Source organism: Somniosus microcephalus, chromosome 11, assembly GCF_052327205.1.
Source record: "Somniosus microcephalus isolate GS21.2 chromosome 11, FLI_Smic_1.0, whole genome shotgun sequence".
In the NCBI taxonomy this organism is placed as follows: domain Eukaryota; kingdom Metazoa; phylum Chordata; class Chondrichthyes; order Squaliformes; family Somniosidae; genus Somniosus; species Somniosus microcephalus.
The window spans coordinates 3,495,080-3,567,168 of record NC_140997.1 but is presented as its reverse complement, the minus strand read 5'-3'; the positions used below and the strand labels follow the sequence as shown (position 1 = coordinate 3,567,168).

Here is a 72,089-nt window from a genome sequence, read left to right as displayed (position 1 = left end):
CAGGGACAGCAGTGGAGCGTCCTCGTCGGAGGTTGCAGGATGCTCCTAGCTCTGCTCAGCTGCATGTAGACACTGTGCCTCTGGGGCCATCCAGAAAGAGAGCGGTGCTGGAACTCCAGGAACAGGTGCAGGAGTCGCTGGAAGGGTTTGTCTGCCAGTACAGATACGGGTCCTCATGGCCCCCCTGATGTGCAGCAAGGTGCTCTCCAGCCACTTGTTAGCACTGAAGTGCGGCTGACCCATGAGAGGGATGTCGGTGGCAGCCAACAAGGAAGTGGGGGCTCCTCTCCAAGCGCTCACATGACATGCCACTGCGGAGCCCAACTGAGGTGGCTGTTTCAGCCCCTGCACAGCTGCAGGGAGAGCAGACTGTTGCAGAGCCCTCCCAGGCTCCCAAACCCAGAGGATGCCTGCCAAAGGGGGCTAAGCAGGCGCAGCATCCAAGTGAGCAAGGTGCCTCTACACCTGCTCAATCCACAGGGGAACCACCACGTAGAGGCACTATTAGTCACTTTGGTGGTTTGTCATTATTTTTCTGCTTCTACTTCAGAGTTTGCATTGTGATCCTTTTGTCAGTGTAGCAAACAAAACTGATGGCAAACAGTTGAATGTGTGGCCTATGTGTTCTGGGAAATGGCAAATGTGCATTGAGGGCTTGGGGCGACTTGCATTTGTCATGTTGATGGTGAAAGTGATCGGAAAGAGCCGGTTATAGCAGAGATGATGTATGACATTGGAGGAAGGTCGCCTACAATTAGAGAACCAGATGGTGGTCACCTATGGTTGAAGAGTAAGCTTATGCAAATGTGGCATGGCAGAGTGCATCCCCTGCTTGACGGGCAGCAGTGAGCTGGAGGGAATGCTGCATTGGTCACAACAGGGCTCGCAAGGAGCACCTCCTCCTCCTCCTCTTCTTCCTTGTCCTCCTCCTCTTCTGAAGAAGAAGCTCTGCGCTGAGCCACGAGGCTGCTGCTCCTCCGATTATGACGACCAGGATGAGAGGACATAAATGGAGCCCCTAGCGCTGGTAGATATCTCAGTCAAGGAATGGAGGTTGTGAGCACTCGGACAAAGGGGCGAGAGGGGGTTCCGAGGAGCTGACACTGCAGGTGGATGCCAGACTCGAACCTCACAAGATTAGTTGAGCACCAGAATGTCTCCCAAACCTCAAGCCACTAAGTTGTGGCATGTGACAGAACGAGACATTACAGGACCACTATAAAGCTGCTCGAGCAGCTGTCAACCAGTGAGGTCTGAGGTGGACACGCCTCCATCCACCAGGCGTGCTTTGATGAAGACGGGCTGCATCTTGAAAAAGCACGGAAATAGGAGCAGCCCGTCAAAATAGGATTAAGCGGGCAGTTAGCGACATGTTAGCTGCCTCAACAACCGCTTCCCGTCTAGTCAGTTCAGGAGCAGCTAATCCGACACTCACGAAAATCGGGTAGGGGCGGGTTGGGTGTCTGAAGCCATTTTTTCCGATTTTTGCTACAGACCCGCCTCCGCAGGGCTATTAAAATCGAGCCCATAGACTCTGGTCGGGGAAGGGTCCACACTCCTTCCACCTGTGAGTTGAATTTGAGATGCCTCCCGCTGCCATCCATCCGTTGCTCTTATCCTCTGCTGTGTCCCTATGATGCAGCGTCAGTTTATCAGCTCATTAATCTTTGGCTCTCCTGAATTAACACCTCCGCTGCATGTTTAAAATCTGGCAACATGACTGGAAGTGACTTCAGTTTAGTCAAGTCGTTGTTTAAATGTAATCCTTCACTTCCCCATCTTTCTCCGATCCTTCACTGTGGGCTTTCACCACGTACTGTAGGGGGTGGTTTGTGGGTCAGCTTCCCCTCTGACTTCTGGGCGGTTTGAATCGCTCCCACTCCCTTGATTTTAGTCCTTGGGCTTATTTTGGGGGTTGTGACAAAAGTGCAGCAGACAACTGGTTTTGGTCCAAGAAACTTTGGCCTAGAAATTCACATTTATCCACATTATACTGCAGCTGCCATGTATTTGCCCACTCACTCAACTTTTCTAAATCGCCTTGAAGCCTCTTTGCATCCTCCTCACACTCACAATCCTAGTTTTGTGTCGTCAGCAAACTTGGAAATATTACATTTGGTTCCCTCATCCAAATCATTGATATATATTGTGAATAGCTGGGGCCCAAGCACTGATCCCTGCGGTACCCCACTAGTCACCGCCTGCCACCACCTGTAAGACAAAAAATTTGACACCGAGCCACATAAGGAGAAATTAGTACAGACTTGGTCAAAGAGGTAGGTTTTAAAGAGTTTACGTAGGGTGGAATGTGGGAGGCCAGCCAGGAGTGCATTGGAATAGTCAAGTCTAGAGGTAACAAAGGCCTGGATGAGGGTTTCAGCAGCGGATGAGCTGAGGCGGGGCGGAGACGGGCAAAGTTACAGAGGGGGAAGTAGGCGGTCTTTGTTATGTTGTTGGAAGCTCATTTCAGGGTCAAATATGACACCAAGGTTGCGAACAGTGTGGTTCAGCCTCAGACAGATGTCAGGGAGAGGGATTGTTGCTGTTGTACACTTCAAAATGCTGCAAAATGCACTAAAAAATCATAGAAACATAGAAGATAGGAGCAGGAGTAGGCCATTCGGCCCCTCAAGCCTGCTCCACCATTCAATGTGATCATGGCTGATCATCCAAATTCAGTCCCCTGTCCCTGCCTTCTCCCCATATCCCTTGATCCCTTTAGCCTTAAGAAATATATCCAACTCCTTCTTGAATATATTTAATCAATTGGCCTCAACTGCCTTCTGTGGTAGAGAATTCCACAGGTTCACCACTCTCTGGGTGAACAAATTCCTCCTCATTTCTGTCCTAAATGGCTTACCCCTTATCCTTAGACTGTGACCCCTGGTTCTGGACTCCCCGACCATCGGGAACATCCTTCCTGCATTTAGTCTCTCCAGTCCTGCCAGAATTTTATAAGTTTCAATGAGATCCCCTCTCATTCTTCTAAACTCCAGCGAGTACAAGCCCAATCGACCCAAACTCTCCTCATACGTCATTCCTGCCATCCCAGGTATCAGCCTGGTGAATCTTCGCTGAACTCCTTCCATGGCAAGAACATCCTTCCTCAGATAAGGCGACCAAAACTACACACAATACTCAAGGTGTGGTCTCACCAAGGCCCTGTACAACTGCAGCAAGACATCCTTGTTCCTGTACTCAAAGCCTCTCGCTACGAAGGCCAACATACCATTTGCCCTCATATCAACATTTAAATTTCCAGGGCGGTTTGCATCCAGCATAAATGTTGCTTTTCAAAGTTCACTTCCTCCTCAAAACTTCTAAATCCACCACTGCAAAAATGTCCTTCCTCATCGAATGCAAGTGCTGGGATACTGGGCGGGCAGCCATTCATGTTCATGCTTCACTGCACTCCCATTGTAACTACTTGTTTCTACACATCATACGTCAGGCTCTTGGGTTTCAGCTTTAACCGAAATACGAACTGAATTGTGGGACGTGATCCCAAAACGCAAATAAAAATCCTGAAATCCCAAAGTAATAGAAAGGAATGTAAATAATGCCTGCAAGTGGTTTTCTCGGGCACACCGAAAACACACCTCTTACTACAAGTTCTGGACGATAGGGATTACATGGACAGATCAGACTCGGACACCTGTTTGAGCTCAACCGTACTGTGTTTAATAGGATTAACAATAACACTCGTAACAGTACAAAACAATACAACCCTGGCTTGTCCAACAAGCCATACTGTGCTAAATTACCACGGTCTAATAAAAGAACCCCGCCCCCCCCCGTGAAATAAACTAACACAGGACCCCAGCATTAAACCCCTCTAAGGTTTGGTTGGGACTTACAATCACCCCCTCACACAGCTAAGTGGTCTTGTGGATGTGTAGGCACAGGCAATATGCTCACCCTGATTGCCCGTTGTCTTGCTTGCAGCTTCTTCCTGTATGTCTCGCTCCTGGTTCCGTACCACCGATGTGGTATCCAAGTTCCAGTTTGAGTCGAGGTCCGTTGATGAGGGATGAAGAGCAGCGCTCAGCTTCTGGTGGTGTTCCGTCGAGCCGAGCCCCACTCGGGAGACTCGTTGTAGACTGATGCCGAGGAGAAGACAGAGAAAGAGAGCAGCCCCCGAACAGCTCCTGATATTCCCAAAACCCATCGCCTTTACCTCCCGCCAATACCGATCGATGTATTGACTCAGGTGATCTGTCTGAACCCCGCTGTGGCCTGGAGTGACTCATGACCTTTGAAATCTTTGTGAAACTGATATTCCATTTCCCCGCCCCCAGGCCTGGCACCTGGGGAGACGATGAGTGCTGATTGCTGGATGTCTGTCCTTTCCTGAGTTGATGGCTCCCATTAGCAGGTAATGGGTTTCAATCTCAAACCAAACTTGCATAACTGGCTTATCTCCTGGAAGACAATGGCCCGGCCATCTCCTGGCTTCCACCAGTTTCGGTTGGGACTGTGCTTTATTGATGTGAGGGCAACGTGTCTCTGAGTTACCTCTCAGGGTATTAGAACATAAGAACATAAGAAATAGGAGCAGGAGTAGGTCAATCGGCCCCTCGAGCCTGCTCCACCATTCAATAAGATCATGGCTGATCTGATCCTAACCTCAAATCTTCTATCACTCTCCATCCCACCCAAACCCATGTGATCTCCCGGGAGAGGCAAAAAACCAGATAAAAAACCCAATGGCCAATTTGGGAGAAAAAATCTGGGAAATTCCTCTCCGACCCATCTAGGCAATCGAAACTCTTCCAGGAGATCACTCTGTCCCTATATTTTCTACAGTACTTACCTTCTGTAAAGGCGATCTCCACCCCAGCCAGGAAAAGGAATAAAACCATCTCCTGAAATCTAACACAGAATTAGAACACAAAAAGTAGGAGCAGAACCAGGCTACACGGCCCCTGGGCCCGCTCCACTACCCACAGGGCCATGACCGATCCGAACCTAGACTCATGTCCAAATTCCTGCCCGCTCCCCGTAACCCTTAATTCCCTTTACTTCTAGGAAACTATCTATTTCTGTTTTAAATTTATTTAATGATGTAGCTTCCACAGCTTTCTGGGGCAGCAAATTCCACAAACCTACCACCCTCTGAGTGAAGAAGTTTCTCCTCATCTCAGTTTTGAAAGAGCAGCCCCTTATTTTAATATTATGCCCCCTAGTTCTAGATTCACCCATCATTGGGAACATCCTCACCGCATCCACCCAATCAAGCCCCTTCACAATCTTATATTGTTCCCAGTAATCATGTTAGATGGCGATGACGTCAATCGGCTCCCTTCCATCCAGCCTGTCAGTGTGAGATGGCCTTTGCATATGAATGCACCTCAGTCAGGTTAGCCTGGCTTGCAATCCTATTCCCTAAGCCACTCCCACAAGCTTGCCCAACAGTACAGTTCTTTCTTGGGGTTTTGGATATAACATATGATTTATAAAAATAGCCAGAAAGCTGGTGCTACATGCCGTTGCCTTGAACAGCCACCTTGGTCGCAGGCCATGATTTGGGGCAGTGTTCCGTCATAAGGTGCGTTTTGTCGCTAGCGTCTTCTGGACCTGTGCCGACTGGTTTGAATCTGTTGGTCAGCTTTTCTGCATCTGTGTGTAAGCTGGTATGACACACACCACTGGCGCAATTACCAACCGTGCGTTCGGCAGGACTTGCACATGACAGCACCATCCCCCACTGTCCCATGTGATCACACCATTAGGTAGGGCCAGATTCTGGCTGCAGGTGGCTGCTCAATAGTGTTCCAAAATAGTTCTGAACATGTCCACGGGACCCCAACGGCAGGGCTGGAACCGGCGCCAGTGTGATCCCTCCATAGAGGTTGAAATTCTAGGTTGCATTGAGACGCAAGAGTGTTGCATCTCACTGGACCTGTTCTACGCCATTGATAAAATGCTCAAATCAGATCTGTGACCACAAAATTGCTCCTTCTTCTGTTAATGAACTATGAATTAATATTGGGCCATGATACTTACCGACTGAGTTACGGAGTGATATTGGATTTGTGAAGATTATTGTTGTACTGGTTTACAAAAATTTGCATTTACACAGCACCTTTAATATCGAAAAACCTCCCAAGGCGCATCAAAGAGGCATAATCAGACAAACACAGATGTCGAGACAAAGGAGATATTACAAAAACTGAGCAAAAGCTTGGTCAAAAGTGTAGTGTATGTGCTTTAAGTCAGAACTACTTTTTACAGCTCCTGTATACTGTAGTACCGGCAGTGACCACACCGGTATATAAGCTGTGTGCATGCCTCTGTACCCCAGTCTAGAGATTACCCTCCTCCAGTAAAGACCTGTTATTTCTTTATGTACAGCATCCGTGTAATTATTTATCCACTGAACCACGGATCTAACAGTGGCGACGAGTGTTGATGCGAATCTACCTGCAACATAAAAATTTTTTTTTAAAAAGTCGAGTCCAGGAACACAGGCATCAACCGCGAGCAACCGCCCAGCAGTCAGGCAGAGATCCAACTTCGCTGGGAAGGCTGTGGAGAGCCGGGCTTGGTTCCCCAGCCACAACGAGCAGTAAGAGACCGACGACAGGTCCAGAGCAGACCCTTCCCGAGCAGCGGCGGCTGGAGCCGACCGATGGCAGAGAGAGAGAGCCGGGCAGCGTCGACGGGGTAAGAAAGAGGGTGAAGAGAGCAGGGCGCAGCCGGGGGTTGATCACCGAGCGGCGTCGAGGAAAAATACTGCAAACCGGAGAGCGAGAGGGTAAGAAACAGCCGGGTTCTAGGCTGAGCGGCGTCGACAAATATCAAGAGAAGAACGCGCAGAGCACAGCCAGGGATCACGGGCTAATCAGGGTCCATGGGGCGAAGCAAGGGGAGACGCCATTGAGCCGTGGAGAAGCAGGGAGAGCGCGGGAGACGCCATTGAGCCGCGGAGAAGCAGGGAGAGCGCGGGAGGCGCCATTGAGCCGCGGAGAAGGAAGAGCGCGGGAGTCGCCATTTTGTGAAGCCGCAGCGGAGAAGACGGGTGAGCGCGGGAAGGAAGGAAAGCGCGGGAGACATCATTTTGTGCCAGCAGAGAAGAAGGGGAAGCGCGGGAGGCGCCATTGGTGATAGTTAATGCACAACCAAGGATGCCGAAGAGTGGCAGTATCTCTACGTTCGACAATGAAGTCGAAGATTGGGCGACATATGTGGAACGTATTGAGGTGTACTGCAGGGCGAATGAAGTGCCAGATGCTAATAAAGCACTGGTTCTGTTAAATTCCATGGGTGCAAAAACTTATGGGTTACTGCGAAATCTAATAACCCTAGAGAAGCCGGTAAACAAGAATTTTGAAAGCATAGTAGAAATCCTACAGGACCACTTAAACCCCACACCGCTGCTGATAGCAGAACGATTTAAGTTCCATAAAAGGAACCAACACAAAGACGAAAGCAATGCTGAGTACCTAACGGAACTGTGCAAGCTATTGAAATACTGCCAGTTTGGAGCGGGACTAGCAGACACGTTAAGGGACAAGTTTGTGTGTGGGCTACAAAGTGAAGGAACCCAGAAACGGCTTCTATCAGAAAAGGACCTTACGCTGGACAAAGCTTTCAGTATGGCAGTATCACATGAAGCAGCCGCAAGGGGCGCTGCAGAGATACAACGGAGACCGCAAGAATATGGCACCAATGAAATGACCTATGGAACAGGGAAGTGCTATCGCTGCGGCAGAACAACACATGACCAGAAAGATTGTTAGTTCAAGGACCAAGGGTGCAGACAGTGTGGGAAAGCAGGACACATAGCAAGAGTCTGCAGGTCTGGGAAGAAAACCAACAGTAAGAAATCTCCACAGGAGAAGTACAAAAAGGTACACCAGGTGATGGACAGTGGTTCAGATGAACAGAAAAGTGACACAGACTCCGGAAGCAAGGAGCTGGGTTGTCTGAAACTACATAATGTAACCGAAATGGAGGATCACCAGACTATCTGGGTGACACTCAAGATAGACGGAGTCCAAGTGGAAATGGAATTAGACACAGGGTCAGCTCTAACAGTCATAAATCAAAGAGACTACAAGCGGCTATTTTCACACATACCCTTGAAAGCTGCAGAGATTGTCTTGAAGACATATACGGGGCAAAAAGTCTACCCCAAAGGAAAAATAAGGGTGAAAGTGACATATAAAGGTCAGGAAATACCTAAAATGGATATATATGTATTGCCAAATGGAGGACCACCACTGCTAGGACGTGAATGGATCCGGAAGATACATTTAGATTGGCATTCCATACAGGCACTGAAGGTGGAGGCCAAAAAGGATGACGACATCACACCTGGACGACTGTCCAAAATGCTAACTGACGCAAAAGAAGTGTTCCAGGAGGGACTAGGAACACTAAAAGGAATAACAGCAACAATTAAAATAGAGGATAATGCAAGCCCAAAGTTTCTGAAGGCCAGACCAGTGCCTTATGCGATCAGAACAGCGGTTGAAGCAGAGCTGGAAGGGTTGGAACGTTCAGGAGTACTGTCCAAAGTGGACTGGAGCGAGTGGGCTACACCCATCGTTCCTGTAATGAAGAGGTCGTTGAGTAATACGCCTGGGGAACCAAAGAAGGTCCGCATCTGTGGGGATTTTAAGGTGACAGTGAACCCAGTCCTTCACACGGTGCAATATCCGCTTCCACGAATTGAGGATATTTTCGCCTCGCTATCTGGAGGTAAACGCTTCACCAAAATTGATCTAGCCCAGGCGTACTTGCAAATGGAGGTAGAAGAAGCTTCGAAACATTACCTTACGATCAACACCCATAAAGGTCTCTATCAATACAACCGGCTGGTGTTTGGAGTAGCCTCGGCTCCGGCTATCTGGCAAAGGGCGATGGATCAGGTCCTGCAAGGGATTCCAAGGACCCAGTGTTATTTGGACGACATCTTGGTCACAGGCGAAAATGACGGTGATCACCTCGCTAACTTGGAGAAGGTGCTCACCAGATTAAAGGAATATGGGCTACGAGCTAATCGCCACAAGTGCGAGTTTTTCCTGAAACAGATCTCGTATTGCGGCCACATCATCGATGAAGAGGGGTTACATAAGTCCCCTGACAAGATAGAGGCAGTAGTCAAGGCTCCAGCACCGGAAAATGTGTCACAACTGAGGTCGTTCCTCGGGCTGGTAAACTATTACCACAAGTTCTTACCAAATTTGTCTACGGTATTACACCCGCTGAACACCCTACTGCAAACAGGGGTACCATGGAAGTGGGATGACGAACGTAGACGAGCTTTCCAGAAGTGTAAAGAATTGGTCAGATCAAAAGAGGCGTTGGCCCATTTCAACCCAGCACTACCAATTCGTTTGGCATGTGATGCATCACCCTACGGCATTGGAGCGGTGCTGTCGCACAAATTCCCAGACGGGTTGGAGAGGCCAGTAGCCTTTGCGTCTCGGTCACTAACCTCAGCTGAGCGCAACTACGCACAGATTGACAGGGAGGCCCTCAGCCTAGTATGGGGAGTAAAAAAATTCAACCACTATCTGCATGGACAGAAGTTCACCTTGCTGACTGACCACCAACCACTTGTCTCCATCTTTAATCCTAAGAAGGGCGTGCCAATAATGACTTCACAGTGGTTACAAAGATGGTCCCTGTTTCTAGGGGCGAATCAATATGAAATAGAATATAAAGGCACGAGACAGCATGGGAACGCTGATGGGCTATCGCGCCTGCCACTGCCTACTGTGGAGGAAGCACCAGCAGTGGACCCTATCGAGATATTTTATTCGTCAATAATTGAACGATTGCCAGTAACAAACGCGGATATAGAGAAGGAGACCCGCAATGATCCGACGCTGTCACGGGTATATGAATTGACGGTGAGGGGCTGGCCAACACATGGCGACTCACTGTTGCCAGCATTCTCATCCAGAAGAGAACAGCTGTCAGTATGCCAGGGGACAGTGATGTGTGGATCCAGAGTGGTGATTCCACCCAAGTTAAGGGAGAGAGTGCTAAATGAGCTACATGAAGGTCATCTGGGGGGAGTGAAAATGAAAAGCCTAGCTAGGGCTTATGTGTGGTGGCCGGGAATCGATCAACAAATCGAACACCTAACTAAGAGCTGCTTAGGATGCCAGAAGGTCCAAAATGCACCACCACATGCCCCTCTACACCCATGGGAGTGGCCCTCCTCTCCATGGCAACGGGTGCACATTGATTTCGCTGGTCCATTCATGGACTCAATGTTCTTAATAGCAGTGGATGCTCATTCAAAGTGGCCTGAGGTGATAAAGATGTCTTCAACCACTACAGAGAAAACGATTGCAGTCCTACGGACCATATTTGCCAGAAACGGGTTGCCAGAGCAGATCTGCTCTGATAATGGACCACAGTTTGTGTCCGACGAGTTCCAAAAATTCATGAAAAGGAATGGGGTAAGGCATTACACATCCGCCCCGTATCATCCAGCCACCAATGGATTGGCTGAGAGGTTCGTACAAACCTTTAAGAAGGCGATAAAGGCCATGTGCGACGAGGAAATTCCACTACAGCATAAGATGGACAATTTCTTATTAGCCTACCGAAACGCGACACATGCAGTTACCAACCAGACCCCGGCCATGATGTTCTTTAACCGAAGGTTGAGATCTCATCTGGACAAACAATTCCAGCACATCAATGAGAAGCCGACAAGGAGCTTCAATGTAGGGCAACCAGTCTTGGCCCGGGACTATCGAACAGAGAAGTGGCAACCCAGAATGATATGTACAAGGCAGGGGCCATTAATGTACAAAGTGGATGTCAGGGAGAACATTGTGAGACGCCACGTCGATCAGATCTTAGCATCACAGGAATGCGTCAACCCCATGTCTCGAGTACCTGGGGAAGGAAGGGGAGGTGGGGTGGCTATGTTAATAAAGGAAGGAATCACTGTAATACAGAGAAATGATATTGGGTCAAAAAGATCAGGATAATGAAACAGTTTGGGTGGAGGTAAGGAATAATAAGGGGGAAAAAACACTAGTGGGCGTAGTCTATAGGCCTCCGAACAGTGGCAACTCTGTTGGACGGAGTATCAATCAGGAAATAGTTGAGGCTTGTAATAAGGGAACATCTATAATTATGGGGGATTTTAACTCTCATATTAATTGGACAAATCAAATTGGGCAGGGCTGCCTTGAGGATGAGTTCATTGAGTGTATTAGGGATGGGTTTCTTGAGCAGTATGTAACTGAACCGACCAGGGGGCAAGCTACCTTAGATCTGGTCCTGTGTAACGAGACAGGATTAATTAAAAATGTCCTAGTAAAGGATCCCCTTGCAATGAGTGACCATAACATGGTTGAATTCCATATTCAATTAGAGGGTGAGAAGGTTGGATCTCAAACAAGCGTGCTAAGCTTGAATAAAGGAGACTATGAAGGTATGAGAGCGGAATTGAGTAGAGTGGATTGGGAAAATAGATTAAAGGGTAAGACGATACATGATCAGTGGTGTACATTTAAGGAGTTATTTTACAACTTCCAAAAAATATATATTCCACTGAGAAGAAAAGGGTGTAAAAGAAAAGACAGCCATCCGTGGCTAAGTAAAGAAATTAAGGATAGTATTCGACTAAAAACAAGGGCATATAAGGTAGCCAAATCTAGTGGGAGGATAGAGGATTGGGAAAACTTTAAAAGACAGCAAAAAATAACAAAAAGATTGATTAAGAAAGGGAAGATAGATTATGAAAGTAAATTAGCAAAAAATATAAAGACAGATAGTAAGAGTTTTTATAGTTATATAAAAAGAAAAAGGGTGGCTAAAGTAAATGTTGGTCCCTTAGAGGATGAGACCGGGAAATTAATGGTGGGAAATATGGAGATGGCAAAAACACTGAATGAATATTTTACATTAGTCTTTACAGTAGAAGACACTAAGAATATCCCAACACTGGACAAACAGGGGGCTAAAGGGGGGGGAGGAGCTAAACACGATCAAAATCACTAAGGAAGTGGTACTCGGTAAAATAATGGGACTCAAGGCGGATAAATCACCTGGACCTGATGGCTTACATCCTAGGGTCTTGAGGGAAGTGGCGGTAGGGATTGTGGATGCATTGGTAATAATTTTCCAAAACTCCCTGGACTCGGCAAAGGTCCCGGCAGACTGGAAAACTGCTAATGTAACACCCTTATTTAAAAAGGGCAGTAGACAGAAGGCTGGAAACTATAGACCGGTTAGCCTAACATCTGTGGTAGGTAAAATTTTGGAGTCCATTATTAAGGAGACAGTAACAGGACATTTGGATAATCATAATTTAATAGGACAAAGTCAGCATGGTTTTATGAAGGGGAAGTCATGTTTGACAAATTTGCTGTAGTTCTTTGAGGAAGTAACGTATAGGGTGGATAAAGGGCAACCAGTGGACGTAGTGTATTTAGACTTCCAAAAGGCATTTGACAAGGTGCCACACAAAAGATTATCGCTTAAGATAAAAAATCACGGGATTGGGGGTAATATTTTGGCATGGATAGAGGATTGGCTATCTAACAGAAGGCAGAGAGTTGGGATAAATGGTTCATTCTCAGACTGGCAATCAGTAACTAGTGTTGTTCCGCAGGGGTCAGTGCTGGGTCCCCAACTCTTTACAATCTATATTAACGATTTGGAGGAGGGGACCGAGTGTAACATATCAAAGTTTGCAGATGATACTAAGATGGGAGGGAAAGTAGTGAGTGAGGAGGACATAAAAAACCTGCAAGGGGACATCGACAGGCTAAGTAAGTGGGCAGAGATTTGGCAGATGGAATACAATACTGGAAAGTGTGAGGTTATGCACTTTGGCAGGAAAAATCGTAGAGCAAGTTATTATCTTAATGGCAAGAAACTGGAAAGTACTGAAGTACAAAGGGATCTGGGGGTCCTGGTGCACGAAACTCAAAAGGTTAGTATGCAGGTGCAGCAAGTGATTAAGAAGGCCAATGGAATGTTGGCTTTCATTGCTAGGGGGATAGAATATAAAAATAGGGAGGTATTGCTTCAGTTGTACAAGGTATTGGTGAGACGGCACCTGGAATACTGTGTACAGTTTTGGTGTCCATACTTAAGAAAGGACATACTTGCTCTCGAGTCAGTACAAAGAAGGTTCACTCGGTTAATCCCGGGGATGAGGGGATGGACATATGAGGAGAGGTTGAGTAGATTGGGACTCTACTCATTGGAGTTCAGAAGAATGAGAGGCGATCTTATTGAAACATATAAGATTGTGAAGGGGTTGGATTGGGTGGATGCGGGGAGGATGTTCCCGATGATGGGTGAAACTAGAACTGGGGGCATAGTCTTAGAATAAGGGGCTGCTCTTTCAAAACTGAGATGAGGAGGAACCACTTCACTCAGAGGGTGGTAGGTCCATGGAATATGCTGCCCCAAAAAGCTGTAGAAGCTACATCATTACATAAATTTAAAACAGAAATAGACAGTTTCCTAGAAGTAAAGGATATTAAGGGTTACGGGGAACGGGCAGGAATGTGGACATGAGTCTAGGTTCGGATCGGACATGGCCCTGTGGGTAGCAGAGCGGGCCCAGGGGCCGTGTAGCCTGATCCTGCTCCTATTTTGTGTGTCTAATTCTGTTAGATTCAGGAGATGGTTCTGTGATAGTGGATTGGCGGTTAGGATCAGATCGGCCATGATCTTATTGAATGGCGGAGCAGGCTCGAGGGGCCAATTGGCGGAGCAGGCTCGAGGGGCCGATTGGCGGAGCAGGCTCGAGGGGCCGATTGGCCGACTCCTGCTCCTATTTCTTATGTTCTTATGACATACCGGTAGCATCTACCTCAGACCCAGTAGCAGTGGAACCCGATGAACTACCCAATGAAAAGGGGTCAGAATCGCCTCTGCACCAAGAACAAGAACCTCTGGAAAGGCGCTATCCCGAAAGGGTCAGGAAGCCGTCCCAAAGACTGAATCTATAAATGGACTTTTGTTATTGAATGTACATGTAAAAATGTAATTGTTATTTGAAAATTAAGGGGGTATTATTAATCTAAAAAGGGAGGAATTGTAGTGTATGTGTTTAAGTCAGAACCACTTTTTACAGCTCCTGTATACTGTAGTACCGGCAGTGACCACACCGGTATATAAGCTGTGTGCATGCCTCTGTACCCCAGTCTAGAGATTACCCTCCTCCAGTAAAGACCTGTTATTTGTTTATGTACAGCATCCGTGTAATTATTTATCCACTGAACCACGGATCTAACAAAAAGGGTGGGTTTTAAAGAGGCTCTTAAAGAAGGAGAGAGAAGTAGCGAGGCGGAGAGGTTTAGGGAGGGAATTCCAGAGCTTAAGGCCCAGGCAGCTGAAGGCGCGGCCACCAATGGTGGAGCAAAGGGAATTAAAAAAAAATTCATTCCTGGGATGTGGGCGTCGCTGGCAAGGCCAGCATTTATTGCCCATCCTTAATTGCCCTCGAGAAGGTGGTGGTGAGCCGCCTTCTTGAACCGCTGCAGTCCGTGTGGTGAAGGTACTCCCACAGTGCTGTTAGGGAGGGAGTTCCAGGATTTTGACCCAGCAACGATGAAGGATCGGCCGATATACTTCCAAGTCAGGATGGTGTGTGACTTGGAGGGGAACTTGGAGGTGGTGGTGTTCCCATGCGCCTGCTGCCCTTGTCCTTCTAGGTGGAAGAGGTCGCGGGTTTGGGAGGTGCTGCCGAAGAAGCCTTGGCGAGTTGCTGCAGTGCATCTTGTAGATGGTGCACACTGCAGCCACAGTGCGCCGGTGGTGGAGGGAGTGAATGTTTAAGGTGGTGGATGGGGTGCCAATCAAGCGGGCTGCTTTGTCCTGGATGGTGTCGAGCTTCTTGGGTGCTGTTGGAGCTTCACTCATCCAGGCAAGTGGAGAGTATTCCATCACACTCCTGACTTGTGCCTTGTAAATGGTGGAAAGGCTTTGGGGAGTCAGGAGGTGAGACACTCGCCACAGAATTCCCAGCCTCTGACCTGCTCTTGTTGCCACAGTATTTATGTGGCTGGTCCAGTTAAGTTTCTGGTCAATGGTGACCCCCAGGATGTTGATGGTGGAGGATTCGGTGATGGTAATGACATTGAATGTCAAGGGTCGGTGGTTAGACTCTCTTGTTGGAGATAGTCATTGCCTGGCACTTGCGAATTTTACCTGCTACTTATCCGTGGGCAGGGGGCGGGTACACAAGAGGCCAGAGACAGAGGAACAGAGAGTGCCGGAAGGGATGCAGCAGGTTGCAGAGATAGGGAGTGGTGAGTCCAGGAATTTAAACAGGAGGATGAGAATTTTAAATTGGAGGCGTTGTGGGACTGGGAGCCAATGTGATTCAGTGAGGAATGGAGTGATAGGTGAGCGGGATCGCATGCGGGATCGGAGATGGACAGCAGAGTGACCATTTGATGACCAGTGTATGGAGGGTGGAGGACACGAGACCAGCCAGGAGATTCAAATAGTCGAGTCTGGGGGTGTCGAAAGGCACGATATGAAGAGATAAACAGGGTCTCTGTGGGGTCGACGAGGCTGCAGGCTGTCAGGCCTGGTGACGGGAGACTGGGATGAAATCCATCCTCAGTGGTAGAGTCTGAAACCCGAAAGTGGAGCCAGCAGGTCCATGGGACTCCGGACACTCTCAATGACCATCCACCTGTGATGGAGCAGAGAAAAATTCAACATCAGATTTGTTTTTAACATAATTTTACAATAGACAGATAATAATGTGCTTTTAAATTGGGGGCAGTTAGCTGTGTCTGAGGAAGGTAAGTAAATTCGCTCGTCCCGCACTCGCAGTGGGGAGGCGGTTGAAGGGCACCCCGGGTCAGCGGATGGCGCTGTGGTGTTACAGGCCGATCTCAGACCCACATTCGAACCAAGCATGGCTCGCCACTGGGAGCCTGGTATTGGGGAGTTTACCACAGAGCACCGGGGAAAGCGGCCAGGAGATCACTATCCGTTTTTACTTCGGCGTCACTGCCTGATCAGAAACAATTTGGGTTACGATTGCTTGGCTGGTCCATCGTGTCTTTGGAATGTGTGCAGGCTTCCGATCTCATGTCCGACGGTTAGAACTGTTTACTGTTGTGGCCAGTTGTCCTGAGACACAACCAAGAAATTTCTGTTCATACCTTGTGTGATTGAGTGGGACAAATGATCCCATGGCCATTGAGAAAGAAGCTCAGATTCACCTCCAGGATCCTGCCTGAAATCTGACAAGACCACAAAGGGAAAGGTGGGCAGTGAGGCCCACTGCAGGTCAATAGCAACAGGAGCAGGGCCACGACCATGGAGGATTTCCCCGTTACACTGCTCCGTGGGACTGCCGTGGGAGGGTGATGGAAGCCCCGAGAACACCCTCACGGGAGGGAAAGGACCTCAAGCGACCTCCTTCCCCACCGTTCTGGCTCCTGGCACTTACCTGCAGGAGGCCCAGTGTCGGTCAAGATCTTCGGCAGGGTAGCTGGTCTGATCTGTGCAATGATCCCATGAACAGGTGTCCCCACTGCAGCACCCATGGATTGTCCTCTTCACTTTGGCGGGATCCCTATCGGAAACGGGAATCCAATCAGGCCCTGCCTCCTATCACCAGGCCCCGCCTTCTATCACCAGGCCCCGCCTCCTATCACCAGGCCCCCGCCTTCTATCACCAAGACCCCGCCTTCTATCACCAAGACCCTGCCTTCTATAACCAGACCCCGCCTTCTATCACCAAGACCCCGCCTCCTATCACCAGGCCCCGCCTCCTATCACCAGGCCCCGCCTCCTATCACCAGGCCCCACCTTCTATCACCAGGCCCCGCCTTCTATCACCAGCCCCGCCTTCTATCACCAGGCCCCGCCTTCTATCACCAGGCCCTGCCTCCTATCACCAGGCCCCGCCTTCTATCACCAGGCCCCGCCTTCTATCACCAGGCCCCGCCTCCTATTACCAGGCCCCACCTCCTATCACCAGGCCCCTACCTTCTATCACCAGACCCCGCCTTCTATCACCAGGCCCCACCTTCTATCACCAAGACCCCACCTCCTATCACCAGGCCCCGCCTTCTATCACCAAGACCCTGCCTTCTATAACCAGACCCCGCCTTCTATCACCAGGCCCTGCCTTCTATCACCAAGACCCCGCCTTCTATCACCAGGCCCCGCCTTCTATCACCAAGACCCTGCCTTCTATAACCAGACCCCGCTTTCTATCACCAGGCCCCGCCTTCTATCACCAAGACCCCGCCTCCTATCACCAGGCCCCGCCTCCTATCACCAGGCCCCGCCTCCTATCACCAGGCCCCGCCTTCTATCACCAGGCCCCGCCTTCTATCACCAGACCCCGCCTCCTATTACCAGGCCCCACCTCCTATCACCAGGCCCCTACCTTCTATCACCAGACCCCGCCTTCTATCACCAGGCCCCACCTTCTATCACCAAGACCCCGCCTCCTATCACCAGGCCCCTACCTTCTATCACCAGACCCCGCCTTCTATCACCAGGCCCCTACCTTCTATCACCAGACCCCGCCTTCTATCACCAGGCCCCTACCTTCTATCACCAGACCCCGCCTTCTATCACCAGACCCCGCCTTCTATCACCAAGACCCTGCCTTCTATCACCAAGACCCTGCCTTCTATCACCAGGCCCCGCCTTCTATCACCAAGACCCCGCCTCCTATCACCAGGCCCCGCCTCCTATCACCAGGCCCCGCCTCCTATCACCAGGCCCCACCTTCTATCACCAGGCCCCGCCTTCTATCACCAGACCCCGCCTCCTATTACCAGGCCCCACCTCCTATCACCAGGCCCCTACCTTCTATCACCAGACCCCGCCTTCTATCACCAGGCCCCACCTTCTACCACCAAGACCCCGCCTCCTATCACCAGGCCCCGCCTTCTATCACCAAGACCCTGCCTTCTATAACCAGACCCCGCCTTCTATCACCAGGCCCCGCCTTCTATCACCAAGACCCCGCCTTCTATCACCAAGACCCCGCCTTCTATAACCAGACCCCGCCTTCTATAACCAGACCCCGCCTTCTATCACCAGGCCCCGCCTCCTATCACCATGCCCCGCCTCCTATCACCATGCCCCGCCTCCTATCACCAGGCCACGCCACCTATCACCAGGCCCCGCCTCCTATCACCAGGCCCCGCCTTCTATCACCAGGCCCTGCCTTCTATCACCAGGCCCCTACCTTCTATCACCAGACCCCGCCTTCTATCACCAGACCCCGCCTTCTATCACCAAGACCCTGCCTTCTATCACCAAGACCCTGCCTTCTATCACCAGGCCCCGCCTTCTATCACCAAGACCCCGCCTCCTATCACCAGGCCCCGCCTCCTATCACCAGGCCCCGCCTCCTATCACCAGGCCCCACCTTCTATCACCAGGCCCCGCCTTCTATCACCAGACCCCGCCTCCTATTACCAGGCCCCACCTCCTATCACCAGGCCCCTACCTTCTATCACCAGACCCCGCCTTCTATCACCAGGCCCCACCTTCTACCACCAAGACCCCGCCTCCTATCACCAGGCCCCGCCTTCTATCACCAAGACCCTGCCTTCTATAACCAGACCCCGCCTTCTATCACCAGGCCCCGCCTTCTATCACCAAGACCCCGCCTTCTATCACCAAGACCCCGCCTTCTATAACCAGACCCCGCCTTCTATAACCAGACCCCGCCTTCTATCACCAGGCCCCGCCTCCTATCACCATGCCCCGCCTCCTATCACCATGCCCCGCCTCCTATCACCAGGCCACGCCACCTATCACCAGGCCCCGCCTCCTATCACCAGGCCCCGCCTTCTATCACCAGGCCCTGCCTTCTATCACCAGGCCCCCGCCTTCTATCACCAAGACCCCGCCTTCTATCACCAAGACCCCGCCTTCTATAACCAGACCCCGCCTTCTATCACCAGGCCCCGCCTTCTATCACCAAGACCCTGCCTTCTATCACCAGGCCCCGCCTTCAATCACCAAGACCCCGCCTCCTATCACCAGGCCCCGCCTCCTATCACCAGGCCCTGCCTCCTATCACCAGGCCCCGCCTCCTATCACCAAGCCCTGCCTTATATCACCAGACCCCGCCTCCTATCACCAAGACCCCGCCTCCTATCACCAGGCCCCACCTTCTATCACCAGGCCCCACCTTCTATCACCAGGCCCCGCCTTCTATCACCAGGCCCCGCCTTCTATCACCAGGCCCCGCCTTCTATCACCAAGACCCCGCCTTCTGTCACCAGGCCCCGCCTTCTATCACCAGGCCCTGCCTTCTATCACCAGGCCCCGCCTTCTATCACCAGGCCCCACCTCCTATTACCAGGCCCCACCTCCTATCACCAGGCCCCTACCTTCTATCACCAGACCCCATCTTCTATCACCAGGCCCCGCCTCCTATCACCAAGACCCCGCCTCCTATCACCAGGCCCCGCCTTCTATCAACAGGACCCACCTTCTATCACCAGACCCTGCCTTCTATCACCAGGCCCCACCTCCTATCACCAAGACCGCGCCTCCTGTCACCAGGCCCTGCCTTCTATCACCAGACCCCGCCTTCTATCACCAGACCCCGCCTTCTATCACTAAGACCCCGTCTCCTATCACCAGGCCCCGCCTCCTAGCACCAGGCCCCGCCTTCTATCACCAGGCCCTGCCTTATATCACCAGACCCCACCTTCTATCACCAGGCCCCGCCTTCTTTCACCAGGCCCTGCCTCCTATCACCAAGAACCCGCCTCCTATCACCAGGCCCTGCCTCCTATCACCAGGCCCCGCCTTCTATCACCAGACCCCGCCTTCTATCACCAGGCCCTGCCTTCTATCACTAAGACCCCACCTCCTATCACCAGACCCCGCCTTCTATCACCAAGACCCCGCCTTCTATCGCCAGGCCCCGCCTTCTATCACCAGGCCCCACCTTCTATCACCAGGCCCCGCCTTCTATTACCAGGCCCCGCCTCCTATTACCAGGCCCCACCTCCTATTACCAGGCCCCACCTCCTATCACCAGGCCCCCACCTTCCATCACCAAAACCCTGCCTTCTATCACCAAGACCCCGCCTTCTATCACCAGACCCCGCCTTCTATCACCAGGCCCTGCCTTCTATCACCAGGCCCCGCCTTCTATCACCAAGACCCCGCCTTCTATCACCAAGACCCCGCCTCCTATCACCAGGCCCCGCCTCCTATCACCAATAGCTCTGCCTTCTATCACCAGGCCCCACCTCCTATCACCAGGCCCCACCTCCTATCACCAGACCCCGCCTCCTATCACCAGGCCTCGCCTCCTATCACCAGGCCCCACCTCCTATCACCAATAGCTCCGCCTTCTATCACCAGGCCCCACCTCCTATCACCAGGCCCCACCTCCTATCACCAGACCCCGCCTCCTATCACCAGGCCCCGCCTCCTATCACCAATAGCTCCGCCTCCTATCACCAGGCCCCACCTCCTATCACCAGGCCCCACCTCCTATCACCAGACCCCGCCTCCTATCACCAGGCCCCACCTCCTATCACCAGGCCCCGCCTTCGATCACCAGGCCCCGCCTCCTATCACCAGACCCCGCCTTCGATCACCAATAGCTCCGCCCAATGTTGCTGGGTATTGTCTTCAGGGTCACACGGTCCCTTTAACGGGCTGCGCGGATTCTAAGACCCACACCTGGACGTTATGACTCTATTGAAAAGCTGGCTCAGCGGCTGCTCGGAGCCCTGGAGCCGCTCCCAGGGAACATTGTCTCTGACCCGGGGAATGGCTGGGGGTCGGGACAGTCGCTGTCTGAATCCAGACTGCTGGCCCCACTCAATGCCAGCCTGGCCAGTGACGCCCACCTCCAGAGAGTGAATTGGAAACATGATGAAAGGGCTGGGTACAGGCTAAAAGTCTGGCTGTGCAGTAAAGCAGCTGTTTTACGGTAAGAAGGGGCTGTGTGTGCGTCTCCGGGCTTCCAGTCAGCGCTTTCTTCATTTCAGCAGGCAGAGAATTAGTCAGAGAAGTGTCAGAATTGGAGTGGATTTTGAAAGCCACCCACTGGCTGTGGGGAAGTCCCCCCACCCCCGGGGCTCAGCCCCTTTCCCAGCTCTGACTGAAGCCCCAGCACAGCCTCCCGGAGCGTCACACACCACAGACACACCATTCAACCACTCGGCATTCTCGCAATGTATTGACTCGGGAGTCAGGGCGGCTCTGGCACAGGATAACGCCGCTGCTGGGGGGAAGTGAGTATGCAAATCTCCAGCCTGGAGCAGGAAATTTTATAAACTTCTTCACTTCCTCAATTTCCAGCAGACTGGGTGTGGACACACCTGGAGACGGAGCTGGCCGGAGACACCTCAGGCACTGTACTGGAGCTCGGACCTCAGAGTCTACCGTGGGAGGGAGGGGGCTTCGGAATCTTGGAGAAAATAAGGTTTGATTTAGTCGTTTTACACTGAATGTAAACAAGCTGTTTAAACAGAGGGGAATGGGCTGAACGAATGTGGAGTATTCTGGTGTCAGAGTCCCACAAGATTAGGTCCAGACTGAGACACAAAATGTCCCACCTCAAAATTTAACCCCTTGTTAGTTTTCAGTCTTTGTGTGTTTCTCAGATCCATTTCCTCCTTAACTCCAGTCCAGCTTAATATGTGCGGACGGTATATTGTGCTTGTCTGCCTCATTTGCGGCCCCTCGCCTCTGAGATAGAAGGTTAAGAATTCAAGTCCCACTCCACGGACTTCAGGCTGTTCTCCAGTGCAGTACTGAGGGAGCGCTGCACTGTCGGAGAGTCAGTGCTGAGGGAGCGCCGCACTGTCGGAGGGGCAGTACTGAGGGAGTGCCGCACTGTCGGAGGGGCAGTACTGGGGGAGTGCCGCACTGTCGGAGGGGCAGTACTGAGGGCGCGCCGCACTGTCGGAGGGGCAGTACTGAGAGAGCGCTGCACTGTCGGAGGGGCAGTACTGAGGGAGTGCTGCACTGTCGGAAGGGCAGTACTGAGGGAGCGCTGCACTGTCGGAGGGGCAGTACTGAGGGAGCGCTGCACTGTCGGAGGGGCAGTACTGAGGGAGCGCCGCACTGTTGGAGGGGCAGTACTGGGGGGGGGGTTACTTTGGTTTGAAATCACTGGGTAATCCTGTGCATTAATGGTCATTTCGAGCCCTCCACTCGGACTGGTTTTGCTGCCAATGGTTCTCGGGCATCTGGAGCTCCTTCTAGTGGCACAATGGGGAATTGTCTGGGTTTACCCAGTGCGATCAATGCCAGCCTGTGACGGCATCAAGTGGGTCTGTGGGTTTCTGCTGACTCGCTCCCCTGGTGGCCATGACGAGGGGGTGAGCGTGAACCCAATGGGAGGGTCTTCTCCGGAATTCTTACTCACACCGAGGGCCGGCCATGCAGCACACCGCTTCGGCAGGTGATTGGCCCAGTCTGAGTGCACTGTACAGACTCCATCTCTCCTCACCAATGGGCATCGAGGGATATGGGGATCGGGCGGGAAGGTGGAGCCGAGGTTGATGATCAGCCATGATCTCATTGAATGGCGGAGCAGGCTCAAGGGGCCGAATGGCCGACTCCTACTCCTAATTCTTATGTTCTTGTGTAGAAGGTCGGATGGCCTCAAGTTTTAACCCCTGGTCTGCCCGAGTTCATTGACTTCAGTTGAGGGGGGTGAGGGGCGCTGACCTGTGTTTCTGTATGTGACACTTTGACATGCGAGGTGCGACACGTGTTACGCCCCTGATCAATCACTGCCGTTCAACGCCATTCCGTGGGTTAAAGTATGTCAAGGCATGATCAGCTTTGTTTATTTCGGCAACGTGTTATGATTACTATTCAGTTGCAGCCTCCATTTATGCAGCAGCTCTCACCTAGAATAGATTTCGAGGGGCGGGAGAGTGGAGGACAATGTTGGAGAGGTTGCTGAGAGCCTATTGCAGGTGGCGGGGTTAGTCCCGGTCTGATGGGATCAGTCTCTGTGGGCCAGATCCGCCACTTGCCAACCCTGATCTTGCGGTTTCGGAGCCACATTCCTGCTCTGACATCACTGAGGAACCAATCCTGGTATCTGCACCTCACCCACAGGCGGGGTGGGGTGTGGACACAGGACCAGCGGGGATATTCCAGCCCTGCCCACCAAATGGCCAGAGGCTCTGCCAGTTCAGGTGTTGTGAGCGGTGCGGGGCCCAGGCACGTGTCCTGTCTGTGCTGAGTTAGCCAATCTCGGGCTGGGACAGGGTTAGCTGCTGCCTGAGTGAGGGAGAAAGTTCAGTCCGGGCTCCTGCTCCTGGTCACTGTCCACAGATATGTCGGTGCTAGACTTGGCTGTGGTGGCCTCCACGGTGGAATAGCTTGCAGGCTCGCACTGTCTGCGTACCCAGATAGTGACAGGCTATTCGCACACTGTACCCAGATAGTGACAGGCTATTCGCACACTGTACCCTGATAGTGACAGGCCATTCTCACACTGTACCCCGATAGTGACAGGCCATTCTCGCACTGTACCCTGATAGTGACAGGCTATTCGCACACTGTACCCTGATAGTGACAGGCCATTCTCACACTGTACCCCGATAGTGGCAGGCCAGTCTCACACTGTACCCTGATAGTGACAGGCCATTCGCACACTGTACCCCGATAGTGACAGGCCATTCGCACACTGTACCCCGATAGTGACAGGCCATTCGCACACTGTACCCCGATAGTGGCAGGCCATTCGCACACTGTACCCCGATAGTGACAGGCCATTCGCACACTGTACCCCGATAGTGACAGGCCATTCACACACTGTACCCCGATAGTGACAGGCCATTCGCACACTGTACCCCGATAGTGGCAGGCCAGTCTCACACTGTACCCTGATAGTGACAGGCCATTCGCACACTGTACCCCGATAGTGACAGGCCATTCTCACACTGTACCCCGATAGTGACAGGCCATTCACACACTGTACCCCGATAGTGACAGGCCATTCGCACACTGTACCCCGATAGTGACAGGCCATTCGCACACTGTACCCCGATAGTGACAGGCCATTCTCACACTGTACCCTGATAGTGACAGACCATTCTCACACTGTACCCTTCCTTACAGGATGAGCAGTTCCCTGCAGGTGAGCTGAGCTATTTCCACACCAGCCGAGGCTGGGAGAGCAGGAGTGTCTGCAGAATGCGCGGCCTGTCGGCGATATGGTGTCTGTTTATTCTTGCCTTTCGGCTATATCAAGGTCAGTGACTGTATTTAGATGTCGTCTGATTGGCTACATTATTAAAGGTTCTGTGTGACTTAAGGGGACACTGTCTTTGTGAAAATGTGTTTGGCCAGACTTTCATTCATTGGCCAATCTGATACCCGAGGTCACAACGAAACACATCATTACATTAATTTTTTTTTAAACTTTTTTTCGACTCTTCTGCTGGTTAAAGGAGGCCTTGCTGCTTTTACCAGGTGTAAGATTTCTAAGGGTTTTCTGTGGGCGGAGGTTCTGCAGAAAGAGGCCCTTCTCCAGGGCAGGCATCCGATCTGTCAACAGCATTCTTGACAGATCGTAAATACCGCTTTTCAGCGCATGCCTGAAACCGGCATTTGCAATGCCCCTATGGGTGTGTATACAGCTCGTACACACCCGTAGGCATCGGAAAATACAGCCCATCATTACATCATCTGCACAAGACATTACCGTAATGAAATGGAACATGACATTTCCCTCTCCAAAACAGCTTGCCAAACACTTAATTCCACAAGGACAGTATCGCCTTAAGCATCACAGTGTAGCAATAAGACTCACTCATTCCCAGCACAGCCCTCCCCACCCCCCGAGCTCCAAGCGAACAGATGGTAGCGGTGCCCACCCAGAGGAACACTGGAGCAGGAGGAGGCCATTCTGCCCCTCGAGCCTGTTCCGCCATTCAATCAGATCATGGCTGATCGGCGACCTAACTCCATCCACCCGCCTTTGCCCCGTATCCCTCAATACCTCTGGATAACCCTGGCCACTGCTTCCTTCCCAGTTGGCCTGTGAGACTCGAGGTGGGGGAGGGGGGTCGGTGTAACACTAAGCCCCCGCGCGCCTGCCCCCACCCCCCCGCCCCGCCCCACAGCAGGCTATGGTGAGACTAAAATCCTCAGTTCCCTATAAAGTAGAAGCTGCCTGACCCCATCCAGTGAGCCATGGGACTGGGCAGATATTCGAGAGCCGGGCTAATGGGGTGCAGCAATAACCCACAGCACAGGGCTGAAGACCAGCCTGGGTCAGATAACAAGAGAACCATTCTATGCTTTCGACATCCCATGCAAGGTTTGATCCAGTGGCGACCTGGATGGTGAAACACAAAGGCCAATAATTGGGTGCAAATAATGGCGGTTCCTCAGTGCAATGTCCCGCACAATCTCCCCGTTCCCTGTATCCTCACTGGTTTTCCATCAGGAATCATCGCACCATCTCCGACTTTCCCAGGGTGTCAGATGGATGGAGCTCCTCCCCTCCCGCAGTTAACTGGTGTCGGAGGTGGAGATTGCAACTTCCTGCCTTCTTTTGTTGAAGGTGTTGACTCCAAGCTCCAGTACATTGCCTTCTGGGTAACTCAGCCAAGTGCACATTCTTCCCCGGCCTGGTGATGCTGAGTGTTGTCGGGTTATTGAAACACAACCAAACCCCATCCTCTCCTCGCACGACTTCCACATGCAGGCATGTTCCAGCGGGAGTCATGGGATAGTGATCAAGAATCACCGATTCGTACAACATCCCAGCACTGAAACAGGCCATCCGGCCCAGCAAGACTATAGTGGTGTCATCTTCCATTTGAGCCACCCAGTCTAATCCCACTTTTCTGCTCACTCCCCGCACCCTTTAATATCCCACCCAGTCTAATCCCACTCTCCCCCTCACTCCCCGCACCCTTTAATATCCCACCCAGTCTAATCCCACTCTCCCCCTCACTCCCCGTACCCTTTAATATCCCACCCAGTCTAATCCCACTCTCCCCCTCACTCCCCACACCCTTTAATATCCCACCCAGTCTAATCCCACTTTCCTGCTCACTCCCCGCACCCTTTAATATCCCACCCAGTCTAATCCCACTCCCCCTCACTCCCCGTACCCTTTAATATCCCACCCAGTCTAATCCCACTCTCCCCCTCACTCCCCGTACCCTTTAATATCACACCCAGTCTAATCCCACTCTCCCCCTCACTCCCCGTACCCTTTAATATCCCACCCAGTCTAATCCCACTCTCCCCCTCACTCCCCACACCCTTTAATATCCCACCCAGTCTAATCCCACTCTCCCCCTCACTCCCCGTACCCTTTAATATCCCACCCAGTCTAATCCCACTCTCCCCCTCACTCCCCGTACCCTTTAATATCCCACCCAGTCTAATCCCACTCTCCCCCTCACTCCCCACACCCTTTAATATCCCACCCAGTCTAATCCCACTCTCCCCCTCACTCCCCACACCCTTTAATATCCCACCCAGTCTAATCCCACTCTCCCCCTCACTCCCCACACCCTTTAATATCCCACCCAGTCGAATCCCACTCTCCCCCTCACTCCCCGTACCCTTTAATATCACACCCAGTCTAATCCCACTCTCCCCCTCACTCCCCACACCCTTTAATATCCCACCCAGTCTAATCCCACTTTCCTGCTCACTCCCCGTGCCCTTTAATATCCCACCCAGTCTAATCCCACTCTCCCCCTCACTCCCCACACCCTTTAATATCCCACCCAGTCTAATCCCACTCTCCCCCTCACTCCCCGCACCCTTTAATATCCCACCCAGTCTAATCCCACTCTCCCCCTCACTCCCCGCACCCTTCAATATCCCACCCAGTCTAATCCCACTCTCCCCCTCACTCCCCGCACCCTTTAATATCCCACCCAGTCTAATCCCACTCTCCCCCTCACTCCCCACACCCTTTAATATCCCACCCAGTCTAATCCCACTCTCCCCCTCACTCCCCACACCCTTTAATATCCCACCCAGTCTAATCCCACTCTCCCCCTCACTCCCCGTACCCTTTAATATCCCACTCTCCCCCTCACTCCCCACACCCTTTAATATCCCACCCAGTCTAATCCCACTCTCCCCCTCACTCCCCGTACCCTTTAATATCCCACCCAGTCTAATCCCACTCTCCCCCTCACTCCCCACACCCTTTAATATCCCACCCAGTCTAATCCCACTCTCCCCCTCACTCCCCGTACCCTTTAATATCCCACCCAGTCTAATCCCACTCTCCCCCTCACTCCCCACACCCTTTAATATCCCACCCAGTCTAATCCCACTCTCCCCCTCACTCCCCACACCCTTTAATATCCCACCCAGTCTAATCCCACTCTCCCCCTCACTCCTAGAACCCTTTATTATCACACCCAGTCTAATCCCACTCACCCCCTCACTCCCCGTACCCTTTAATATCCCACCCAGTCTAATCCCTCACTCCCCGTACCCTTTAATATCCCACCCAGTCTAATCCCACTCTCCCCCTCACTCCCCATGACCTTTAATATCCCACCCAGTCTAATCCCACTCTCCCCCTCACTCTCCACACCCTTTCATATCCCACCCAGTTTAATCCCACTCACCCTCTCACTCCCCACACCCTTTTAATTTCCCACCCAGTCGAATCCCACTCTCCCCCTCACTCCCCGTACCCTTTAATATCCCACCCAGTCTAATCCCACTCTCCCCCTCACTCCCTGCACCCTTTAATATCCCACCCAGTCTAATCCCACTCTCCCCCTCACTCCCCGTACACTTCAATATCCCACCCAGTCTAATCCTCCGCACCCCCTCACTCCCAGTACCCTTTAATATCCCACCCAGTCTAATCCCACTCTCCCCGTACCCTTTAATATCCCACCCAGTCTAATCCCACTCTCCCCCTCACTCCCCGTACCCTTTAATATCCCACCCAGTCTAATCCCAGTCTCCCTCTCACTCCCCGTACCCTTTAATATCCCACCCAGTTTAATCCCACTCTCCCCCTCACTCCCCGTACCCTTTAATATCACACCCAGTCGAATCCCACTCTCCCCCTCACTCCCCACACCCTTTAATATCCCACCCAGTCTAATCCCACTCTCCCCCTCACTCCCCACACCCTTTAATATCCCACCCAGTCTAATCCCACTCTCCCCCTCACTCCCCGTACCCTTTAATATCCCACCCAGTCTAATCCCACTCTCCCCCTCACTCCCCGTACCCTTTAATATCACACCCAGTCGAATCCCACTCTCCCCCTCACTCCCCACACCCTTTAATATCCCACCCAGTCTAATCCCACTCTCCCCCTCACTCCCCACACCCTTTAATATCCCACCCAGTCTAATCCCGCTCTCCCCCTCACTCCCCGTACCCTTTAATATCCCACCCAGTCTAATCCCACTCTCCCTCTCACTCCCTGTACCCTTTAATATCCCACCCAGTCTAATCCCACTCTCCCCCTCACTCCCCGTACCCTTTAATATCCCACCCAGTCTAATCCCACACTCCCCCTCACTCCCCGCACCCTTTATTATCACACCCAGTCTAATCCCACTCACCCCCTCACTCCCTGTACCCTTTAATATCCCACCCAGTCTAATCCCACTCTCCCTCTCACTCCCTGTACCCTTTAATATCCCACCCAGTCTAATCCCACTCTCCCCCTCACTCCCCATGACCTTTAATATCCCACCCAGTCTAATCCCACTCTCCCCCTCACTCCCCGCACCCTTTAATATCCCACCCAGTCTAATCCCACTCTCCCCCTCACTCCCCACACCCTTTAATATCCCACCCAGTCTAATCCCACTCTCCCTCTCACTCCCTGTACCCTTTAATATCCCACCCAGTCTAATCCCACTCTCCCCCTCACTCCCCGTACCCTTTACTATCCCACCCAGTCTAATCCCACTCTCCCCCTCACTCCCCGTACACTTCAATATCCCACCCAGTCTAATCCTCCGCACCCCCTCACTCCCAGTACCCTTTAATATCCCACCCAGTCTAATCCCACTCTCCCCGTACCCTTTAATATCCCACCCAGTCTAATCCCACTCTCCCCCTCACTCCCCGTACCCTTTAATATCCCACCCAGTCTAATCCCGCTCTCCCCCCTCACTCCCCGTACCCTTTAATATCCCACCCAGTCTAATCCCACTCTCCCACTCACTCCCCGTACACTTTAATATTCCACCCAGTCCAATCCCACTCTCCCCCTCACTCCCCATAACCTTTAATATCCCACCCAGTCTAATCCCACTCTCCCCCTCACTCCCCACACCCTTTAATATCCCACCCAGTCTAATCCCACTCTCCTGCTCACTCCCCGAGCCCTTTAATATCCCACCCAGTCTAATCCCACTCTCCCCCTCACTCCCTGCACCATTTAATATCCCACCCAGTCTAAACCCACTCTCCCCCTCACTCCCCGCACCCTTTAATATCCCACCCAGTCTAATCCCACTCTCCCCCTCACTCCCCGCACCCTTTAATATCGCACCCAGTCTAATCCCACTCTCCCCCTCACTCCCCGCACCCTTTAATATCCCACCCAGTCTAATCCCACTCTCCCCCTCACTCCCCGTACCCTTTAATATCCCACCCAGTCTAATCCCACTCTCCCCCTCACTCCCCGCACCCTTTAATATCCCACCCAGTCTAATCCCACTCTCCCCCTCACTCCCCGCACCCTTTAATATCCCACCCAGTCTAATCCCACTCTCCCCCTCACTCCCCGCACCCTTTAATATCGCACCCAGTCTAATCCCACTCTCCCCCTCACTCCCCGCACCCTTTAATATCCCACCCAGTCTAATCCCACTCTCCTCCTCACTCCCCGCACCCTTTAATATCCCACCCAGTCTAATCCCACTCTCCCCCACACCCTTTAATATCCCACCCAGTCTAATCCCACTTTACCCCTCACTCCCCACACCCTTTAATTTCCCACCCAGTCTAATCCCACTCTCCCCCTCACTCCCCGTATCCTTTAATATCCCACCCAGTCTAATCCCACTATCCCCCTCACTCCCAGAACCCTTTATTATCACACCCAGTCTAATCCCACTCTCTCCGTATCCTTTAATATCCCACCAGCCTAATCCCACTCTCCCCCTCACTCCCCGCACCCTTTAATATCCCACCCAGTCTAATCCCACTCTCCCCCTCACTCCCCGCACCCTTTAATATCCCACCCAGTCTAACCCCACTCTCCCCCTCACTCCCCGCACCCTTTAATATCCCACCCAGTCTAATCCCACTCTCCCCCTCACCCCCCGTACCCTTTAATATCCCACCCAGTCTAATCCCACTCTCCCCCTCCCCACACCCTTTAATATCCCACCCAGTCTAATCCCACTCTCCCCCTCACTCCCCGTACCCTTTAATATCCCACCCAGTCTAATCCCACTCTCCCCCCTCACTCCCCGCACCATTTAATATCCCACCCAGTCTAATCCCACTCTTCCCCTCACTCCCCGTACACTTTAATATCCCACCCACTCTAATCCCCCGCTCCCCCTCACTCCCCGTACCCTTTAATATCCCACCAGTCTAATCCCACTCTCCCCCTCACTCCCCGTACCCTTTAATATCCCACCAGTCCAATCCCACTCTCCCCCTCACTCCCCATACCCTTTAATATCCCACCCAGTCTAATCCCACTTTACCCCTCACTCCCCGTACCCTTTAATATCCCACCCAGTCTAATCCCACTCTCCCCCTCACTCCCCGCACCCTTTAATATCCCACCCAGTGTGATGAAATATTCCATTCATCACTCATCAGCATTTCTCTGCCTGTGACTGTGGTTGGTTTCAGTTTCATTTCCATTGTATTGTACTGTGTGTAGGGCTCCGCCCATACCTGGCTCCTATGTAAGCTGGCCCAGCCTGCAGCACATCCAGTACGGCAGACCTCTGGATGGAAGATACATTCTCCTCTGTGTGTTACCTTCTAAGTCAATAAAAGCCTTGTTTTGTTTCGCTAACATCGAGTCTCGGATTTATTGAGGCACATCAATTTTATTGACTTAATTTTCAAGACAATGGATCAACTCTTGAAACCCGAACGTTTGGATTTGGGCCAGCATGCTTCGGACGCATCGGCATGCTTCGGACACTGGTTTATGTGTATGGAATTCTTCCTGGACAATTCCGCAGCCGTCAAAGACGCTACGGACGCTGCGAGTATGAAACTCGGAATTCTGCGGAATTGGGTAAGCCACTGGGTTTACCCCCTCATCCAAGACGCCGACACGTACCCGGCCGCCTGCGACATCTTAAAGGCGCATTACCAGCAGCCTACGAATGAGGTGTATGCTAGGCATCTGCTCGCTACTCGCGCACAGCGACCTGGGGAATCGGTGGAGGAGTTCCTAGGCACCCTGAAAATGCTTGGCAAAGACTGCAAGTGCCAAGATGTAAAAGCCGCAGTGTACACTGACGAGCTTGTTCGCGATGCCTTTATCACAGGCCTCAGCTCCACTTACATCCGGCAGAGACTGCTAGAAAAAACGGGATTGGACCTGAAACAGGCTGCGGACACAGCACGATCCCTGGATGTGGCCCAGAGAAACTCAGACGCCTACTCTTCAGCCCGCGCCGTCCACGCCGCCACGTGTGCACCAAGGGCGCCGCCATCTTGGAAGGCATCTTCCCCGCCCGGCAGCCCGACACCGTCAGGGCCCCGCTCTCACCCCAGAAGCCCTACGACAGCCGCGACGCGTCGGGGACCCAACTGCTACTTCTGCGGGCAGCCGAAGCACACCAGAAACCTGTGCCCGGCGAAAGGCACCACCTGCTTTAAGTGCGGTAAGAAGGGGCACTTCGGGAAGGTGTGCAGAGGGAACCCCGCCGGAAAACCCGCCACCGCCGCGTGTGCGCCGTGGGAGCGGCCATCTTGGACGCCATCTTGCCCGACCTCGTGGGGTCCGCCATCTTGTGAGCAGACAGCGTGGACGCCATCTTGTCTCGATCAGGGCCCTACAGTGGCATCAGTCACAGTGGACCAGACCAGGCCGCACCCGCTATCCAAATCAATGGTGGACATCGAGGTAAACGGGTGCAGGGTTAAATGTTTAATTGACAGTGGAAGCACGGAGAGTTTTATCCACCCTGAACTGGTACAACAACTCTCCCTAAAGGTGGTCCCTACTCGGGGTACCATCTCCATGGCTGATAAAACCCAGACATCGACCATTATGGGTTACTGCACGGTACAATTGTCCGTTAATGGAACTGTATACGATAATTTTAAAGTATTAATCATGAAGAATCTATGTGCGAGCGTGATCTTGGGCCTGGATTTCCAGTGCTACCACCAAAGCATCACGCTCAATTACGGTGGGTCCCAGCCGCCCCTCAGTGTGCGGTCTGGCTACCCTGAAGGTAAAGCCACCTTCGCTATTCGCGAACCTTACCCCTAACTGCCGGCCAATAGCGACCAAAAGCAGGAGGTACAGCTGGGAGGACAGGCGGTTTATCGCGACCGAGGTAGACAGGCTCCTGAAAGAGCGCATTATTGAACGCAGCAATAGCCCGTGGCGCGCCCAAGTGGTGGTGGTAAGGGGTAGCGAGAAGAAACGGATGGTGATCGACTATAGCCAAACGATCAACAGGTACACCCAACTAGACGCCTACCCGCTACCCCGCATATCAGAAATGGTGAACCAAATCGCCCAATACCGGGTGTTCTCCACCATCGACCTCAAGTCAGCGTACCACCAGCTCCCTATCGGACCAGAGGAGCGCCCGTACACCGCCTTCGAGGCGAACGGACGCCTCTACCAATTCCTCAGAGTCCCCTTTGGGGTGACGAATGGGGTCTCGGTCTTCCAGAGGGAGATGGACCGCATGGTCGATGACCACCACTTGCAGGCAACCTTCCCCTACCTCGACAACGTCACCATCTGCGGTCACAACCAGCAGGATCAAGACTCGAACCTCGAGAGGTTCCTGAAAACCGCACAAAAGCTCAACCTCACCTACAACGAGGACAAGTGCGTTTACAACACCACGTGCCTCTGCATACTAGGCAGCGTGGTGGAGAATGGGGAAATCGGACCAGACCCCGACCGATTGCGCCCCCTACGGGAGCTGCCCCTGCCCAACACTCCCAAAGCCCTGAAAAGGTGCCTGGGATTATTTTCTTATTATTCCCAATGGGTCCCCAACTACTCCGACAAAGCCCGCCCCCTCTTGAAAGCATCCTCTTTTCCGCTCTCTGCTGAGGCCCACGCCGCCTTCAAAAGCATTAAGCAGGATATTGAGCGGGCCACGCTACAGGCAGTGGACGAGAACACTCCATTTCAAGTGGAAAGTGATGCGTCTGACTTTGCCTTGGCGGCCACCCTCAACCAGGCGGGACGGCCCGTAGCTTTCTTCTCGAGGACCCTCCAAGGGCCCGAGATCAGACACCCCTCCGTAGAAAAGGAGGCCCAAGCCATCGTGGAGGCAGTGCGCCACTGGCGCCACTAACTAGCCGGCAAACGCTTCACCCTACTTACCGACCAGCGGTCGGTAGGGTTTATGTTCAATAATAAACAGGGGGAAGATTAAAAATGATAAGATTCTTAGGTGGCGGATCGAGCTCTCCACCTTCGATTATGACATCATTTACCGGCCAGGGGCCCTTAACGAATCCCCCGACGCCCTCTCACGAGGGATGTGTGCCAGCGCCACCGGGGATCGGCTACAGACCCTCCACAATGACCTCTGCCACCCAGGGGTCACGCAGCTGTTCCACTTCATAAAGTCCCGCAACTTACCCTACTCGATTGAGGAAGTTCGGTCCCTGACCAGGAACTGTCGCACTTGCGCTGAGTGCAAGCCTCGGTTCTACCGCCCAGATAGAGCCCACTTAATCAAAGCTACACGGCCCTTTGAGCGGCTCAGCTTAGATTTCAAGGGCCCTCTCCCGTCCGTCGACCGCAATGTTTACTTCCTGAACATTGTGGACGAATACTCTCGTTTCCCATTCGCATTCCCCTGCCCAGACATGACCAGCGCCACGGTCATTAAATGTCTCAACAGCCTGTTCGGTATGCCGAGCTACATCCATACGGATAGGGGGGCGTCCTTCATGAGTGAAGAGCTACGCCAGTACATGCTGTCCAGGGGAATCGCCACGAGCCGTACCACCAGCTACAACCCCCGGGGTAACGGTCAAGTGGAGCGAGAGAACGGGACAGTATGGAAAGCAGTCACTCTAGCTCTAAGGACCAAAGGCCTCCCTCTATCTCCCGCTGGCAGGAAGTCCTCCCAGATGTGCTCCATTCGATACGGTCGCTATTGTGTACTGCCACTAATGCCACGCCTCATGAGCGAATGTTTGTCTTTCCCCGGAAATCCACCTCTGGCGTATCCATGCCGTCATGGCTCTCCACCCCAGGTCCGGTATTCGTGCGAAGGCATGTGAGGGGCCACAAGACGGACCCTCTCGTGGAGTCAGTGCACCTACTCCACGCCAACCCCCAATACGCGTATGTCCGGCACGCCGACGGAAGGGAGGACACCGTGTCCATAAAAGACGTCGCCCCAGCCGGTAACGACAACAACCACGACAACAGCCGCAACAACGACCACAGCAACTCTTACCCACCCACTACTCTTTCATCACCCCCGGAAGAACATCGACCAACGGTACCCCCACCAACTACCCCTTCAACAACCCTGGCGGCACCCCCGGCAGAGACCCAGGAGGCCACCGGGGACACCCAGCCGACACCCGCGGCACCACAACAGCCACGTCAGTCGCAGAGGACTATCAAACCCCCGAACAGACTAAATCTATAGAAGGGGTGAATGTGATGAAATATTCCATTCATCACTCATCAGCATTTCTCTGCCTGTGACTGTGGTTGGTTTCTGTTTCATTTCCATTGTATTGTACTGTGTTTAGGGCTCCGCCCATACCTGGCTCCTATGTAAGCTGGCCCAGCCTGCAGCACATCCAGTACGGCAGACCTCTGGATGGAAGATACATTCTCCTCTGTGTGTTACCTTCTAAGTCAATAAAAGCCTTGTTTTGTTTCGCTAACATCGAGTCTCGGATTTATTGAGGCACATCACCCAGTCTAATCCCACTCTCCCCCTCACTCCCAGCACCCTTTAATATCCCACCCAGTCTAATCCCACTCTCCCCCTCACTCCCTGCACCCTTTAATATCCCACCCAGTCTAATCCCACTCTCCCCCTCACTCCCCGTACCCTTTAATATCCCGCCCAGTCTAATCCCACTTTCCCTCTAATCCCACTCTCCCCCTCACTCCCCGTACCCTTTAATATCCCACCCAATCTAATCCCACTCTCCCCCTCACTCCCCGTACCCTTTAATATCCCGCCCAGTCTAATCCCACTCTCCCCCTCACTCCCCGTACCCTTTAATATCCCGCCCAGTCTAATCCCACTCTCCCCCTCACTCCCCGTACCCTTTAATATCCCACCCAGTCTAATCCCCCTCACTCCCAGCACCCTTTAATATCCCACCCAGTCTAATCCCACTCTCCCCCTCACTCCCCGCACCCTTTAATATCCCACCCAGTCTAATCCCACTCTCCCCCTCACTCCCCGCACCCTTTAATATCCCACCCAGTCTAATCCCACTTCCCCCTCACTCCCCGCACCCTTTAATATCCCACCCAGTCTAATCCCACTCTCCCCCTCACTCCCCGTAACCTTTTAATATCCCACCCAGTCTAATCCCACTCTCCCCCTCACTCCCCGTACCCTTTAATATCCCACCCAGTCTAATCCCACTCTCCCACTCACTCCCCGCACCCTTTAATATCCCACCCAGTCTAATCCCACTCTCCCACTCACTCCCCGCACCCTTTAATATCCCACCCAGTCTAATCCCACTCTCCCCCTCACTCCCCGTACCCTTTAATATCCCACCCAGTCTAATCCCACTCTCCCCCTCACTCTCCGCACCCTTTAATATCCCACCCAGTCTAATCCCACTCTCCCCCCTCACTCCCTGCACCCTTTAATATCCCACCCAGTCTAATCCCACTCTCCCACTCACTCCCCGCACCCTTTAATATCCCACCCAGTCTAATCCCACTCTCCCCCTCACTCCCCGCACCCTTTAATATCCCACCCAGTCTAATCCCACTCTCCCCCTCACTCCCCGTACCCTTTAATATCCCACCCAGTCTAATCCCACTCTCCCCCTCACTCCCCACACCCTTTAATATCCCACCCAGTCTAATCCCACTCTCCCCCTCACTCTCCGCACCCTTTAATATCCCACCCAGTCTAATCCCACTCTCCCCCCTCACTCCCTGCACCCTTTAATATCCCACCCAGTCTAATCCCACTCTCCCACTCACTCCCCGCACCCTTTAATATCCCACCCAGTCTAATCCCACTCTCCCCCTCACTCCCCGCACCCTTTAATATCCCACCCAGTCTAATCCCACTCTCCCCCTCACTCCCCACACCCTTTAATATCCCACCCAGTCTAATCCCACTCTACCCCTCACTCCCCACACCCTTTAATATCCCACCCAGTCTAATCCCACTCTCCCCCTCACTCCCCACACCCTTTAATATCCCACCCAGTCTAATCCCACTCACTCCTGCTCCTCCTGGCTCTACATTAGCGTCAGTTTCCACATGTAAACTGATGACACCCAGCTCTACCTCAGCACCACCTCTCGCGCCCCCTCCACGGTCTCAAATTGTCAGACTGTTTGTCCGACATCCAGTTCTGGATGAGCAAAAATTTTCTCCAATTAAATATTGGGGAGACCGAAGCCATTGTTTTCGGTCCCCGCCACAAACTCCGTTCCCGAGCCACTGACTCCATCCCTCTCCCTAACATCTGTCTGAGGCTGAACCACACTGTTCGCAACCTTGGTGTTATATTTGACCCTGAAATGAGCTTCCGACCACACATCCGCAGCATCACTAAGACCGCCTATTTCCACCTCCGTAACATCGCCCGTCTCCGCCCCTGCCTCAGCTCATCCGCTGCTGAAACCCTCACCCATGCCTTTGTTACCTCTAGACTCGACTATTCCAACACACTCCTGGCTGGCCTCCCACATTCCACCCTACGTAAACTTGAGGTCATCCAAAACTCGGCTGCCCGTGTCCTAACTCGCACCAAGTCCCGTTCACCCATCACCCCTGTGCTCGCTGACCTACATTGGCTCCTGTTTAAGCAACGCCTCGATTTCAAAATTCTCATCCTTGTTTTCAAATCCTTCCATGGCCTCGCCCCTCCCTATCTCTGTAATCTCCTCCAGCCCCCCCACCCCGAGATATCTGCGCTCCTCTAATTCTGCCCTCTTGAGCATCCCTGATTATAATCGCTCCACCATTGGTGGCCGTGCCTTCAGCTGCCTGGGCCCTAAGCTCTGGAATTCCCTCCCTAAACCTCTCCCCCTCGCTACCACTCCTCCTTTAAGACGCTCCTTAAAACCGACCTCTTTGACCAAGCTTTTGGTCACCTGCCCTAATTTATCCTTATGTGGATCGGTGTCAAATTTGTTGTCTTAAAATACTCCTGCGCAGCGCTTGGGACGTTTTACTACGTTAAAGGCGCTATATAAATACCAGTTTTTGTTTTTGTTGTATGTTTAAAAACTAAAAACTTACCGATTAGTTGGTGGCCTGAACTGTCACCTTGTGCGAGATCAGCTCGCTGCCTGTGCGGAGGAGGTCCGCAGCTCGCTGCCTGTGCGGAGGAGGTCCGCAGCTCACTGCCTGTGCATAAGAACATAAGAAATAGGAGCAGGAGTAGGCCAATTGGCCCCTCGAGCCTGCTCCGCCATTCAATAAGATCATGGCTGATCTGATCCTAACCGCCAATCCACTATGACAGGACTATCTCCTGAATCTAACAGCATTAGACACACGAAAACAGGAGCAGGATCAGGCTACACGGCCCCTGGGCCCGCTCCGCTACCCACAGGGCCATGACCTATCCGAACCTAGACTCATGTCCAAATTCCTGCCCGCTCCCCGTAACCCTTAATTCCCTTTTCTACTAGGAAACTGTCTATTTCTGTTTTAAATTTATGTAATGATGTAGCTTCGACAGCTTTTTGGGGCAGCATATTCCATGGACCTACCACCCTCTGAGTGAAGTAGTTCCTCCTCATCTCAGTTTTGAAAGAGCAGCCCCTTATTCTAAGACTATGCCCCCTAGTTCTAGTTTCACCCATCATCTGGAACATCCTCCCTGCATCCACCCGATCCAACCCCTTCACAATCTTATATGTTTCAATAAGATCGCCTCTCATTCTTCTGAACTCCAATGAGTAGAGTCCCAATCTACTCAACCTCTCCTCATATGTCCATCCCCTCATCCCCGGGATTAATCGAGTGAACCTTCTTTGTACTGACTCGAGAGCAAGTATGTCCTTTCTTAAGTATGGACACCAAAACTGTATGCAGTATTCCAGGTGCGGTCTCACCAATACCTTGTACAACTGAAGCAATACCTCCCTATTTTTATATTCTATCCCCCTAGCAATGAAAGCCAACATTCCATTGGCCTTCTTAATCACTTGCTGCACCTGCATACTAACCTTTTGAGTTTCGTGCACCAGGACCCCCAGATCCCTTTGTACTTCAGTACTTTCAAGTTTCTTGCCATTAAGATAATAACTTGCTCTACGATTTTTCCTGCCAAAGTGCATAACCTCACACTTTCCAGTATTGTATTCCATCTGCCAAATCTCTGCCCACTTACTTAGCCTGTCTATGTCCCCTTGCAGGTTTTTTATGTCCTCCTCACTCACTACTTTCCCTCCCATCTTAGTATCATCTGCAAACTTTGACGTGTTACACTCGGTCCCCTCCTCCAAATCGTTAATATAGATTGTAAAGAGTTGGGGACCCAGCACTGACCCCTGCGGAACACCACTGGTTACTGATTGCCAGTCTGAATATGAACCATTTATCCCAACTCTCTGCCTTCTGTTAGATAGCCAATCCTCTATCCATGCGGAGGAGGTCCGCAGCTCACTGCCTGTGCGGAGGAGGTCCGCTCCGAACTGTGCGCCTGCCAACGGGGACATCAGGGTAAGGAGCGCTGCAGACCGTTGCCCTGTCCTACTCTACCCTTCCTTTGTAGGTTTGTGCCATTGGCAACACCTCACACCCTGGGCACCACTGCCTGCCTCCCAGCACCTGGCGTGCACTTGCATTCTTGCTGATTCTTATCTTTCTGCGACTCGCCGGCCTGTGACTGACACAAGGTTACTGACTTACAGCCGGAGACGATGGTCACCCGGAGCACCTTGAGTGTTACAATGACTACCTCAAGGAAATGATCTGCACCTGGAATGTAGACCGGGACACAAACTGCTCAACCTGTTGCAGCCTGCAGTACCAGCTGGTGAATCTATCCTCGAACTTTACTGAGTAAGTACAGTGTTTTTCACCCGCGCGGTTCTGCACAATTCGGCGTTGGTGAGGCCGAAGGGTGAGCGATGAGGAATAAGAACCGACAGGCAAAAAATAACGTGGGAGGGAAGGTTCCGCGGGCAAGTGAGAGGGGAGGCTGGTACCTGAACCCTTGGTTGATACCCACTGTTCCTGTGTGAGACCTTCCGATGTTGAAGATGATGTCCACATCCTCGGCAGGCCTCTCCCACAAATCAGTCACCTAAGGCATAGAAACAGAAGCATAGAAACAGAAACATAGAAACATAGAAGATAGGAGCAGGAGTAGGCCATTCGGCCCCTCGAGCCTGCTCCGCCATTCAATGAGATCATGGCTGATCATCGAAATTCAGTACCCGGTCCCTGCCTTCTCCCCATATCCCTTGATCCTTTTAGCCTTAAGAAATATATCCAACTCCTTCTTGAATATATTTAATGAATTGGCCTCTACTGCCTTCTTTGGCAGAGAATTCCACAGGTTCACCACTCTTTGGGTGAAGAAATTCCTCCTCATCTCTGTCCTAAATGGCTTACCCCTTATCCTTAGACTGTGACCCCTGGTTCTGGACTCCCCGGCCATCGGGAACATCCTTCCAGCATCTAGTCTGTCTAGTCCTGTTAGAATTTTATAAGTTTCGATGCGATCCCCTCTCATTCTTCTAAACTCCAGCGAGTACAAGCCCAATTGACCCAATCTCTCCTCATACGTCATTCCTGCCATCCCAGGTATCAGCCTGGTGAATCTTCGCTGCACTCCTTCCATGGCAAGAACATCCTTCCTCAGATAAGGCGACCAAAACTGCACACAATACTCAAGGTGTGGTCTCACCAAGGCCCTGTACAACTGCAGCAAGACATCCTTGTCCCTGTACTCAAACCCTCTCGCTACGAAGGCCAACATACCATTTCCCTTCTTAACCGCCTGCTGCACCTGCATGCTTACTTTCAGCGACTGGTGCACAAGGACGCCCAGGTCTCGTTGCACTTCCCCTTCTCCCAATCTATTGCCATTTAGATAATAATCTGCCTTCCTGTTTTTGACACCAAAGTGGATAACCTCGCATTTATCCACATTATATTGCATCTGTCATGCTTCTGCCCAATCACCCAACCTGTCCAAATCATACTGGAGTTTCTCAGCATCCTCCTCACAGCACACACGCCCACCCAGCTTTGTGTCATCTGCAAACTTGGAGATATTACATCTAGTTCCCTCATCCAGATCATTGATATATATTGTGAATAGCTGGGGTCCAAGGACCGATCTCTGCGGTACCCCACTAGTCACTGCCTGCCACTCGGAAAAAGAGCCGTTTATTCCAACTCTTTGCTTTCTGTCTGCCAACCAGTTCTCTATCCAAGTCAATACCTTGCCCCCAATCCCATGTGCCTTTATTTTACATGCTAATCTCTTATGCGGGACCTTATTGAAAGCCTTTTGAAAATCTCCCTTATCTATTTTACCAGTTACATCCTCAAAAGATTCCAGTAGATTAGTCAAGCACGATTTACCTTTTGTAAAGCCATGTTGACTTTGTCCGATCCGGTCACTTTTTTCCAAGTGCTCTGCTATTACATCCTTTATAATGGACTCTAGCATTTTCCCCACTACCGATGTCAGGCTTACCGGTCTGTAATTCCCCGTTTTCTCTCTACCACCCTTTTTGAACAGTGGGGTAACATTAGCTACCCGCCAATCCATGGGAACTGTTCCAGAGTCTATCGAATTTTGGAAGATGACCAGCAATGCATCTACTATTTCTAGGGCCACTTCCTTAAGTACCCTAGGATGTAGATTATCAGGCCCTGGGGATTTATCGGCCCTCAATCCCATCAATTTCTCTAATACCATTTCCCTACAAATACTGATTTCTATCAATTCCTCCCTCTCATTAGACCCTATGTTCACCGACATCTTTGGGAGGTTATTTGTGTCCTCCTTTGTGAAGACAGAACCAAAGTATGTATTTAATTGGTCAGCCATTTCTTTGTTCCCCATTATAAATTCCCCTGATTCTGACTGAAGGGACCTACGCTTGACTTCACCAATCTTTTTCTCTTCACATATCTATAGAAGCTTTTACAGTCAGTTTTTATGTTCCCTGAAAGCTTACTCTCATACTCTATTTCCCCCTCTTAATTAATCCCTTTGTCCTCCTTTGTTGAATCCTAAACTGCTCCCAATCCTCAGGTTTACTGCTTTTTCTGGCCAATTTATATGTCCTCTCCTTGGATCTTATGCTATCCCTACTTTCCCTTGTTAGCCACGGTTGAGTCACCTTTTTTGCTTTATTTTTATGCCAAACTGGGATGAACAAATTCTGCATTTCCAAATTGTTACAGGACTAGCACAGCTACGCATGATCTGAAATAGAGCAAGCCTCTGGGTCTAGCGTGGTGAGAACTGGGAAGCAAAACCTGTGGTAAACCACTGTTTGTATTCCACTGTGTACATGCCTGGACATGCCTCGGCTGACTCCTCCCACAAGTCCTAGTATAAAGGTGACTGCTCCCCAGCCCCTTTGTATTCTGGACCGGTCGACCACTCGAGGCAGACCTTCATTCTTTTGTTAATAAAAGCCTTTAGTTACTCTCTTAACTCTCAGTCTTTTATGAGTAATTGATAGCGCATCAATTTTATTAACAAAATTTTTATGGAGAAGATCCTCACACCAGCATGCCTGGACTTAGATCATCGGGAGGCGGACTCATCCACCAAGTTTACTCACTGGCTTAAGTGTTTTGAAAAATTCCTGACCGCCTCCGCAGCAATCAAATCGGACGAGGACAAACTGGATGTCCTGACCTCCAAAGTGAACCACCGAGTGTACTCGGTCATCCAAGACGCGACCTCGTACGCGGACGCTATCAAGCTCCTCAAGGACCAGTACACGCGCCCAGTGAACGAAGTGTACGCCAGGCACCTTCTGGGGAGTCGTAAACAACAACCTGGGGAATCGACCGTGGAATACCTTCAGGCACTGTCTGTGCTTGGCCGGGCCTGTGGTTGTAAGGATGTAAAGGCCACCGTGTACACAGAGGAACTTACCCGGGACGCTTTTGTAGCGGGCCACAGATCCAATTACACCCGACAGCGACTGTTGGAGCAGAGTGACCTCGACCTCAACAAGGCCTCTGAACTCGCACTATCACTGGATGCAGCCTACCGGGGCATGGATGCCTACTCCTCTGCACCGTGGACGCCGCGGGGAATGACAGCCTGGGACACGGTAGGACCGCCTCATAGCACCGTGCCACCCCAGACACACCTCAGCAACGGCCCAACTACCGCAGCAGTGTCCCAAGGCCAGACAGCAGTGCCCCAAGGCCAGAAATGCTACTTCTGTGGCCAGGCAAAACACCCCAGAGCGCGCTGCCCGGCGAAAAACGCAATCTGCTCGGGCTGCGGGAAGAAGGGACACTACGCTAACGTCTGCAGGGCCAAAGCCACCCCGAACCCCAGCAGCACCGCGTGTGGGCCATGCGGGCCGCCATCTTGGGCCTCCCCGGCCATGTGCGAACCACTGGTACAGCAGCCATTTTGGACGCCTCCAGCCACATGGGGATCATGGACGCCGCCATCTTGGACGACAGCCGGAACGCAGCAGGCCCCCAACACCGCCTCATCTGATACCCGCAGCGACACACCGACCCCTACGCTGGCATCCGTTACACTGGACCAAGCGAGACCGCACCAGCTGGCCAGCTCCACAATGGACATTAAGGTAAATGGCCACGATACAATCTGCCTTTTTGACTCTGGGAGCACGGAGAGCTTCATCCACCCCGACACGGTGCGGCGTTGCTCTCTCCCAGTCCTGCCTGCGCACCAGCGGATTTCTATGGCCTCCGAGTCCCAGTCGGCGGACATCGGCGGCTACTGCGTGGTGACACTCGTAGTAGATGGGACCGTGTACGATCATTTTAAACTTCTGGTCCTGCCCGACCTCTGCACTGCCGTCCTGCTGGGGTTAGATTTTCAGTGCCACCTTAAAAGTGTTACGATGGCGCACGGTGGACCCCTACCCCCACTCACAGTCCGCAGCCAGCAGCTCCCAAATTGCCCGCCGCGCACCAGGTGCAACCTCTCCACACTCAGTCACCCCCCCCCCCCCCCACTGTTTGCTAACCTCACCCCCGACTGTAAGCCCATCGCCACAAAGAGCAGGCGATACAGTGCCGGGGACAGGGTTTTCATTAAAACCGAAGTGGAGCGGCTCCTGAAGGAAGGGATTATTGAGGGCAGCACCAGCCCCTGGCGAGCCCAGGTTGTGGTCGTTAAGACCGGCGAGAAGCAGCGCCTGGTCATCGACTACAGCCAGACAATAAATCGCTACACCCTGCTGGACGCCTACCCACTCCCCCGCATAGCTGATATGGTCAACCAGATCGCGCAGTACCGCGTCTTCTCGACCATTGACCTGAAATCAGCGTACCACCAGCTCCCTATCCGCCCTGAGGACCACCAGTATACTGCCTTTGAGGCAAACGGCCACCTCTACCACTTCCTTAGGGTTCCCTTTGGCGTCACCAACGGGGTCTCCGTCTTCCAAAGGGAGATGGACCGGATGGTAGATCAAAATGCGTTGCAGGCCACTTTCCCATATCTGGACAATGTGACCATCTGCGGCCGTGACTTGCAGGACCATGACGCAAACCTCGAAAAATTCCTCCGCACCGCCCAACTCCTGAACCTGACATATAACAAGGAGAAGTGCATATTCCGCACAAACCGCCTCGCCATCCTTGGCTGTGTTGTGGAACACGGAGTCATCGGCCCCGACCCCGACCGGATGCGTCCCCTTATGGAACTCCCACTGCCTCAAGGCCCTGAAGAGGTGCCTAGGGTTTTTCTCCTATTATGCCCAGTGGGTCCCCTACTATGCGGACAAGGCCCATCCGCTGATCAAGTCCACCTCTTTTCCCTTGACGGCAGAGGCCCGCTTAGCCTTCCACCGTATCAAGGAAGACATTGCCAAAGCCACCATGCACGCAGTGGACGAATCCATCCCCTTCCAGGTGGAAAGCGACGCGTCCGACTTTGCCCTGGCCGCTACCCTCAATCAGGCGGGGAGACCCGTGGCCTTCTTTTCACGAACCCTCCAAGGCCCGGAGACCAGACACTCCGCTGTTGAGAAGGAGGCCCAGGCGATTGTGGAGGCTGTGCGTCATTGGAGGCACTACCTGGCCGGAAAACGATTTACCCTGCTCACTGACCAACGTTCAGTTGCTTTCATGTTTAACAACAAGCAGAGGGGCAAAATCAAAAATGACAAGATCTTGAGGTGGAGAATCGAACTTTCCACCTACAATTACGAGATCTTGTACCGGCCCGGGAAGCTCAATGAACCCCCGGATGCGCTATCGCATGGCACCTGCGCCAGCGCGCAGATCGATAGACTGCGGGCCCTCCACAATGACCTCTGCCACCCGGGGGTCACCAGGTTCTTCCACTTCATCAAGGCCCGCAACCTGCCTTACTCTATTGAGGAGGTCAGGACCATGACCAGGAACTGCCAAGTCTGCGCTGAGTGCAAACCGCACTTTTATAGACCAGACAGGGCCCACCTGATAAAAGCCACTCGCCCCTTCGAGCGCCTGAGCGTTGATTTTAAGGGCCTCTCCCCTCCTCTGACCGCAATGTGTACTTCCTCAATATTATTGATGAGTACTCCCGTTTCCCGTTCGCCATCCCCTGCCCGGACATGACCAGTGCCACGGTCATTAAATGTCTGAACGACCTCTTCACCCTGTTCGGTTTCCCCAGCTATATCCATAGCGACCGGGGCTCATCGTTTATGAGCGACGAACTCCGTCAGTACCTGCTAACTAGGGGTATTGCCACAAGCAGGACCACCAGTTACAACCCCCGGGGGAACGGACAGGTGGAAAGAGAAAATGCGACAGTTTGGAAGGCCGCCCTGCTAGCCTTAAAGTCTAGGGGCCTTCCAACCTCCCGCTGGCAGGATGTGCTCCCCGATGCGCTCCACTCTATTTGGTCACTGCTCTGCACTGCCACTAACGCCACCCCTCATGAGAAAATGTTTGTCTTCCCAAGGAAGTCCACATCGGGGACATCGCTACCGCCATGGCTGACGTCCCCAGGGCCGGTCCTACTGAGAAGACACGTGAGGACCCATAAAACGGACCCCCTGGTCGAGAGGGTCGACCTCCTCCACGCCAACCCCCAGTATGCTTACATTGCATACCCGGACGGGCGGGAGGACACAGTCTCCATAAGAGACCTTGCACCCTTGGGGGCTGCATTAACCCACTACTCACTACCACCCCCCCCCCCCCCCACGATCCGATATCCAGCCCCAGCAGACGGCAGGCCTGGGCCCAGCGACCCGCTCGACACCTACGAGGACGACACGCCTGTGCCACAGCCTACGCGGGACTCGACACCGGAAGCTCCACTACCCCTGCCGTCGCCACGCCGATCACAGCGGCAGACAAGACCTCCGGAGAGACTCCAATACACTAACTTTTAATACACTTCACCCCGCCGGACTCAATTTTAAACAAGGGGTGAATGTGGTAAACCACTGTTTGTATTCCACTGTGTACATGCCTCGGCTGACTCCTCCCACAAGTCCTAGTATAAAGGTGACTGCTCCCCAGCCCCTTTGTATTCTGGACCGGTCGACCACTCGAGGCAGACCTTCATTCTTTTGTTAATAAAAGCCTTTAGTTACTCTCTTAACTCTCAGTCTTTTATGAGTAATTGATAGCGCATCAAAACCAACTCCAGAACTCAAATCAGTGTCTCTATCCTTTTCGTTTTTCAGGGTAACAGATATTAATACTCTTCCAAGGTCAACTTGCCAATGCAGGATCCCGGTACCGAGTTTGGTATTTTCTGCCAAATATGACATTAAGGTCCTCTTCAAAGGAATTGTGGTCCTCTCCAAAGACATTGAACCTTCACAGACCAGTAAGTGGACTCCTGGTTGACTGTTTCTTACTCTAAACAGATGTTTGACGGGTGAATTTCTGTTCTTGTCAAGGTGAGATTTGTTACTGCAGGAGCCCGAGATTCTTTTCTCCTTCTGCTGCCCCCCCCCCCCCCCCCGGCCCCGGCTCAAGGTACTAACTCATTTCTGAGGTTCAGCTCCTTGTTAGGATGCAGTTCTAGACATCCTCCAATAAGTTATTATTTACATGTCACCTGACTACTTGGCATGAGGAGATGTTTCAGAACCGATGTCTTCACCCGATGGCCACACGCTTGAAGCTGCCATCGGAGATTTGCAGTCCCAGGAATCGGAAGCAACTGACTTCCACTGGTGTCCCGTCTATGCTGATGGGGCGGTGGTTCCCTCGGTGGCTTCTGAAGTCCACGATGAGCTCCTTAGTCTTGCCAATGTTCAGGGCAAGGTTGTTGTCATTGCACCATCTCATCAGCTGGACTATCTCATCTCTGTACTCCGTCTCGTCGTTGTTGCTTATCAGGGCAATTATTGTGGTGTCGTCGGCAAACTTGATGATCCTGTTGTTGCTGTGTATGGCTGTACAGTCATGTGTAAACAGAGAGTACAGCCGAGGACTGAGGCAGCAGCCTTGTGGCGCTCCGGTGTTGAGGACCAGAGTGGATGAGGTGTTGTTCCCTATTTTCACCACTTGAGGCCTACCAGTCAGGAAATCCAGAATCCAATTGCAGATGGGGGTGCCCAGGCCTAGGCCCCTCAGTTTCAGGACCAGCTTGGAGGGAACAATAGTATTAAATGCAGAACTGTAGTCAATGAACAACAGTCTGACATAAGTGTCCCTCCTGTATAGGTGTTCCAGGGCAGTGTGTAGTGTTAGGGAGATGGCATCGTCCACAGACCTGTTCGCCCTATATGCGAACTGGAACGGGTCCAAGGAGTCGGGGATGATGCTGCTTATGTGTGTCATGCCCAGCTTTTCCAGGCACTTCATGGCTATAGATGTTAGAGCCACGGGTCAATAGTCATTGAGGCCTGTTACCTTGGTCTTCTTAGGTAACGGCACAATGGTTGTCTCCTTGAAGCACACTGGTACAACAGACTGCTGCAGTGAGATGTTAAAAATGTCTGTGAACACAGGAGCCAGCTGGCCTGCGCAGGTCTTGAAGACACGGGGTGGGACCCTGTCTGGGCCGGCTGCCTTCTGTGCTTTCACCCTCCTGAAGGTTCTCCGGACCTCGGACTCAGTCAGCTGTAATGTGTAATTCTCTGGGTGGCTGGGGGTTTTGATGGCCGGCTCAGTGTTCTCCCTCTCAAAGCGAGCATAAAAAGTGTTCAGCTTGTCTGGTAGGGAGGGATCGGTGTTGGTGACTCCCGCTGAGCTCCCCTGGGATTGCAGATCTCCGATGACCTGGCCTGGAACCACAATACTGAGGCCATGTTGAAGAAGGCACACCAGCGCCTCTACCCTCTACGGTGCCTGAGGAAATGCAGCATAAGCACACAGTGGCTTGTGAACTTTTACCGCGGCACCATAGAGAGCGTCCTGACGGGTGGTGTCAATGTGTAGTATGGTAACACCACTGCACAGGACAGGAAAGCCATCCAGAGGGTTGTGAGGACGGCAGAAAAGATCATCGGGTGTGCACTTCCGTCCATCGAGGAGATCTTCCAGACCAGGTGTTGGAACAAGGCCCGCTCCATCATCCAGGACCCCAATCACCCTGGGCATGAACTGTTCTCCCTCCTGCGGTCCGGTTGTCGGTACCGCAGCATTTGAACCAGGACCAGCAGGTTCAAGAACAGTTTCTACCCACAGGCAGTGCGCCTACTGAACTGCTAACCGCACTGCCCCACATATCAGTCACATTCTTCCCCCCCCCACCCTGGAACTGTATCATATGAACCGTGAGCGCACAAGAACATTCTTGATCATTGGACTGTGTGCACATAGGACTCTTGTACCTCAACCTTAACTTTTATAACTTATATAACTTATAACTCATTTGTACATTGCCCCCCCAGTCGCACTCTCTCTTCACCCCAGTCGCTCGCTCTCTCTCTTCCAACAACATGCCCTCAAAAAAGCCTCGGCACTGCCGGGCACCCCTAGCTAGTTTATATATAAATATATATATTATATACTTATACTACCATATACTTATCATATATTACTATTACTTCCAGTGGTAATAGAGGCTTTTTGCACTATTCATCATATCCTGCAACTTGGACTGTCATTGCTATATTTATTTGCTTATTGTTTCTATATTTATATTTATTTTTACTTTTGCTTTTTATATTTATACTTATATTGTGGGAGTGAGTGGGGAGTAAGCATTCCATTGTACCAGTTACATATGGCAATAAAATAATCTTGAATCCAGGGGAGGCGGGGCGGGCGGGGGGTGTCACTGAATATTAATGAAGAGCTGTGATCTTGGCGGATTTCCCCCTCCTTAATCCCGAGCACTGAGATCAGCTGAGCTTTCAGGGTATGGGAGCTCTGGAGATTGAGAGAGTGGAGTCGAGTCCTTGGTTTGGGTGGTCGTTCCCTCAGAGTCGATTGTTTTTGCAGACTGTATTCGGCCAGTGGATAAAATGGTCTTTTCTTGTCCTGTGCTTTTATTGTGTAAATAGAGTCAGGATATTGTGTAACATGTCCTAAATTGTGAAACATTTCTTCCAGTCAAGCCCTTGGCTCCGAACAATCTCAACATAAACACTTCAAAAGACAAAGAGCTGATCCTGGTCTGGGAAGATGATTACACGAACAGCTTTATTGATAAAAATCTGGAGTATCAAGTCGCTTACATGAAGATAGGAGGAAACTGGAAGGTTTGTGTCCCAACTTCAGGCCTGCCTCCTCTTGGCCTATCTTCGATCTGTTCACTAGTCCTCAAACAAATCCCCTCAAAGCCTACACTTTCCCAGCTCTCTAAACCCATCATGGTAAATAAGGGCCTTCAAACTAGGTATTAAAATAGTGCCCCTCCCTGAACCTTTTACAGGACTTCGATGTGAAGGGACAAAATCTTGAAACCATTTGCTTGTGTTATATCCCTGCTGAAGTTGAAAGTTTCACGCACAATGTTTGTCCTGGTAAAATTTGAAAATATATCTTATCCCCGTTTTGTGTAGAATGGGCCGATACTCTCTGGAGTTTAGAAGAATGAGAGGTGATCTCATTGAAACATACAAGATTCTGAGGGGGATTGACAGGGTAGATGCAGAGGGGATGTTTCCCCCTGGCTGGAGAGTCTAGAACCAGGGGTCACAGTCTCAGGATAAGGGGTTGGCCGTTTAAGACTGAGATGAGGAGGAATTTCTTCACTCCGAGGGTGGTGAATCTTTGGAATTCTCTGCCCCAGAGGGCTGTGGAGGCTCAGTCGTTGAGTATATTCAAGTCAGAGATCGATAGATTTTTGGACTCGGGCAATACGGGGATCAGGCGTGAAGGTAGAGTTGAGGCCAAAGATCAGCCATGATCTTATTGAATGATGTGGAGATGCCGGAGTTGGACTGGGGTGGACAAATGTAAGAAGTCACACAACACCAGGTTATAGTCCAACAGCTTTATTTGAAATCACAAGCTTTCGGAGCGCTGCTCCTTCGTCAGGTGAAGTGGAGAGATGCATATAGGCACAGCTTATATAGTCAGAGAGTACTGCCAGATGATTACAGGTAATCTTTCTAACTGCCCTTTATCACACCTCGGCAGAGAGATAATCACAGCAGTCAAAGGTGTGAATGTTGTCCAAACAGGTCAGTCAGGAAAACATTACATCAAAGAACAATGAGGTGGGGTCACAAGGGGTCAAATGTTGCAGATGCTGGGGTCTGTATGAAAAACAAAAGACAAACCAAAAACTATTTTTTTGCTGAAAATCACAGCAGGTCCGGCCGCATCTGTGTAGAGAACAAGCCAATGCCAACTCGAGTCTGGATGACTCTACGTCAGGTGGGGTTACATGTAGCGTGACATGAACCCAAGATCCCGGTTGAGGCCGTCCTCATGAGTGCGGAACTTGGCTATCAGTTTCTGTTCGACGATTTTGCGTTGTCGTGTGTCTCGAAGGCCGTCTTGGAGAATGTTTACCCAAAGATCGGAGGCTGAATGTCTTTGACTGCTGAAGTGTTCCCCGACTGGGAGGGAACACTCCTGCCTGGCGATTGTTGTGCGGTGTCCGTTCATCCGTTGTCACAGTGTCTGCATGGTTTCGCCGATGTACCATGCTCCGGGGCATCCTATCCTGCAACGTATGAGGTAGACAACATTGGCCGAGTCACATGAGTATGTACCATGTACCTGGTGGGTGGTGTCCTCACGTGTGATGATGGTATCTGTAATGACGGGATCTTGGGTTCATGTCACGCTACATGTAACCCCACCTGACGTAGAGTCATCCAGACTTGAGTCATCGTTGGCTTGTTCTCTCTACACAGATGCGGCCGGACCTGCTGTGATTTCCAGCAAAAAAATAGTTTTTTGTTTGTTTTTTGTTTTTCATACAGACCCCAGCATCTGCAACATTTGACCCCTTGTGACCCCACCTCATTGTTCTTTGATGTAATGTTTTCCTGACTGACCTGTTTGGACACCATTCACGCCTTTGACTGCTGTGATTATCTCTCTGCCGAGGTGTGATAAATGGCAGTTAGAAAGATTACCTGTAAACATCTGACATTATTCTCTGACTATATAAGCTGTGTCTTTATGCATCTCTCCACTTCACCTGACGAAGGAGCAGCGCTCCGAAAGCTTGTGATTTCAAATAAAGCTGTTGGACTATAACCTGATGTTGTGTGACTTATTGAATGACAGAGCAGGTTTGAAGGGCCAAATGGCCTCCTCCTGCTCCTAATTCTTATCATCTTATGTCCCAAAAGGTAGTCTATCCGGAGAGATGTAGATGGGCCAGTGAGCTGCCTTGTAAGGTTAATATTCAGAGACTTTTGTGTCTGCTCCAGTTCAGTACACCTGTTTTCTTATTTTTAATAATTAAATCTGTAGCTCCTGAAGATCCCTATTGTTCCCGGATCCATTTACTGTTTAATAAATCTGTTTTGCAGTTTCTAGTTTGTGCGAGTGAATTTCCACAGGGTCTAACCCATTCATTTTTCCAGGGATTCTCTTCCTCCAAAGTTACAGCGGGTGAGCAGGAGAATCCCTGTGGAATTTCCCCGTCTGAACCATGGTCTACTGGTGGGTTTACGACCTTCCAAAGTGGTAGAAGGGCCCGTGGGGACGTGTGATATAACCAACAGCCCAACGTGGAGTAAGTGGGGCGATTTGTTCAGTCCCGAGGCTCGCACATATGGTGGGCAGGTCAGGGAGAGATCTGAACCCATGGAAAATACCGAGGGGAGGGGGGAACCAAAAACCTCACACTTTTTGCCCCTCTGTCTTCCTGCTGATTTTTACATTTGGAAACTCGGGTAAAGGGCAAAAGCCCAAAGTTTGGGATGCCAGAAAAGTTGAAAAGCATAAAGGGGTAATTCTGTGATCCTGGCCTCTCAAGGGAGGAGGGGAACGCATCCCGGGAAATCCCTGATGTGCAACCGAAAATCACCAGTGGAATGTATCCCCTATGATCACCGTCCCCCATCAGAGGGGAATCAGAGTCACTCTTTAAAAAAAGATGGACAGGTGAATTTCCTCACGCCTTCTCCCGTTTGCTCGAGTAGCTATGGTGGAATAAGGTGGAAACCCTGATCAAATGCAGGTAGTGAGCGGGAAATTCACCATCCAAAGGTACGTTAGAGAAGGGTGATTCGCTGCACCAAGTTTGGATTTTATAAGACTAGATTGTAGGAGGGAGGGGAGAGTGAGGGAGGGGAGGAGTTCTACGGGGTTTTATTTTATTCGTTCAGATGATGTGGGCGTCGCTGGCAAGTCCGGCATTTAGTGCCCATCCCTAGTTGCCCCTTGAGAAGGTGGTGGTGGGCCGCCGCCTTGAACCGCTGCAGTCCGTGTGGTGAAGGTACTCCCACAGTGCTGTTAGGGAGGGAGTTCCAGGATTTTGACCCAGCGACGATGAAGGAACGGCGATATATTTCCAAGCCAGGATGGCGTGTGACTTGGAGGGGAGCTTGGAGGTGGTAGAGGTCGTGGGTTTGGGAGGTGCTGCCGAAGAGGGTTGAGATCCTGGGAAAGAATCAGTTTTGGATATGAAAGGGGAAGGAAAGATTGTTAACGGTGTGAATGGATTGACGTGCTGAGGCTGAGGACAACAGAACCTGTTGGAGGTTCGAGTTTTGCTTAACTTCTGCTGTTCTTGGTTTTGATGTAGATGATTAACACAGCAAATCAGAAAATGCTGGTCCTCCAGGCGATGCTGGATCCGGGCTACACCTACCGTATGAAGGTCCGCTCCATACCGGTGCCCAGCTATGGTGGGGTGTGGAGTGACTGGAGCCCCGAGTATGAGTGGAGCTACGGTAAGCGATAAAAAGAAAGAAAAACTTGCACCTTTCACGACCGCCGGACGTCCCAAAGCGCTTCACAGCCAATGAGGTACCTTTTGAAGTGTAGTCACTGTTGTAATGTAGGAAACGCAGCAGCCAATTTGGGCACAGCAAGCTCCCACAAACAGCAATGTGAAAATGACCAGATAATCGGTTTTAGTGATGTTGATTGAGAGATAAATATTGGCCCCAGGGCACCGGGAATAACTCCCTGCTCCTCTTCGAAATACTGCCACGGGATCTTTTACATTCACCTGACAGGGCAAACGGGGCTTCGGTTTAACATCTCATCCGAAAGACGGCACCTCCGACAGTGCGGCGCTCCCTCAGTACTGCCCCTCCGACAGTGCAGCGCTCCCTCAGTACCGCCCCTCCGACAGTGCAGCGCTCCCTCAGTACCGCCCCTCCGACAGTGCGGCGCTCCCTCAGTACCGCCCCTCCGACAGTGCGGCGCTCCCTCAGTACCGCCCCTCCGACAGTGCGGCGCTCCCTCAGTACCGCCCCTCCGACAGTGCGGCGCTCCCTCAGCACCGCCCCTCCGACAGTGCGGCGCTCCCTCAGTACCGCCCCTCCGACAGTGCGGCGCTCCCTCAGTACCGCCCCTCCGACAGTGCGGCGCTCCCTCAGTACCGTCCCTCCGACAGTGCGGCGCTCCCTCAGTACCGCCCCTCCGACAGTGCGGCGCTCCCTCAGCACCGCCCCTCCGACAGTGCGGCGCTCCCTCAGCACCGCCCCTCCGACAGTGCGGCGCTCCCTCAGCACCGCCCCTCCGACAGTGCGGCGCTCCCTCAGCACCGCCCCTCCGACAGTGCGGCGCTCCCTCAGCACCGCCCCTCCGACAGTGCGGCGCTCCCTCAGCACCGCCCCTCCGACAGTGCGGCGCTCCCTCAGCACCGCCCCTCCGACAGTGCGGCGCTCCCTCAGCACCGCCCCTCCGACAGTGCGGCGCTCCCTCAGCACCGCCCCTCCGACAGTGCGGCGCTCCCTCAGCACCGCCCCTCCGACAGTGCGGCGCTCCCTCAGCACCGCCCCTCCGACAGTGCGGCGCTCCCTCAGCACCGCCCCTCCGACAGTGCGGCGCTCCCTCAGCACCGCCCCTCCGACAGTGCGGCGCTCCCTCAGCACCGCCCCTCCGACAGTGCGGCGCTCCCTCAGCACTGCACTGGAGTGTCAGCCTAGGTTTTTGTGCTCCAGTCTCTGGAGTGGGACTTGAACCCACAACCTTCTGACTCAGAGGCGAGAGAGAGTGCTGCCCCACTGAGTCACAGATGACACTGGTAAAGATCAACGGAAGTACAGATTTCACCAGTCACTCCAATTTCCCCCACCCACCATCTCTCCTGAAAGGGATACAGATCCCTGCTCTGGTACCCCATCTGCGGGATCACAGACGAGCCCAATCCTGGTCATGTCCTGAAATCCACCCACGTTCAAGCAAGGGTGTTCGCTGACATACATTCAGGAGCAGGAATCCTGGCGATTCTCCCCCTGCTTAACCTCACGGTGCTGGGACCAGCTGGAGCACTCAAGCTGCTAACTCACCAGGGCCTGGATATCGAACTGGGACCAGAGCGGCCTGCAGGATTCATAGAAACATAGAAAAATAGGAGCAGGAGTCGGCCATTCAACCCTTCGAGCCTGCTCCGCCATTCAATATGGTCATGGCTCATCCTCTATCTCAATACCATATTCCCGCTCTCCCCATACCCTTTGATGCCTTTTGTGGCTAGAACACAGGTTCTAGTTCTACTCCAGAGACTTGAGCACAAAAATCTAGGCTGGCACTCCAGTGCAGTACTGAGGGAGCGCCGCACTGTCGGAGGGGCAGTACTGAGGGAGCGCCGCACTGTCGGAGGGGCAGTACTGAGGGAGCGCCGCACTGTCGGAGGGGCAGTACTGAGGGAGCGCCGCACTGTCGGAGGGGCAGTACTGAGGGAATGCCGCACTGTCGAAGGGGCAGTACTGAGGGAGCGCTGCACTGTCGGAGGGGCAGTACTGAGGGAGCGCTGCACTGTCGGAGGGGCAGTACTGAGGGAAAGCCGCACTGTCGGAGGTGCCGTCTTTCGGATGAGACATTTAACCGAGGTCCCGTCTGCCCTCTCAGGTGAACGTAAAAGATCCCATGGCCACTATTTCGAATAAGAGCAGGGGAGTTCTCCCCGGTGGCCTGTCCAATATTTATCCCTCAACCAACATAACAAAAACAGATTATCTGGTCATTATCGCATTGCTGTTTGTGGGAGCTTGCTGTGCGCAAATTGGCTGCCGCTTTTCCTACATTACAACAAAAAAAGTACTTCATTGGCTGTGGTGCGCTTTGGGACATCCGGTGGTGGTGAAAGGCGCTATTTAAATGCGAGTCTTTCTTTCACTGACTGGATAAACTCGCTCGGCCATCCTGTTTTGTGGTAATTTGCCCAAGCTCCCCCTCAAGGTGCCGTCACCAGTTCCAGCAGTCGGAGCATCGCCGCCCAACAGCAGAAGCTCTGGAAATTCAGGGCCAGTGTCGAGATTTGAGCATCGGGTAGACACGTGGTTGATGCAAAGTCGGAGAAAGGGATTTGGGAACAGGGCGGGTGCACAGGATCAGGATACGGAGCGAATGGAGCAGAAACAGCAAACCGCAATTGTAGAGGGAGCATTTCCCGAACGGACTTGCCTAAACCCCTTTGAGAATGGCCTTGTGGTTACCCACGCACAGACGTAAGTGGATCATTCCCAACAACAACTGCCGATTCCGTGGCGGCAAGAGAGAGAAGGCGTTTCCTGCTTAGTTAGTTAGAAATGAACAAGATACAACAAGTAACCTCTTTAGAAAGCCTTCTGAAGAGTGCTGAAGCTGGGAGGGGTGAGGAATCCGGTTACGAGTCAGCTCTCTGCCCAGTTTCCAAGTGTCACTGCTTCCTGAAACTAGCTGGGTGTGAGAGAAGTGCCCCAGGGTTCCCCCACCCCCCGCTCCGTTCAGTGGCCCAGTGTTGAGTATTTACAGTTGCCATCACTGATCCTCAGCATCTGTTCCAGTCGTGTCAGCTAGTCTCTCATGGTGATTTATTTGAATATGTTTTAATTTCTTGTCTTTTCCATTCAGATTCCTCTGACTTGATTTCACCCACATTAATTATCCTTGTGTGTGTCTTCATCCCTGTACCAGTGGCTCTCTGCTTCTTCGGCTTCAAGTTGTAAGTGTTTTTCAAACTGTAGATATAGAGTAAATCTCCCTCTCCACTGTCCCATCAAACACTCCCAGGGCAGGTACAGCACAGGTTAGATACAGAGTAAATCTCCCTCTCCACTGTCCCATCAAACACTCCCAGGGCAGGTACAGCATGGGTTAGATACAGAGTAAAGCTCCCTCTACACTGTCCCATCAAACACTCCCAGGGCAGGTACAGCACGGGTTAGATACAGGGTAAAGCTCCCTCTACACTGTCCCATCAAACACTCCCAGGGCAGGTACAGCACGGGTTAGATACAGAGTAAAGCTCCCTCTACACTGTCCCATCAAACACTCCCAGGGCAGGTACAGCACGGGTTAGATACAGAGTAAAGCTCCCTCTACACTGTCCCATCAAACACTCCCAGGGCAGGTACAGCATGGGTTAGATACAGAGTAAAGCTCCCTCTACACTGTCCCATCAAACCCTCCCAGGGCAGGTACAGCACGGGTTAGGTACAGAGTAAAGCTCCCTCTACACTGTCCCATCAAACACTCCCAGGGCAGGTACAGCACGGGTTAGGTACAGAGTAAAGCTCCCTCTACACTGTCCCATCAAACACTCCCAAGGCAGGTACAGCACGGGGTTAGATACAGAGTAAAGCTCCCTCTACACTGTCCCCATCAAACACTCCCAGGGCAGGTACAGCACGGGTTAGATACAGAGTAAAGCTCCCTCTACACTGTCCAGTGAGCCCTACAGAGCGAGGTTCCCTCCGCAGTTGGGGACACTGTTATCAGCCTCGGTGGTAGACGCAGGAATCAATCTCTCCTCCCCATTCCCGCCCCACAATTGCTGCATAATGCCCCCTGGTGGAAGCTTTTGGTTTGTGGGGTAAAATTAGAGGCACAAAAAAAAAGCCTCAAGGTTTTGTTGAGGCCACCATTGCAGCTCCAGAACTGGACACCAGGGGGTGCCCAAGAGCAGGACATCATTGGCTCGTCCCTCATTTCCCAAGCTCCTTGGGGTGGAGAGCGCCTGATATTTGATTGTCTCTATAGTAACGGCTGAGTCAGACCATGTACCGTGCCAGGGGGCGGTGAGGCCACCGCTACCGCGAGCGACTTCCTGGTTAATAAATGTCTTCTCTTCACAGAGTGAAGAAGAGCTGGTGGGAGAAGATTCCCTCACCGAAGGAGAGTGCCCTGTCCAAGCAAATCTTTAACAATTCCCAGGTATCAAAACAATTTGTTTACTTTTCAAATCTGTTTAGCTTCAAAATTTTACGGACTTTTCTGTACCACTTTGTATACAGGTCTCGAATAACAACCACATTCTACACCAATGACTACTAGCTCCTCCGTCACCCACACACAGTCTGTCCCACTCTCAGATACCAGCTCCTCCGTCACCCACACACAGTCTGTCCCACTCTCAGATACCAGCTCCTCCGTCACCCACACACAGCCTGTCCCACTCTCAGATACCAGCTCCTCCATCACCCACACACAGTCTGTCCCACTCCCAGATACCAGCTCCTCCGTCACCCACACACAGCCTGTCCCACTCTCAGATACCAGCTCCTCCGTCACCCACACACAGTCTGTCCCACTCTGATACCAGCTCCTCCGTCACCCACACACAGTCTGTCCCACTCTCAGATACCAGCTCCTCCATCACCCACACACAGTCTGTCCCACTCTCAGATACCAGCTCCTCCGTCACCCACACACAGCCTGTCCCACTCTCAGATACCAGCTCCTCCGTCACCCACACACAGCCTGTCCCACTCTCAGATACCAGCTCCTCCGTCACCCACACACAGCCTGTCCCACTCTCAGATACCAGCTCCTCCGTCACCCACACACAGCCTGTCCCACTCTCAGATACCAGCTCCTCCGTCACCCACACACAGTCTGTCCCACTCTCAGATACCAGCTCCTCCATCACCCCCACACAGCCTGTCCCACTCTCAGATACCAGCTCCTCCATCACCCACACACAGCCTGTCCCACTCTCAGATACCAGCTCCTCCATCACCCACACACAGCCTGTCCCACTCTCAGATACCAGCTCCTCCATCACCCACACACAGCCTGTCCCACTCTCAGATACCAGCTCCTCCATCACCCACACACAGCCTGTCCCACTCTCAGATACCAGCTCCTCCATCACCCACACACAGCCTGTCCCACTCTCAGATACCAGCTCCTCCGTCACCCACACACAGCCTGTCCCACTCTCAGATACCAGCTCCTCCGTCACCCACACACAGCCTGTCCCACTCTCAGATACCAGCTCCTCCGTCACCCACACACAGCCTGTCCCACTCTCAGATACCAGCTCCTCCGTCACCCACACACAGTCTGTCCCACTCTCAGATACCAGCTCCTCCATCACCCCCACACAGCCTGTCCCACTCTCAGATACCAGCTCCTCCATCACCCACACACAGCCTGTCCCACTCTCAGATACCAGCTCCTCCATCACCCACACACAGCCTGTCCCACTCTCAGATACCAGCTCCTCCATCACCCACACACAGCCTGTCCCACTCTCAGATACCAGCTCCTCCATCACCCACACACAGCCTGTCCCACTCTCAGATACCAGCTCCTCCATCACCCACACACAGCCTGTCCCACTCTCAGATACCAGCTCCTCCATCACCCACACACACAGCCTGTCCCACTCTCAGATACCAGCTCCTCCATCACCCCCACACAGCCTGTCCCACTCTCAGATACCAGCTCCTGCATCTCCCACACACAGCCAGTCCCACTCTCAGATACCAGCTCCTCCATCACCCACACACAGCCTGTCCCACTCTCAGATACCAGCTCCTCCATCGCCCACACACAGCCAGTCCCACTCTCAGATACCAGCTCCTCCATCACCCACACACAGCCTGTCCCACTCTCAGATACCAGCTCCTCCATCACCCACACGCAGCCTGTCCCACTCTCAGATACCAGCTCCTCCATCACCCACACACAGCCTGTCCCACTCTTGGATACCAGCTCCTCCATCACCCACACACAGCCCGCCCCACTCTCAGATTTTCCATCTCTAACATTGCTTTGAATTCAATAGTAAGACAATGGGAAGGAGCTGAGTGACTAGGATGGTGTACTTAGAGTTTAGGAACAATGAGTGAAGCATTCCAGGGACTCTTGGCCACAGTACTATCGATAAAATTGTGAGAATAGAGTTGTTTGTTGTAAGATCATCGGGGATAAGTTTAATAATGTTGTGATTTGTGTTTTGCCCCATTAACCCAGACTTTAAATCTAAAGAGAATGTTTGTTTTTTTCTGTACCAGAACCACGTCTGCGTTTTTAGTGAAAAGAAGTTTGATGACTGCAAAGTGGAGAAGGTTGAATGCACTGCGGAACCGCCATGGTGAGTAGGTTTAGCTCCTTAAACCATGAACCGAATCCCCGCCCCGGTAAGCTGGCGGTCCATTCAAATTACACCAATAGAACCTGTTTATAAAACTCCAGGGGGGAGAAATTGGGCGGAGTCACAAACGGGCGCCAACTCGCCTGGGCGCCGGATTTAGCGCAGCGTTTGGAGCAGTAGCGACCGCCGGAAATTCAGCTTGAGCGCCCCACGAGGGACACGGGGCGAGGCTCGGCTCGGCTCAAGGCGCTCCGCGTCCCTCTTAGGGCGCTGAAACTGAATATCGCAGCGCAACGTGCCGCAGCGCCACGCACTGCGGTACTGCAGGCCTTCCTCCCATTCTTAAGGGGGAGGGGCCTGCACCAGCGCGATCGGAGATCGCGAGTGCCGGCAAAAGAGCCCGGCACCGAGGAGAAGTGCCGGGCTCTCGGAAAACAGCCGGCACTGCCGCGGGGGGGGGGAGCAGGAGGCTGGGGACGGAGGTGCTGGCAGGCGGCCGCTGAAAAAAAACGGCCGCCCCGCACCTCCACCTTAATTTGCGCCACTACCGCCACAGGAAGGCCCCGTGAACCGGGCGCCGTTTGCGAACGGCGCTACAGAGGTGGGCGCGACCAAATATTGAGATTGGGGCGGTAGCGGGGCGCTGCGCACACCGATGACGTCATCGGAGGCGGTGCAGCGCAACAGGCTAACGCCGCCACTAGCGCCCCAGCTAAATATCGCGGGAGGCGTGGCCAGTGGCGCTAAAGCCATTGAGTGCCCTCTTTAGGCGCTAACTGGTGGTGCAGCCCACCGAATTTCTAGGCCTATCTCATTTGCACTTAAATCACCAAAGTAACCTTGAGCAGAATAATCCTAGATTAAACTGGCCAAGGTACAGGAAAAAATAAACTCTCTCTCGCCTTTACTCGCTATTCTCACACTTGCTCTGTCCTCCTATTTTATCGATCGTTCTATTGTCGTTGCTCCTCTGACCTTTCCTTTCATGCTCCTTCTAAGGTCCAGGTTCCCCTGTCCTGCACACTCTCCCTCTCTGCATCCTCACTAAGGTGAAATCCAGATTCATCGCACCATCTCCTCTCTAACTCAAACTTTCTCAGGGTCCCAGAACCATGAACCTCTTCTCCTCCCTTGGTCATTCCTTCAAGTGTCAGCAGTGGCTTAGTGGGCAGCACTCTCGCCTCGGAGTCTGAAGGTTGTGGATTCAGGTCCCACTTGAACACAAAACTCTAGGCCGACACTCCACTACAGTACTGAGGGAGCGCCGCACTGTCGGAGGGGCAGTACTGAGGGAGAGCTGCACTGTCGGAGGGGCAGTACTGAGGGAGTGCTGCACTGTCGGAGGGGCAGTACTGAGGGAGCGCCGCACTGTCGGAGGGGCAGTACTGAGGGAGAGCTGCACTGTCGGAGGGGCAGTACTGAGGGAGTGCTGCACTGTCGGAGGGGCAGTACTGAGGGAGCGCCGCACTGTCGGAGGGGCAGTACTGAGGGAGAGCTGCACTGTCGGAGGGGCAGTACTGAGGGAGAGCTGCACTGTCGGAGGGGCAGTACTGAGGGAGTGCTGCACTGTCGGAGGTGCCGTCTTTCGGATGAGAAGTTAAACCGAGGCCCCCTCTGCTCTCAGGTGGATGTAAAAGACCCCAGGGCACTATTTCGAAGAAGAGCAGGGGAGTTCTCCCCGGTGTCCTGGGGCCAATATTAATCCCTCAACCAACATCACTAAAACAGATGATCTGGTTATTATCGTGTTGCTGTTTGTGGGAGCTTGCTGTGCGTAAATTGCTTGCTGCATTTCCCACATTACAACAGTGACTGTTAAAAGTACTTCACTGGCAGTAAAGCGCTTTTGGACATCCTGTGGTGCGAAAGGTGCTATAAAATGCAAGTCTTTCTTTCTCGCCCTTGGTCCTTCACCTAGAGGTTTCTCAATAAAATAGAAACTAGAATCCGAGGTGTCGGTTCCACTTTTGTTGAAGCTCGGTCTGTGCAGTGTTTGGGTAGAGCTGTCCTCACTCAGCCCTGCCTGCGGGTGTGGCCTCGCTCACAGCCTGCCCTCAGTGTGGTTACTTATAGCTCCGAACGCAAACAGAAGTCACACATTTGGCACAACAGTTGCTCAATAGTCAGAGAGACCATGGGCTCGATTTTGTCAATGGGGAGCTTTTGGAGGCGGGTCTCCCACTTTTTGGGTTGTAGTCCCGCCTCCATCGACTTGTGGCCAACCCACGTAATTTTCCCTTGATTGACCTTGTTAAGCCCCGCCCAGCGGGCTCAGCAGGCCAATTAAGGGGCACCTGGTTACAGGTGACGTCAGTGATTGACATTTCATCTGTCAAGAGCTTTTGACAGATGAAAAATCAGCGTTTGACGGCTCTCGAGCCATCCTTTGTTCCTTAACCTGCCCCATTATCATCTCCTCTTGCCTTGAATGTCTCTCAATGTCTCTCAACCGCTCCTGCCTTCTATCCTATCACAGACCTTCCTTTTGTTCTTTCATCCCCTCCCCCATTTCCCAGCCGCATAACTTTAAAAATCTGTTCCATTTCCTGCTTTTTTTCCAGTTCTGACGAAAGGTCATCGACCTGAAACGTTAACTCTGTTTCTCTCTCCACGGATGCTGCCTGACCCGCTGAGTATCTCCGGCATTTTCTGCTGTTATTGTCTGCAGGGAAATGCTTTCTGATAAAGCTTTGTTTGTTTGGGGCTGTGGGGGAGGAGCAGAGCTGAAGGAAGAGATTCCCATCTCACTGCGCTGCTCTTTAAAATTCATTCCTGGGATGTGGGCGTCGCTGGCAAGGCCGGCATTTATTGCCCATCCCTAGTTGCCTTCGAGGTGAGCCGCCTTCTTGAACCGCTGCAGTCCGTGTGGTGAAGGTGCTCCCACAGTGCTGTTAGGGAGGGAGTTCCAGGATTTTGACCCAGTGACGATGAAGGATCGATGATATACTTCCAAGTCACGATGATGTGTGACTTGGAGGGGAACTTGGAGGTGGTGGTGTTCCCATGCGCTTGCTGCCCTTGTCCTTCTAGCTGGTTGAGGTCGCGGGTTTGGGAGGTGCTGTAGATATTAATTTGTGTGTTTGTCAAGAAATGAGAACATTTCATAAATAGCTTGGATCTTCAAACTGTAATGGCAGGTCGGAGGAGGTCTGGGTCAGCATCGTGTCCTTTCACCTCCGGGGCCTGAGTTTTGAACCCAGCCCACGGTGAAGGTCTCCTTCCTGTCTCCACTGTGAAGCTTCCCAAGTGAAACCTATCATGTTAGTTGACATTCAATGGCATTACCATCGCCAAATCCCCCACTATCAACATCCTGGGGGTCACCATTAACCAGAAATGTAACTGGATCAGCCACATAAATACTGTGGCAACAAGAGCAGGTCAGAGGCTGGGTATTCTGCGGCGAGTGTCTCACCACCTGACTCCCCAAAGCCTTTCCACCATCTACAAAGCACAAGTCAGGAGTGTGATGGAATACTCTCCACTTGCCTGGATGAGTGCAGCTCCAACAACACTCAAGAAGATCGACGCAATCCAGGACAAAGCAGCCCACTTGATTGGCACCCCATCCACCACCTTAAACATTCACTCCCTCCACCACTGGCGCACCGTGGCTGCAGTGTGTACCATCTACAAGGCTTCTTCGGCAGCACCTTCCAAACCTGCGACCTCTACCACCTAGAAGGACAAGGGCAGCAGGCGCATGGGAACACCGCCACCTCCAAGTTCCCCTCTTGCTGCAGTTGTACAGGGCCTTGGTGAGACCACACCTTGAGTATTGTGTGCAGTTTTGGTTGCCTTATCTGAGGAAGGATGTTCTTGCCATGGAGGATGTGCAGCAAAGATTCACCAGTCTGATACCTGGGATGGCAGGAATGACGTATGAGGAGAGATTGGGTCGATTGGGCTTATATTCGCTGGAGTTCAGAAGAATGAGAGGGGATCTCATTGAAACTTATAAAATTCTAACAGGGCTAGACAGACTAGATGCAGGAAGGATGTTCCCGATGGCAGGGGAGTCCAGAACCAGGGGTCATAGAAACATAGAAGATAGGAGCAGGAGTAGGCCATTCGGCCCCTCGAGCCTGCTCCGCCATTCAATGCGATCATGGCTGATCATCCAAATCCAGTACCCTGTCCCTGCTTTCTCCCCATACCCCTTGATCCCTTTAGCCTTGAGAAATATATCCAACTCCTTCTTGAATATATTTAATGACTTGGCCTCTACTGCCTTCTGTGGTAGAGAATTCCACAGGTTCACCACTCTCTGGGTGAAGAAATTCCTCCTCATCTCAGTCCTAAATGGCTTATCCCTTATCCTTAGACTGTGACCCCTGGTTCTGGACTCCCCGGCCATCGGGAACATCCTTCCTGCATCTAGTCTGTCCAGTCCTGTTAGAATTTTATAAGTTTCAATGAGATCCCCTCTCATTCTTCTAAACTCCAGCGAGTACAAGCCCAATCGACCCAATCTCTCCTCATATGTCATTCCTGCCATCCCAGGTATCAGCCTGGTGAATCTTCGCTGAACTCCTTCCATGGCAAGAACATCTTTCCTCAGATAAGGCGACCAAAACTGCTCACACTACTCCAGATGTGGTCTCACCAAGGCCCTGTACAACTGCAGCAAGACATCCTTGTTCCTGTACTCAAACCCTCTCGCTACAAAGGCCAACATACCATTTGCCTTCTTAACCGCCTGCTGCACCTGCATGCTTACCTTCAGCGACTGGTGCACAAGGACACCCAGGTCTCGTTGCACTTCCCCTTCTCCCAATCTATTGCCATTCAGATAATCTGCCTTCCTGTTTTTGCTACCAAAGTGGATAACCTCATTTATCCACATTATACTGCATCTGCCATGCTTCTGCCCAATCACCCAACCTGTCCAAATCATCCTGGAGTTTCTCGGCATCCTCCTCACAGCACACACGCCCACCCAGCTTTGTGTCGTCTGCAGATTTGGAGATATTACATCTAGTTCCCTTGTCTAGATCATTAATATATATTGTGAATATTTGGGGTCCTAGGACCGATCCCTGCGGTACCCCACTAGTCACTGCCTGCCACTCGGAAAAAGACCCGTTTATTCCAACTCTTTGCTTTCTGTCTGCCAACCAGTTCTCTATCCAAGTCAGTACCTTGCCCCCAATCCCATGTGCCTTAACTTTACACGCTAATCTCTTATGCGGGACTTTATCGAAAGCCTTCTGAAAGTCCAAATACACCACATCTACTGGTTCTCCCTTATCTATTTTACCAGTTACATCTTCAAAAAATTCCAGTAGATTAGTCAAGCACGATTTACTCTTTGTAAATCCATGTTGACTTTGTCCGATCCTGTCACTGTTTTCCAAGTGCTCTGCTATTACATCTTTTATAATGGACTCTAGCATTTTCCCCAATTCCGATGTCAGGCTTACCGGTCTGTAATTCCCCGTTTTCTCTCTACCACCTTTTTGGAATAGTGGGGTAACATTAGCTACCCTCCAATCCATGGGTACTGTTCCAGATTCCATCGAATGTTGGAAGATTATCAGCAATGCATCTACTATTTCTAGGACCACTTCCTTAAGTACCCTAGGATGTAGATTATCAGGCCCTGGGGATTTATCGGCCTTCAATCCCATCAATTTCCTTAACACCATTTCCCTACAAATACTGATTTCTTTCAGTTCCTCCCTTTCATCAGACCCTATGTTCCCTGATATCTCTGGGATAAGGGGTAAGCCATTTAGGACTGAGATGAGGAGGAATTTCTTCACCCAGAGAGTGGTGAACCTGTGGAATTCTCTACCACAGAGGGCGGTGGAGGCCAATTCATTAAATATCTTCAAGAAGGAGTTAGATATATTTCTTGAGGCTAAAGGGATCAAGGGATATGGGGAGAAGGCAGGGACAGGGTACTGAATTTGGATGATCAGCCATGATCTCGTTGAATGGTGGAGCAGGCTCGAAGGGCCGAATGGCCTACTCCTGCTCCTATCTTCAATGTTTCTATAAGTCTCACACCATCCTGACTTAGAAGTATATCGTCGATCCTTCATCGCCACTCGGTCAAAGTCCTGGAACACCCTCCCGAACAGCACTGTGGGAGCACCTTCACCACACGGACTGCAGCGGTTCAGGAAGGCGGCTCACCACCACCTTCTCAAGGGCAACTAGGGATGGGCAATAAACACCAGCCTTGCCAGCGACGCCCAGATCTCGGGAATGAATTAAAAAAAAGATACTAAAGCACAAAACACTCGGCAGGTTTGACACTAACTCCAACAGAACTCCGTCTCACTGGGAGAAGCTGGCAGGGGATCTGGTTCAGTGAGGCCCTGGGTCATCGGATCGACACCTACCTGGCCTGAGGCGGCACTGTGCTGGGCAGTCGTCCCCATAGCTGCCGGGTAAGGGGGAGCTGCTTATTTTGTAACCTAGGAAATGAATCTGAACAGTTCAAAGTCCAAATAAATTAGTAACTTTTCGCTTATCTGTTCCATGTGTTTCAGGGAGAAGGAGAGGACTGAAAGTGCCGGTGGCCAGTCTGGTTCAGTGAGCTTCAGCTTCCCGCCCCCTCAACACTTGCTGGAGGTCTCCGGGTCCAACGGGAAATTCGCCTTCCCTCAGTTCCCAGGCTTCGGTTTCCCGGTGCTGGCGGATTCCTTGTCCCCTTTCCCGCTGCCCTTTGACGATTTGTCTCCGAGTCCCTTGGGCGGGCCGGGATACTCCTTATTCAACAGTGTGGCCAAGGCCCGATGGGCCAGGGAAGAGGAAGGGTACCAGCCATTCACGCCCGATGCCGATGGACACTCGCCCCTAACACTCAGCACCTATTCGCTGAGCCCAGGTGCTGGCAGTCAGGGGAATGCACCGTGCGAGCCCAACACCTACCGGCCTTTCAGCGGCTGTGTGTCTGCGCCCGGAGCCAGGGCAGCGCAGAGCGGCGGGGAGCCCGGAGCCCCGCACAGCTTGGAGCCAATGCAGCCACACCGGGGGTCCAGCGACGCCGAGTCTGCCCTTTACTTGCCTTCGGATAAACTGACATTCACATCAAGCAGCGAGGCGATGTCAGACTGGCAATGGGGTAAAGCTCCGCACGCTTTCACCCTGGGCGCTGGCACTGACCTCACCATGGATCCCTTCCCGATGTTCCCTGAAAGCCTTCAGTCCTGGAGCTTCCCATTGAGTGCTGAGGAAGAGCTGGAGAGCTGGCAGCCCCCCTCCACCCTTGGCTCACACCTGCCCTCACAGCACTGCTGCCCAGAGCTGGAACCAGGCACTCCAGCTAACACACTGTCACAGAGCCCGCTGAAATACATTGTGATCCCAGAGGATGTCAAGGCCGACCTGGGCGAGCTGACACCCTACATGAAACTCTCCCTGCTCAATGTGCTAGCAACCGATAAAAGGCGGGCAGCCGAGACAATTCACCCCCGAACCAAACAGACTCATCTTAAATGTTAAGAGAAACATTTTAAAAGTGGAATAAATGCTGGGGAGATTTGTCACCTGTATTTAGAAATGCGCTATTTAAAAATTAAACTTACAGCCAAAATCTTAAAACTGCAAGGGGAGAGTTTACCCTCAGTGGGAGTCTGACTGTGCCAATAATGCAGCCTCACTGCAGAAACAGATCTCCTCGGAGATCGCAACAGCTTGTCCCTCGTATGAGGGAGAGAAAGAGTGAATGAGGGAGGGTGTGTGGCAGGGGAGGCAATGAGTGAGGGAAGCAAGTGTGTGAGTGAGTGAGTTTGGGAGGGAGTCCCGCCCACTGACCCGGAGTCCCGCCCACTGACCCGGAGTCCCGCCCACTGACCCTACGTTCTGGTAAATTGAGTGAGTGATTCGGTACTGAGCCCAATGAGCCGGAAATGTGTGGAATCCCTGCGCTGGGCTCAATGAACTGAATGTCCTGCCTCAGGTCACATCACCCATGTGTCATTACAGATACCAGTGCCGCTGTCAAATACTCCCAGGGCAGCTGTAACGGGGACCTGGCTTAAACATGGGCAGCAATAGAAACTAAACATTCCAGCTACAATGTATTCAGGAGGGATAGGGAAGGAAAAAAGACAGGAGGGGGGCAGTATTGATCAAGGATAATATTAGAGTTCTACAGAGGGATGGTATACTAGAGGGTTCAAAGACTGAATCTATTTGGTTCCAGTTAAGGAATGGAAAAGGAGCTGTTACATTGCTGGGTGTTTACTATAAACCCCCAAATAGTGAGAAGGAGATAGAGGAGCAAATCTGAAGGCAAATTTCAGTGAAATGTAAAAGTAATAGAGCAGTAATAGTCGGGGACTTCAAATACCCGAATATAGACTGAGGACAAACAGAGTAAAGGGCAAGGAGGGGAAGAATTCCTAAAATGTGTTCAGGAGAACTTTTTTAATCCATCTGTTTCCAGCCCAAGGAGGAAGGAGGCAGTGCTGGATCTAGTTCCGGGGAATGAATGAAGGGCAAGTGGAGTGTGTTGCAGTGGGAGAGCATCTGGGTAATAGTGATCTTAATATAATTAGGTTTAAAGTAGCTATGAAAAGGGACAAAGAAAAATCAAAAGTGAAAATATCCAACTGGAAGAGAGACAATTTCAGTGATTTGAGAAGGGATCTAGCACAGGTGGACTGGAAACAAAGATTGGCCAGGGAATCAGTAAATGAGCAATGGCAGGCCTTCAAGGCGGAGACAGTTCGGGTACAAACCAAGCATATTCCCGTAAGGAGGAAAGATGAAGCATCCAAAGCTGGAGCTCCCTGGATGACAAAGGAAATAGAGGTTAGAATAAATCAGAAAAAGGAGGTTTATGACGCATGTCACGTACAGAATACAATCAAAACCAGGCAGAATACAGAAAGTGCAGGAGGAATTGTAAAAAGATACAAGAAGGGCAAAGAGCGAGTTTGAGAAAAGATTAGCGGGTAACAGAAAAGGGAACCCAAAAACCTTTTATAAACATATAAAATGTAAAAGGACAGTTAAAGGACCAGTGGGGCCGATTAGGGACAAGAAAGAAATCTTCCTGTGGAGACAGATGGCATGACTGAGGGACTGAATGAGGACTTTGCATCTGTTCACAAAAAAAGAGGATGAAGATAATGTCGGAATAGAGGAGGGGGAGCAGAAATATTGGATAGGATAAAAATAGATTGAAAGCGGGTTCTAAATAGGTAGGCATCACTCAAAGTTAACAAGTCACCTGGTGCTAGGTTACTGAGGGAAGCGAGGGTGGAGATAGCAGAAGCTCTGACCACAATCTTTCAATCCTTCTTGGATATGGGAGTGGTGCCAGAGGACTAGAGGGTTGCAAATGTACATTTCTGAGTTTCGTGTCATCTGCAAACTCTGAAATTATGCCCTGTATACCCAAATCCAGGTCATCAATATATATCAAAAAGAGCAGTGGCCCCAAGACAGACCCCTGGGGGACACCACTGCACACTTCCCCTCAGTCTGAAAAACAACCGTTCACAACTACTCTCCACTTCCGTCCCTGAGCCAGTGCTGTACCCTCACTGTCCATTTAAATCCATGTGCTTTAATTTTGAGAACAAGATTTGACTGACAAATCTATCAGGATGTGTAAAGCATGGAACGAATAATAGCTAATACTAAAACAGAACGACATTGGGAAAAATTGACATAAAACAGTCGTTGTGAGAATGGAGACGTCTGAATTCGATGAGCTCTGATCAGCTGAGCACTTTGCTGTGAATGTGTGGAATCTCCAGGATAAAAAGACATAAATGCTGTTGTGAGGTGTATGTTTAATTATTGTCCATAATAGATATATTCTTAATAAATCTGGCAATCTCTCCCTGTAATATTCTGAAACGAATTATTTTGTAAAAATCCTCCCTCTACACTGTCCCATCAAACACTCCCAGGGCAGGTACAGCACAGGTCAGATACAGAGTAAAGCTACCTCTACACTGTCCCATCAAACACCCCCAGGGCAGGTACAGCACAGGGTTAGATACAGAGTAAAGCTGCCTCTACACTGTCCCATCAAACACTCCCAGGGAAAGTACAGCACAGGTTAGATACAGAGTAAAGCTCCCTCTACACTGTCCCATCAAACACTCCCAGGGCAGGTACAGCACGGGTTAGATACAGAGGAAAGCTCGCTCTACACTGTCCCATCAAACACTCCCAGGGCAGGTACAGCACGGGGTTAGAAACAGGGTAACGCTCCCTCTACACTGTTGCATCAAACAATCCCAGGGCAGGTACAGCACGTGTTAGATACAGAGTAAAGCTCCCACGACACTGTCTCATCAAACACTCCCAGGGCAGGTATAGCACGGGTGAGATACAGAGTAAAGCTCCCTCTACACTGTCCCATCAAACATTCCCAGGGCAGGTACAGCACGGGTTAGATACAGAGTAGAGCTCCCTCTACACTGTCCCATCAAACACTCCCAGGGCAGGTACAGCACAGATTAGATACAGAGTTACGCTCCCTCTACACTGTCCCATCAAACACTCCCAGGGCATGTACAGCACGGGTTAGATACAGAGTAAAGCTCCCTCTACACTGTCCCATCAAACACTCCCAGGGCAGGTACAGCACGGGTTAGATACAGAGTAAAGCTCCCTCTACACTGTCCCATCAAACACTCCCAGGGCAGGTACAGCACGGGTTAGATACAGAGTAAAGCTCCCTCTACACTGTCCCATCAAACACTCCCAGGGAAAGTACAGCACAGGTTAGATACAGAGTAAAGCTCCCTCTACACTGTCCCATCAATCACTCCAAGGGCAAGTATAGCACGGGTTAGATACAGAGTAAAGCTTCCTCTACACTGTCCCATCAAACACTCCCAGGGCAGGTACAGCACGGGTTAGATACAGAGTAAAGCTCCCTCTACACTGTCCCATCAAACACTCCCAGGGCAGATATAGCACGGGTTAGATACAGAGTAAAGCTACCTCTGCACTGTCCCCATCAAACACTCCCAGGGCAGGTACAGCACAGGTTAGATACAGAGTAAAGCTCCCTCTACACTGTCCCATCAAACACTCCCAGGGCAGGGACAGCACGGGTTAGATACAGGGTAACGCTCCCTCTACACTGTTGCATCAAACACTCCCAGGGCAGGTACAGCACGTGTTAGATACAGAATAAAGCTCCCACTATACTGTCCCATCAAACACTCCCAGGGCAGGCACAGCACAGGGTTAGATACAGAGTAAAGCTACCTCTACACTGTCCCATCAAACACTCCCAGGGCATGTACAGCACAGGTTAGATGCAGAGTAAAGCTACCTCTACACTGTCCCATCAAACACTCCCAGGGCAGGTACAGCACGGGTTAGATACAGAGGAAAGCTCGCTCTACACTGTCCCATCAAACACTCCCAGGGCAGGTACAGCACGGGTTAGATACAGAGTAAAGCTCCCTCTACACTGTCCCAACAAACACTCCCAAGGCAGGTACAGCACGGGTTAGATACAGCGTAAAGCTCCCTCCACACTGTCCCCATCAAACACTCCCAGGGCAGGTACAGCACGGGTTAGATACAGAGTAAAGCTCCCTCAACACTGTCCCATCAAACACTCCCAGGGCAGGGACAGCACGGGTTAGATACAGGGTAACGCTCCCTCTACACTGTTGCATCAAACACTCCCAGGGCAGGTACAGCACGTGTTAGATACAGAGTAAAGCTCCCACTACACTGTCCCATCAAACACTCCCAGGACAGGTAGAGCATGGGTTAGATACAGAGTAAAGCTCCCTCTACACTGTCCCATCAAACACTCCCAGGGCAGGTACAGCACAGGTTAGATACAGAGTAAAGCTCTCTCTAAACTGTCCCCATCAAACACTCCCAGGGCTGGTACAGCACGGGTTAGATACAGAGTAAAGCTCCCTCTACACTGTCCCATCAAACACTCCCAGGGAAAGTACAGCACATGTTAGATACAGAGTAAAGCTCCCTCTACACTGTCCCATCAAACACTCCCAGGGCAGGTATAGCACGGGTTAGATGCAGAGTAAAGCTCCCTCTACACTGTCCCATCAAACATTCCCAGGGCAGGCACAGCACGGGTTAGATACAGAGTAGAGCTCCCTCTACACTGTCCCATCAAACACTCCCAGGGCAGGTACAGCATAGGTTAGATACAGAGTAAAGCTCTCTCTAAACTGTCCCCATCAAACACTCCCAGGGCAGGTACAGCACAGGGTTAGATACAGAGTAAACTCCCACTACACTGTCCCATCAAACACTCCCAGGACAGGTAGAGCACGGGTTAGATACAGAGTAAAGCTCCCACTACACTGTCCCATCAAACACTCCCAGGACAGGTAGAGCACAGGTTAGATACAGAGTAAAGCTCCCTCTACACTGTCCCATCAAACACTCCCAGGGAAAGTGCAGCACAGGTTAGATGCAGAGTAAAGCTCCCTCTACACTGTCCCATCAAACACTCCCAGGGCAGGTACAGCACAGGTGAGATATAGATTAAAGCTCCCTCTACACTGTCCCATCAAACACTCCCAGGGAAAGTACAGCACAGGTTAGATACAGTGGAAAGCTTCCTCTACACTGTCCCATCAAACACTCCCAGGGCAGGTATAGCACGGGTTAGATACAGAGTAAAGCTCCCTCTACACTGTCCCATCAAACATTCCCAGGGCAGGTACAGCACGGGTTAGATACAGAGCAGAGCTCCCTCTGCACTGTCCCATCAAACACTCCCAGGGCAGGTACAGCACGGGTTAGATACAGAGTAAAGCTCCCTCTACACTGTCCCATCAAACACTCCCAGGGCAGGTATAGCACGGGTTAGATACAGAGTA

At 51.9% G+C, this 72,089-nt stretch overlaps 1 protein-coding gene across 4 annotated transcripts; it reads left to right on the top strand.

Annotated features, from left to right (window-relative positions):
• Window positions 1-20,947: 20,947 nt before the first annotated feature.
• LOC147110264 (uncharacterized) lies at window positions 20,948-69,107 on the top strand. 4 transcript variants are annotated; one of them, XM_086000054.1, is made up of 11 exons: window positions 20,948-21,194; window positions 24,046-24,178; window positions 38,878-38,975; window positions 39,167-39,317; window positions 46,130-46,275; window positions 48,957-49,105; window positions 52,561-52,708; window positions 55,824-55,914; window positions 57,047-57,125; window positions 59,213-59,292; window positions 65,793-69,107. In XM_086000054.1, the coding sequence occupies exons 4-11, from the start codon at window positions 39,223-39,225 to the stop codon at window positions 66,745-66,747; spliced, it is 1,743 nt and encodes a 580-aa protein (XP_085856180.1). In that variant the 5' UTR covers window positions 20,948-21,194; window positions 24,046-24,178; window positions 38,878-38,975; window positions 39,167-39,222; the 3' UTR covers window positions 66,748-69,107. The 4 variants fall into 4 exon arrangements, with proteins under 4 accessions (XP_085856180.1, XP_085856181.1, XP_085856178.1 ...); XM_086000055.1 differs by lacking the exon at window positions 38,878-38,975 and having other exon boundaries at window positions 24,046-24,064; XM_086000052.1 differs by lacking the exon at window positions 38,878-38,975.
• The last annotated feature ends 2,982 nt before the right edge of the window (window positions 69,108-72,089 follow it).

Bases quoted from the DNA above. Each gene is read 5' to 3' on its own strand.
- LOC147110264 (XM_086000052.1), top strand. From the start codon at position 24,121: ATGCGCGGCCTGTCGGCGATATGGTGTCTGTTTATTCTTGCCTTTCGG. The intron at 39,318-46,129 runs GTAAGTACAGTG...TTCGTTTTTCAG, and splicing joins CTATCCTCGAACTTTACTGA to GGTAACAGATATTAATACTC. The intron at 52,709-55,823 runs GTAAGCGATAAA...TTTTCCATTCAG, and splicing joins CGAGTATGAGTGGAGCTACG to ATTCCTCTGACTTGATTTCA.